Here is a 72,089-nt window from a genome sequence, read left to right on the forward strand (position 1 = left end):
CCCTCATAGTGAAGAATTTCCTCCAAATGTCTAGTCCAAATCCTCCCCCGTCCAGTTTAAAGACATTCCCCCTCATCCTATCACTACCTGCCCTTGTAAAAAGTCCCTCCCCAGCTTTCTTGTAGCCCCTTCAGGCACTGGAAGATGCTCTAAGGTCTCCCTGGAACCTTTTCTTCTCCAGGCTGAACAACCCCAACTCTCTCAGCCTGTCATCATGGCAGAGGTGCTCCAGCCCTCTAATCATCTTTGTAGCCCTCCTCTGGACCCGTTCCAGCAGTTCCATATCCTTATGTTGGGGATTCCAGAACTGGAGACCGTACTTCTAGCAGGGTCTCATGAGAGTGGAGTGGAGGGGCAGAATCACCTCCCTCAACCTGCTGGCCACGCTTCTTCTGATGCAGCCCAGGATACCGTTGGCCTTCTGGGCTGTAAGTGCGCATTGGTGGCTCATGTCAAGCTTCTCATCAACTAGTGCCCCCAAGTTCATATCAGAAGGGCTGCTCTCAATCACATCATCAACATGCAGAGACACAAGTTCACATAAGAATATATTTGTATGTGCATATATTCTTGCAAGACAGATTTTCTTTATTACCACACCTTGCTTTAAAAAAAAACATTTTTTTTTTCCCTAAACTTAATGCTTTGGGTATCCAGAGCAGCCTGTAATAAACTACAGTTCAATCAGTATTTCTGGGGAAAAAAATTCTCTAAAGCACTGAATATTCATTTACACCAGAGGCCTGAATAACATTTGAGCCACCTCATTTGTGGGAAAGTGGGCCTACAAAAAATCCTATTAGAAAATACTAAGTCCCAATTCAGCACCAGAACTGAAGGAGTCCAAATAAAAAAAAAAAATTTAAAAAAAGATCACTAGAGAACTTGTGTAAGTCAGTACAACTGATCTTCTAGAGGCCGAGCATGGCTGATTTGTGTGAAGGAATAAATTATGTTCCTAAAGTTTTGAAAAAATTTTAGTTCAGATATTGAAAGGAAGGTTGACTTTCCATGATAGTTCAGTGCAGTCCCCCATAAAATATCACAAAAGATACAGACAAAATTGGTTCTTGATTCGTGATCATCTCCAACCAGCCATCCAGCTGACTGCAAGGTTTCCACTTCAATCGACTACCAACCATTTAACACAATCATTTCAGAATGGCCCTTCAACAAATGCCACTAATGGCAAATAAAGGATTTTGAAGTATTCCAGGTTACGTTTTGCTCCCTCTTTCAAAGGGGCTGTGACCATCCATGTGGTTATTCATGTAGCCCAAAGGACAGCCCAATATTTGGACTTGACCTCAAACAGAAAAGGTTCTGAAGTCTGTTACTTCACTGCTCAGGCAGATTTTGTGTCATTTGGTTTATTTAAAATACAAACCCAAACCCAACAACGACCAAACCTGCTGGCAATGGTATCACCACCCAAAAATAACGTGGTTGAATGTGTCTTTTGCAATCTGACCACCACACGTTCCTGTCCAGTGTACCTGCAAGAAAATCCCTTGAGAAAGCGAGTCTCTTAACTATGAAATCAACTATGAAAGCATCAATCAAGACATATGCTGAATATCTAGAATCTTGCCTGAAAATGTTGCTTAGTCAACTTTTCTCTGATATCTGATACCATACAGACAAAACCTCCAGTTTTTCAAGTCTCTCTATTGCCCAGACTTCCTGCATTCTTGTCTCTTCTTTCCAACCACATTCAATTTTTTTTCTAGCCAAATTAGTAGTTATTCCCATAACTGGATAAATCATCAGTTTTCATGAATACTAGTAATAAAAAAATGGCACTTTAATTAACCAGATAGCATGTTAAATCCTTTCTAAGCTGACTAATTTCAAGTGAATGATTCCTGGCAACTTCTTAAGAGGCTTGGACTACTTTGCTAGGATTGTCAAACTATAGTTATTATAATAATCTAATACATAAACCCAACCTCTTCAAGAAATTCTCTATACCCTTGACCATACACAGACATGCAACCTATCTGTCTTATTACCTTTCTTCCCATCATCCTTATATCTGGACCATGACTGGTGGTCCAAACTGGAGACAGTGCCAGTGGGGCCTCAAAGCCAGGCAGAAAGAGCTTATTCCATACTGGGAAGGAAGCGCACTCTTTGGGGTGGGGGTGAATAGGACAAAAGGCACAGTTGCCAGGGAATCGTGAAGTACTAATATATATGGTCTGGCTATTCTCAGCAGGTTGCTCATGTACCACATGCATGCTATTTAACAGTGTGTGTACTGTCAACATCTCAAAGGCAAATTGAATAACTAGCACAATAGATGGATATAACTGTTGTTTTGCATCCATAAAATACTGTTTATATGCGTTTTGAATTCAGAAAATTAACAAATCATCAACTGCCTAAAGCAAGTGTTACTGCTTGACCTTACAAAACATATACAATTTCTTGAATTAACGTAATACAACCTTTACCAGCTATGTAACATTCTACTGAATAATCACAACTTTCAGACATTTTACAGGAAGGACAGAATGCAAGTATAATTACAAAATAAAGAACATACGCAGAGAAATATTTAAATGTCTACACTTTACAAATGAAAATTACTTACCCATACTAATACAAAGTGACCAAGACAGATAATGAAAAAGCCAAAAAGCACGGGGGTGAGGATGCATTTAAAAGGCTGCATGGAAAAACATGTTTCAGCTTTGAGATTGTCCTTTGAAAGTGAAAAATCTTCACCATTAACTTCCAGATTTAATACAATATAGGCAGTAGCCAAAATGCTTACCAAATCCTTTAGACATTTTTCAAATACTTATCACGCAGGTCTTTAGCATCTTTAATCTCAAGAGAAACTTACAAAAAAAAGCTTTATATTACATCATTTATACATCACATACATTTTTTCTTCTTCTGTCTTCAGACTTGAAGCAGCTGATCACAACTTCAAAAGTTTTAAATACCATCTGTCATGGTTTAGCCCCTAAGCTGGCAAAGAACCAGGGTGCCTGCTTGCTCATCCCACTGGAGCATGGGAAGTGTAAGGAGGGGAATCAAAAAGGAAAAGGTACAACTCATGGGTTGGGATAAAAAAACCCCAGTTTAACAGAGGAGCACAGGAAGAGAAAATACAACAACAGTAAAAGAATATCAAACAGATGATACACAATGAAAATTTCTTACCACCAGAGAACCAACTGTGCGTGTTCCCAATCCAAAACCCCCAGCGGTGCTCCACAGCACCCAACCCACTGCAAAACCCAGCCACGAAAAACAAGACTGCAAACCACCCCACACTGCAAAACTGAGCCTTATGCACTCTGCCCCCAGCCAGCTACACACTTACATCCTGAGCATGACATCATAGTATTGCATACCCCTTTGGCTGGTTTGGGTTACTGCCCCAGCTGTGCCCCTTCTCAGCTTCTTGTGAAATATATCTTTTTCCCCTCTAAAATCAGAGAGTTGACCTTTTCCCAGATGGAACCAGAACAAGTCTAAATTTAGGTTACAAAAATTAAACGTATCTGTGAGTATGGAGTTCTACTTCCCTATTTTAACAGACGTCTTCTCCCCATAACAGCACTATAAATGCTGGCAATGCAAAAATTTGACCATGCTTCCTGTTCATGTAACACTTCCAAAAAGTAACCAAGACCTTTAATTTTAATTGGTGGATTTGATTTACACAGAACTGTCCTCAAAAGCTTCCTGTAATATAGGATAGAATGACAATTTTCTGCCTATCTACTATAATCTGTTATAGGATCAGTCTGTGGTATTTAGAAAAAAAAGTACATCCTTTTGACATTACATTTTGGATGTTTTGTTTAACTGCTTTTCAGAATGTGATTATTTAACTAGAAATTTTGCTTATCCACAGACATTTAAGCAACTTGAAAAATATTTAATACCATATTCACCAATGATTACAGTCCATTGCAAGAATTCTGCAGACCTTAGAACACCATGCTTTTTTTTCCCCTGTAACACCTTCAGTATGGTGCTTTGATCATTTTCTGGCTGAAAGAATCAATTCATGTTCTCTTTAATTCACTCCAGCTCTAGCTTCCACAATTAAAATTACTCACCCTCCACTAACGAAGTATATACTTCACCAACATAGCTCCAGACTGAGATTACACCATCACCCTTAGCAAGAAGACTAAGTTTTCAGAAGGCAAAAAGGTTTATAGCTGCAGGAATACCATACCAGGAAACAGTTAAATAGAGGAACCGATTTTCACTACAGGAAAAACAAAAAAAAATGTAAGTTTTTGCTGGGGGTGGGAGGGAAGAATCTCCCAAATATCTGAATATTGCCAAAAGAAAGAGTATATTGTACTACACAGTTCTATGCCTTCTAATCAAATACAATTTCTTCCTGTTCTTTTCCTCTCCAATTACCATTTCCTTTTTTTGGTGACATTTTTTAGACTGTGTTCATCTTTTCCTGTTCCCAAGTGCTCAACATCTTAGAGTTTTTTCTTCCGTGTATTCTTTTCTTTTTACCATACACTTTGTTATAGTGTCTCTTCTTTTGCTTCAGCAAAACCTGATCGACTGCAGTTTCTGTCGTCCATACAACCACTCAGAGCTCCTGTAATGTTTTATTTTCCTCAAAGGACACACATTTCAAAAATCTGACTATTGTGCTTTAAAGCTTCGATTTCCGCTACTTTTTACACATAGTATAGATATAGTCTACTTCTGATCTTTATTACTTGAGTCTCACTAACAAGAAAGGAAAAGTGATCCATTTAAGCTACACAATCCCTCTACAAAAAAAAAATGGTACACCTCGACTTCTCCTTTACTTTAAATTAAGCACGTAAACTGCAGAAGAAATGTTATATTCTCTATTCAGAGCTAACAATAAGAACAGAAGCAGCAAACCACTTAAGCTAAAAGAAAAAGAGCACATCATCATTTTATATTCACTTGTGCAATGTAAGCCTTAGGCACGCAAAGAAGTTCAGTTTTTGTACAGAGTCAATATTAATCAATTGTTCTATTCAATCAAGCCAAAATATCTTTAGAATATACAATGATGAAACAAAATACTTCTCTTTCAAATCTTAAACAATATGCCACTGTGGATTCTTTTCTAAGCAACACATCTAAATCAACTTTAAAAAAAGATTACTTAAATGAGAATTTTCAAAAATTGCCATATTTTCAGTACACAAAAGCCTAAAATTCTTTGCAGGAAGCCTGTATTTGATGCACTCAACATTAGCAGAGGTACTTCCATAATGCATATTTTTTTCTTTTTCGTGGAAAAAAGATAAGTCAGCTACAATTATAACAAATAAGGAAAATGCAGAATTGCAATCAGTGTATCACCTATACAAGACATATCTAAAACTCTCCCCCGTACTTCCATTTACCAAAGGTGGCACAGCAAAAATCTCAATAAAAACTGAGTCTCCAGATACAGCTGAAAAAACTGCACACCTGACAGAATCAGAAAAGTCTGGTAATTTTGGCTAACATGATTTGTAGCTTTCAGAACAGCAATCACTATTGTCAACTGTTAATGAACAAGTAGGACAGTACAAAATCCAGTGAGCAAGAGTAGCATCTGGCCCTGCTATTAAAAACAGAAGATGCTCATAATGGCTTCAACCTCTAAAAGTTATTAAAAAAATAATATTTGTGTGGGAATTCCACAGAAGAGAACATCAGAGGCTAAAAAACCTTCAGCTTAAGTCACAGAGGATAAAGGATGCAACTTGTCCTTAAAAATATGTTTTCCTGTTTCCTCAGTCCCTGCTACTTCTAGACCAGAACACACAGCAGTCTCTGTAATAACAGTAGGCCACTACTACAATATGCTTAATAAATGGTTTAGAAAGTGGAAAAGTAGAGGGAGACAATAGCAAATATCAAATTCTGCAGTGTATAAAGGAGACAGTTTAGACTTGAAATCAATTCATGGGGGAAATAAAATTCTGAAGTGAATGTATCTTTTACAGAAAAAGGAATTCTACATGAAAACACGTTGTTATTATTAGTTTTCAGCCAACCTTGGCTTAAAATACATCAAGATCACTCAGTATACTGGAACAGTAGGGCAATTTTTTCAAACACTGCAAGTCTGACAGAATTATGAGACACTGTGTAACACATAAGCAATCCTACACAAAGCAAAGGGCAGTAGTACTTTGAACACAATTTGAAAAAAAAATAGAACTTGCAAGGCCAGTCTACAAAAAAAAATTATTTTAAAAGAATACACTATAATTGAAAAAATCCTAGAATACAACTCTATTGTTAGTTAAATCCTCACTTCTCCTTACAATCCTTTTCCTTAAAATCAATCTAAGAGGAACATTATGTAATTGCATTAGTGATAAAGAAAAATGCACTCCTCCACACTTTATAAGTTTTCTTTAATTCTGAGGATTCTATCATGTAAATGCATTAGCTAAACATTTTCCACAAAAACACTAAACCAAAAGTAAATGAAGTACTGGACCCACATCACCTCAAGTGTTAGACGATGAAAACAGTTAAAAAAAAAAAGGCAGTTAAAAAAAATGTCAAAACTATAGCAATCTCGAAACTATAATATATATTAAAATGTAACAGCTTGAAATTACTTTTCCTTTCCAACCATATAGGCTCAATGAATCAATACTTCCATCCAATTGCAAGACATATAAACTTACATGGTACTGCTGAAATCAGTCTGCCTGTCTCTTTTTGTGGTACACAACAGTTGTGTACTTTGAGGGCCCAGTTCCATTTTTATAAACGACCAGTGTGATTAGGTACCCAAAAACATTCATGTTCTAGCTTCTTAAATTTAAGATATTGTGATGCTATAATCAACAACATAACTGGGAGACAAGGATCTGATTTTTTATCTTAGAATACAAACAGAAGGTGTGTGGATGGCAATGCTTCTGACTCTGATAAGGAAATTACTATCAGAATTCATAAGAATTATAGTTCTGATGAAAAAGAAAGCATTTTTACGGGGTTTTGGAGCAGATATCCTGTAGGAATATAAACTCATGGCTCCTCTTAAACAAGATATTGGAACACGTCAGTATCAAGATAACATTTACTAACCTCTCAGTGAAATTTCTGCCCTGCAGAGTACACACCTACACTACTGATTCACCAGTAATTAAAGCATACAAACCACCTGAATCACAGTGGTTGTCTTTGCTGACTTCTCCAGTAAGAATATTTTACCAGTTTTACTTCTCTTCAGGTTTTTAAGATTTCTGGAATAACAGGTTTATTCAAATTCAAGATCCATATAAATGGAAGGAGGCTTTGCATTATCAGATTCCAGTGCTCTTCATGAATAAGACTAACATCAACAGAGTGCAGACTGAGATGAGCTCAAGTTTATATGAAAGGGTGAGGAGAAAGGTAAATAATAATACCATGTGCTAAAATACCTCTATTTACCTAATACAGCACAATTCCAAATTATTTTTAAACTGCATTTCATCAGGCTTAAATATACTAACTAGTTCTACAATAGAAGAAAACCAGATAAAGTAAGTCTTCTTTTGGATTTGCCATAATAAAATAATATTCTACAGTGAAGCCACCAGTGAAGAGGGATTATCAACAAAGGTACCAAAGAGATCCCTTCACTCACAATTACTGTATGCAAAGTCCTGTCTCTAACTAAACTCTGGAATGTTTTTCTACTTAAAATGACCAGCATGTGAATTGCTTTGCAGTTCTCAAAAGGTATGCTATTTTAAATTCTCATAATTCACTGATAAGTGACATTTAATAGGAAAAAAGCATTCTATAAAGCTTTTAGTCAAATCTGGATGTATTGGTCTCCACAATTATTATTTGCTGCAATGCTTATAATTTAATCCTAAATTGATTTTTGAAGACTTGTGTTTCATATCACCATTTCTCCTTTCAGCAAGTTATTCATTACTGAACATCTGAGTCACTACAAGAGTCTTATTACCACCTTTCACCCGTGTGCAATTCCTGTTTTGCTGAAACATATTAAAGTGCATAAGGGATTTTCCTCAGAGTTATTTATATGCAGTAATTTCACTTATATTTCAACTTGCACAATCAGTATTCAAGGTCTTATTAAAGACCGGATCTCAAAGAATCTGGTACACCTTGGGTGCCTACTGCAGAAAGCCTTCCGATTGATTACATACAATGCTAGAATTGCACATTTCAAAGTTATAAGCTCTAGGTGCTTATCTCAGGATTGATGAGGACCACTGACAAAAACACAAAGTGGTTTAGAATTCAGATAACAGATAAAGCCTAGAAGTAAATAAATTAAAAATACAATGTATTCATTAAATTATAAATAGTTCTAATACATTTGTTTCTCTAGTAACTTGCAACTACACCTCTTAAACCTTCTAGCAAAGACCATATCTGGCAATACAGTCTATTAAAATTTTAAAAAAAAGCCAAAAATGTCAGGCAATTTTTAATAAGCACTACCATAAATGGCTCCCAGATTACATCTGAAGATACTTACAAATAAGAGAAAAAGTGTCAAAGTAGAGGCAGGGGGGACAGGGAAGAACAAATTCAAACAGAGGAAGTTCACTAAAATATCTACAGTAATTTGTTCACAGTAACTTAACATACTCTGGCTAACCACACACAGCTGACTCCACTGAGGAGAAAAATATTACTTTTCTGAAGTGTGGCTGGTAATTATTACAATTGCAAAAAGCAGGTTTTTCCAGGTCATGGTACTTGAGAGAAGGCCAGCACCTGTTTGAAAGAATTTATCTCATACAGAAGAAAAACTGTGAAACAATTACAGAGTTGAAATATTACAATTAGTTTAAGGTTGGCAGGTTCCACTGGAACAAACTCTTCCTAGTTAATCTTAATATCTCCCAAGAACCTTTAATGATATCTTGAAAGAAACTAAAGAAGTGCAAACTGACTGCAAAGGGACACATGGAAAAACTAGGCATGTTGTGTATTTTCAGGCAGCTACATATGCCTAACTAAATCTCAAGTCTTAAGTTCTGAATTGCAGTAAATACACTCTGACAGACTCTCCTGTGGAATTTTAGTTACGTAGTTTTTTTAAATTGATTTTGCCATGGAAATTTCTGTCTGCAATTCCGATGCTCTTCTAGAAACAGAAGCAGTGCTAACACTCCAGGAAGGCTACATCAAAAGTAAGCGAGGTATGGTACTGAGATCACTGCAATTTCAGAAGCTTTTCAGTCCTTTATGCGACTTCTTCCCAAAATGGTAGCAACCTGAAGATTTCTTCTGCCAAGTCTATAGTATCTCCAAATCCACATGACGGACATCAGGATTTCGTTGCTGAAATAAATGGTTTTAAAATAAATTACTGGAAATATTCAAGCACATTTTTGCACGTGGATACAAACCAGCAGGTTTGCCAGCAGGCAAACATACAACAAGTACCCTTTTCTGGTAACAAAGGGACTATTTTAACACAGGAACTACACTGAAATGCGGAATAGCTTCAACAAGCACTGATGATACTACAAGCAATTATTTGAAGCTAAGTCAACTTCTTATTTCACAAATACTTTTCAGCATCATAGAAAAAGTACTTCTTATGCTTTATAAGGCATGACACAGCTCGCTTGATTTTGAAAAGGGAGTTAGTTTTTATATAAAACTGTCCAAATAAACGTATACCTACCTATCTATCTCACTTTAAAAAAGTTTTAACAGATGCTTTCCTGAATAATGGATAAGATTGCTGAACTAATTCGTTCTATGCCACTGAAGCTATTAATAAATATTCAAAATAGTTTCTATTAAGAAATATGCATGTTCTGATATTGTAGAAATATGTAATAGTCGCTACATGAACTGTATAGTCCATTAGAGGTTTACTGAAAGTCACCAATTTCAAAGTCATCCAACAGACAAAACTGACTAGCATATTTAATAAAGCACATTCAACAGCAACACAATCGCTGAAATCCCTGCTTGTACTAAAAAACAATACTCATGTTCATAAAGTTGTCATGACCCTACACCTCAAAAACCATGAAGAACTGGATCTGCTGGTGCTATTAAACTCAAAACCAGTATTTTGATTTTTAAACAACATACCTCTAAGGACAGAAACAGAAATATATTTATCAAATATATTAAACAAGGACAGGCATGCTTTTGAGCAGTATCTCCTGATGACCAAGAAAGACAGTCATGACAGGATTGTATGTGTCTGGCAGGCAGCATATTCATAATTCTATATCCATGTCAGAAAAGGTAAGATTAATAGCCATAATATAATTATAAAATCAAAAATGGAAGCAATCCTTAGTTGCATCAACCAAAGGATATTTAATCACAGAATCGGAAAAAAATGACAAGAAAGATACGACAGGCTTATAAAAGAAGTAAACATGGTACTACTTTGACAAGAGCAAAAATGTTGAGTAAAGCCCTCATCACATACCAATACATTTGATCCAATGCTAAGTACCAGAATATAAATATATTTAAAACTTGCTTCTTCACAACCGAAACAGAATTCACAGCCTGCAAATAAGCTGACATTCTGAGAATACAGTAACAAAGACACAATCGGGTCTCATTCACAAAAATATTGTTCAACAGTGGTATAAAACTGAACGAAATAAAAAATAAATGGATCAATGGCAAAGTAAAGGTTTGCTGCTGCTCAGGAATTAGTTAGTTCTACAGCAAGAAAATCTGCATTGGGATTATCAACTTCATCCCCATTCCCATATTCACAAAACAAAAAGTAGATGCAGTGGTAAGTTTAAAATATATCACAGAATAAGCACTGCCTAATAAGCAACTAAATTTTACCTTTAGGTCCTTCTCAAGTCTGTCTACTTCAGCTCCCAATGTGTCAATAATATTCTCACCATGCTTAAGCATGAATGCTTCTAACTCTTCAAGGGTTTTCACTTGTTGAATTTCCTAGGAAGAAATCAAATTTAAGAGGCTGAGATATGGAAAAGAAAAGAAAGGAATAACATGACTAAGGGTCCTGACACATTTCAAGTTTGGGGGTGGGGGACAACACAGAACAACCAAACATTTTTCAGCTTTTGCCATTTCCTTTCAAAATGTCATCTGTTTTTAAGTTTCAGACACAGAAGAGCAGCATCTATTAAACGAAAACAGCTGGCTTATCATTACACCTACACTTGATATAAAACCTTCTTCTAACTTCAATACATTTCCTCCTTTATTTTCCAAATAAGTTTAGGGGATTTCAATCATTTTCTCAAAGTTTCTGGGGTAGCCCTTGCTCTCAGCAAGACAGAGCAGGATACACCTGTGTATTCTTTCCTCATTTTCATACATTCTTGCTATTCCATTATGCTGGTACCCTGGGCACCACGTTGCTACCTCATCTGAAAATCCACAAGGATTACTATGAACGCTGCTGTAAAAACAGCTCCTGTATAATATCAAAAACTTACAAGGCAGTTGACAGAACTCAGACTAGGAGACCCACAGAATGCAAGACTGAAGGAATTGAGATTAAGGAAGACAGGATGCTACACTCCTCTCTCCAAAAAAGCAGAGACATCAGAAGCACGAGAGTAGGTACTATAGCATTGCTGTGAGCCTTCCTTAGGAGGTCTCACGCCAAGCTGGCCAGAAGCCATTTGCCCTGCAGTATCTCAGCCATAGGTTAGGTGATACAGCTGCAGTATGCTTAGGACAAACAGCTTATTACTAACAGATAAAGCAATCATTAAATAGCTAATTCTTCTTGTGTATATAAGTACAACAAAACATCACTTTCCTTCACCCCACCATTTCTCTAAAACTGAAGAGGAATAATGTAATTGCATGAGCTTAAATGATATTCCCACCATAATAATCTATAACTACAATCATGGCATGTCTACAAGAAAAAGAAACGAGATTAACCTGAATGACAGCACTTTAACAAATATTTCACAACTATAGAAAGAGTAATGTTGATAATACAGTATCAATAGTTGAACTAGCTAATTATATAAAAAATTATAGAGCCAAAGGCAAGCACTACATCTGCACTTGACTTCAGGTGGCTGAGTCCTGCTTCTGAAAGCAGCTACCCTTCAACAACAGTTTTATAGCTGACACAAGGTTACTACATGAAACTAAATGGTCTGTGTAAGAAACAGTTGCCAACTTAGAAATAGTCAGGAAGAACTTTCCCAACAATACCAGTTGGAAAAAACAGTTAAAGTTGTATGCAATCGTGAAAGGGAATCATGGGTAAACAACAAAAGCTAACAAAGCCTTTGAAAAGAAAAGTAGCACACTAAACAGCTGCAAAAGCAAAGTAACTAAGACCTAGCAATATAACACCAAGCAAACCTGCAGTGTCTCAGATATAAAAAGTTCATAGCACTCTTCCTCTCAAAAACATATTAAAATAGAAATCCAATACATTAACATATCACTGTACTACATATACAATATACATACTTTCTTATTTTGACATAAAAGGGCATTTGTAAACATTGAAACATCAATGGTTTAAAAACTTACAGTAATTTAAATGTAAACTCTTGATAACTTCTAGGTTATGTTTAATGGACAGACACCTGACACCTACTTTTCAGTCTGAAAGGGTAGCAAAAAAGAAACTGTTCTTTACTTCAGATTTCATAGCTTTGTTTTTTGCTGAAAGCAGTTTTGCCTTTCTGTTCTGAAGAGAGGAACTAAGAAAAGCTAATGTGAACAATGTTAAAATCAAAGTCGGACAGTTAAGGGTGGCTAATTGTTAAACACTGACAAAATGCTAAGACATGTGATGCAAGCAATTTATATGCAAGCCTAGTCTCATTGGCAGAATCTATAAACCATAACACTGCATCTTCAGTGTGAGAGGCAAACAGCTCAGCCAAAACAGATGGTTATTCTCAGATGACGGGCTTCCAGTTTTAACTAGAAATCCTGTGATCACAAAAAATTTATTGCAAAAATTATGTTCTCATCAAAATTATTTTGGATAAATCTCAATTTTCTAACAAAAGAACTGAATAAAAAATACCTGCTCTCCTACCCAGGCCCTACTCAACCCAGAAGGCAAGTATTTCAGCAGCACACAGTATCATTAAATGTACAGATATTTAACACACCGACACAAAGTAAGAACATCTGCAAGCCTTCAAAATGAAGAAGTAGAATGTATCTCACCGACTTGAAAATCCTGGGTTTAGACATACTTGAAATTGGAAAGTAAATATCAAATATGGGAAGTTACAAAATAATTTTTTAAACATACTTGCAGCAGCTGTTCAATGTCTTGTTTTTCCAGGTAAGAACGAGTTACAACTCGTCCGTCAAAGTCTACTTCTGCCTTGAATCTCACTTTGCTCATTCCCATGTCTGTGGCTTTAACATCATGAATTGCTCTGAAACACATAATTTTTAATGAAAATGTATAACAAAATAAAACAAACACCTAGCTAGTTTGAATACTGATGTTAACAACATCATCACATTAAAATGATGGTGCAATTTAAAATGAGCATTGCTTTTGACTAAAATATAGAAGAGTGACCACAAGAACATCACAGATTTAGAGCTAGACTAATAGTATAAAAAACTCCATAAAAAGCAATAACTCTCCTATTCCAAGTTAAACTTTAAAGTTGCGTTTATTTGCTATTGCACAAAAGTTTTTGTGCATATACATATATATGACTCTACTTAACACTATTTAAGTACTCTCAATTCTGAGATAAGTAGCACTAATTTATTGACCATTACTGAAAGCGCACATCGTAATTATAGAAGTGTCCTTTCCTAGATAACTACAATTTCTAAAGGCATGACATTTTGGAGAATTTTCTATTCAAAGTTACATTGATATAAAAAAAAAGTTACAGATACTGTGTTTGGAACTATTTTTTTTGATAGTACTGTATTATTGATCATGACTAATAACACAGCTATTTGTAAATGGTGAATTAAAGGTTCCTAACAGACACTAGAACACGGAAGTTGCAAAATGTTTACATTTTTCATCCTTTGAAAACTTGTATTTCTATGGCATAGTTTGTTCCAGGTTGTTAGACAAACTTAGTGATATGTGAGCATACATAATAAACAAAAAACCCAATTTTTCAGGGATAATAATATAGGAAGTAATACAGTAAACTCTATTTTTTTCTAATTACATTAACACAAACTTTGTTTATATTTAAAGCCAAGTAGAATTCAAAATTGCCACTGCAGAGTAAGCTTCCACATTTTTCTATATCAAGGCAAGAAAAACAGTGAGGACTAGAATATGCGACATAAATCACAAGGAAGTTTCAAATTTCTGAAATTTTTTCTTCTGACATTTCCAAAGCAAAAGGAGTATCTGAGGTCAACTATAAAATACTCCAAAGACCTTGGTTTTATTAAGAAAAAAATGCAATCTTGACAATTTTTTGAAATTCTAACACAAAATTTAGACTCAACAATAAAGCTTGCTTGATGGAAAGTACTAAACCTTTTTTACCCTCATTCACCCTAAATTATGCAGTTTCACAGCCTTTTTATATTTAGCATGCCCTTTGTCTTAAACAAATGTACTTTCCCCAACTAGAAATGTTTCTTCTCATCTGACTGTTTATAGATTAGAATTAGCTTCACAGGGGGTGTAGGAAGAAAGCAGAAGGCATAGGTTTTGGAATAAGCCCACTGGAGTGAGCAGCCAACAAAGAACAGGAAATTTAAAATGAACAGTCAAAGGAAAATTTTATGGAACATTTCTTGTAATGTTCAAGGTGCAGGAAATGTAAGCACATTAAAAAAAAAGAAATATAACATGAACTAAATATAGAGACACCAAAAAAACCTTCTTAGTAAACACATAAGCAGATTAGAAGAACTATCAGCTTACTGGTAGCAATAAAGAATTTCCAACTCCAACAGAATTTACACAGCTATTCTGTGGGAAGCTACCAAATCCAAACAGTATTAACTGCAATAACCTAACTGGCAACAAACTACCTCCTTACACAAGAGGGTATTTAAGATAACGGATGTGGTTTGATGAGAGTTATTGAAGAGAATTTGAACCCATGTGATTCAAATATGTTGAAGATATATCAAGTGCCTATCAGAGCTAAGCAAGAAGATAACAAGAGATATTTGAGATTCTCATTAAGCAGTAACTTGATAATGAAATTCAGTGGAATGCAAATGTGAAGGAAAAAAAAGTCTACCTTACTGGTTATAATCTGTTCAGCAAAGATAAGAGAGCAAGTCAGGATGAGAAAAATCACTAATAGTTCAAAAACACAAATGTGCATGCTATAATTTAATCTACAAAGCTTGCTTACAGAAGCTTCTGGATGGCTAGCAGACATCATTAATTCAAACTATGGAAAAGAGCAAGTTTCACACTAAAGAAAAATTTCTCAAGAGGATGTCAAACTATTGGTTTTCAGTCATCAGCTGTAATGCTTTTTTTTTTTTTCCCTTCATACCACAATGACAGATTTTCCAGCACCACAGCAGCACAACTATCCAACAGCTATTACAATGAAGTAAAAATTAAAGAAACTGTCACTAAGAATAGCTTATGTCTAGGGATCTGCCATTACACTCCATAAGAACAGAATAAGGACAGTCTGTACCACAGCATACATTTTATTTCACCTTTCCAAAAGCCTAATTTCCTAGACTTCAGTCAAGCTTAGCACAAGAAAAATCTAGGCATCCCAAAGGTGTGAATTAGAGTTAAGAAACGAAATTTGTGTAGCAAAAAATAAAATCAAATCATTTTCCAGCTGAGAGTATCTCTGATTGAAAGCCCATTCTGAATCACGACTAAAATAAGGGCTACAACTAGAAAATACCAAGCAAAATTAAAAGGGAAATAAATATCCATAAGCCTAAAAAAGAAATTACGAAGTCCAGCAAGCCGATAGGAGAGTCATTAAAAAATGGTATGGTCTGTGATACAAACCAACTTCTTTTTAAGTACAGCAGAAACAAAGGATAACCTAGAAAAAAAGTCTGCTACTAGACGAAAACACTAAAACCATTACTAATGATACAGAATAGGCAGGAGCATGCACTAGGCATTGTTTTCTTAATCTAAAAAAGCAAAAATGTATTATTCCAACAAAGCATTTCTCTATTAGTAGCAGAGAAGCAAACTGGACGTTTAAAAGAAAAAAAGCTTTTAATTCAGTAGGCTTCATAACTCGCATTCAAGAGTAAAAATAACTACAAACAACTTCAAAAGCCAATTAATTTTCATCCTGCAATACTGATGAGAAATAAGAAAAAGAGAAGATTAAAAACAGTGTCAAAATTTAAGAATGAGAAGTGAAGCAAACCATTTAACTAAATACAACTTCACCTGACAATCCAAGTAAAAAATAGAGAAAAAGGTGGGAAAAAAATAATATTAAGAGCATTAATTCAAGTCATTCCATTACCTGGTAAAAAAAAAATAGCTGAAAAAGATTATATATTTTAGTACAGCATAAAAAATATTTGTCTGATAAATCAAATTCTCGATAGCTATTAGCAAAGCGTGATGTTCAGGCAAGCTACTGCTGGAATATTAAGTTATAAAGGTGGTAGTGATGATAGGAGGCAGAAATGAGAACCTCTGCATCCTTTGGTCAGTTTGCATCTAAAATACTTTCTGATAAATACTCCTAGTATATGCTTACATTCTCTAATATACATATGTCCTTTCATACTTGGCAGAACACACCTGAAAAGAAAGATTGCAAATTCTCCCTAAAAGAATAAGGGAAGACTGTTCTGGGAAGCAGCAACTACAAAAAGGCTTGCTATGAGGTGCAGTTTTACAGACGAAGACCCTGAAAACATGAAATAAAAACACATCTCAGTCACAGTTGGAGAGATTTTCACATTTGGTGTCAGCAGAAAAAAAAAGTAAGAGTAGGACATACTGCTACACAACCCCATTTAAGCAAATTAGAGTTTTAAAATGCAACAAAATGCTGAAAGTCTTAAAAGCCCACGGCTATAGTGATGAAAATGTACAAGTAGCCCTTTGAAGAAATACTTGATGATAAAAGACTGTCTCATTTCACAAGAAGAAGTTGAAAACAAGCAAACCAAAAATCCTAACTAACCAACGGCTGGCATAAGAAAAAAATTAAGAGTATTTTTTTCCCTGAATTACACTTGGTTACAAGCAAGGGTATATACATTTACATCTCAGAGAATTCTGAAACGAAGATCAGGTGTTTTATTAGAAGATGTAAATTAACCAAGCTCAAGATATTAGGGCTGTTACAAGAAGCACTTGGTCAAAGACGAAGTGTGCACTACAAGGAACTGCATAATGTAATGGATCTAAGAAAGAGATCACCCAAGACAAAGTGAATACAGAAGCTCCTACAAATAGGATTGTGAGAAGTACCTAAACATGTACTAAAGCATATGTAAGAAGTACCTAAACAGGTACTTAACAGGTACTTCTAACCTTGAAAGAAACACGCACTTTCTTTTCAACTCTTCACTCTTTTTTATGTTTTGTGCTTTTTTAAAATTGTTATTTCTTGTTTAAAAATTGTCTACAGGAAAAAGGAGATTAACTGAGTCTGCTCTGCTGACAGGTTATAGCCATCTACAAAATAAAACTGCGCTTGGCATAGGAGAAATTTTATTATTCCAGCCTGAGACAAGCAAAGGCTACCTGTGCACTTCAGAAAAAAAGAACTACAGAAGTCCTATACAAATAACCACATGAACTTACCTGCTGTGACACACCACTATTGGCACATGCTGCACCATTCAGACTAATCCAGGGCCACCACAAATACTTTAACTGAGTTTAGTAACTGACATGAAAATTCTAACACAATCCTATTCCAAATATGAATCTTGTTTAGCTTTGGGAATGAAAGGAATGTTGCTCAGACCTCTTGCTTTCAACTGAGATAATGCAGCACTTAGCTTCTTTCAAGCATTCTGGTGTTAACTAATCGACTTATTTTTTTTCACTAGGAAGAAAAAGCAAGCACTAAAATATTCCAGCTGATTTACATAGAAATACATTCCTGAACACAGATTAACAAATAAACAAAAAGGGGGCTGCTCCTAAATCAAGGTTTACAGTCAGCTAAAATAGTTCCTTGAAAAACATTTAAGCAAGATTTCAGAACTATGATGAGCTATATGTTTATTTCTCTGCAAAATGCAGATTTCCAAAGAGGAAATTAGCATTTGAGTTCATCCTGTAAGCATCTAAAACGTAGAAGCTTTTACATCATATTACTACTGCAGCTCTTCACTGCCAAATACTATAGAACTCCAGACACTGAATATTAACAGTAACAAAATGTAAATAGATATCTAAGTGTTAATAAACTATAAAAGCAACATTACAGTATCATTTCAGTGCTTGCATTTCATGCATTTGAAAATAGTTTCAAGCTTGTAATGGCTTTCTCATTAAGTCATTGTCAACTCCCATAAATAATGTAACTATTAGAACATATTTGCAATTTTATTTCAGCTGTAAGACATCTGAGGTGTACGAGTATTCACTTCTTGAAATTCTTAGCATAGAAGTTAGCAATAATTAAGACTCTAAAATCTCAATATGAAAGAATCGACCCTAAAATTAATCAATCAATCTCACAAGTTTTAGCTCATTTAAAGTGTTCAAACTGGTTTTTGCGAGTTATTTTCCTGCTCTTTGTTGTTCTTAGTAGAGGAAAAGGTTCTTACCTTACAACAGGATCACTTTCTAGTAGCTCAGTGAGTCGCTGCAGTTGTTCAGGTTGAATGGATCGTCCCAGCAGGGCTTCAGTGTTAGTGTAGATTAGAAATGCTGACACAGTTCCTAACAAAGTTCCAACACCTAGAGACCCCACACTGTCATAATAAGGGTTTCCTAAACAAGACATGTCAAATTAGTTTCAGAGAGCACTTCTGAAACATAGCAGATAATTCAGATTTCACACCGAAAGATGTACAAAGTTTATGGGGGGTTTTTTTCAGTTTTTTTAGGTTTTGCTTTTTGGTGGCATTTTTGTTTGATTTGGATTTTGGGACGCTTTTAATGCATTGGCAATTCTTACTTAGTGAGGAACAAGATGAAGCTGGAAGAAAACAAGTTATCATAAGATAAAGTCTCAAGTCCCTCCTGCTTCCTGCAGGACTAATAAATGAGTAAACTCTAGGCAGCTATTTGGGTTTCTGTGTATAGTTACACTTTTATTAATATAAAATTACATTCACCTAAACACAGGGAGTAGCACAATAGTCTGTTCTTTTATCAATAAATCAAAATTGCAAGTATTAACCATTTCTTGAATACAGTAGTTACATAATGAGTTTTAAAAACAAACATTTGTTTATATTCAGATTTGTAGAAGCAGTAATATACTTTTAAATTCATGAAGGAAATTAGAAATGGAATAAAAACCTATGAAATTTTACTCATTAGAAGCCACAAACAAACAAAACACACATTTGGTTTTAAACAATTGAAAACTCAAAGTCTGCATAAAAAGGGAAAAATAAATAATCTTCCCTCTTTAGAAAATGCAACTGTGCAGCAAAGACAGACTTCAAATCAGCTGCCATACAGATCATCCTAACTACATGAATTAGGCTTGCCACACTGTTCAGGAGCAGCTGTTGTAATCTGAACATAAAACTAATACCATTGCATATAAAAACGAAGGAAGGAACTGCTCTCTTAAATCCTCCTACATGCAGATGGAGATGCACACCACTGAACAAGGAAGCTCAAATGATGTTATCCCACCATGGCACAAAGTGATTTACATAACTGACTACAATAAATGTATCTGGGCTGGAGAACAAGTCTTACGAGGAGCGGCTGAGAAAGCTGGGCTTGTTTAGCCTGGAGAAGAGGAGGCTGAGGGGAGACCTCATTGCTCTCTACAACTACCTGAAAGGAGGTTGTGGAGAAGAGGGCGTTGGCCTCTTCTCCCAAGTGACAGGGCACAGAACAAGAGGGAATGGCCTCAAGAGGGAATGGCCTCAAGCTCCGCCAGGGGAGGTTCAGGCTTGACACCAGGAAAAATTTTTTCACGGAAAAGGTCATTGGGCACTGGAACAGGCTGCCCATGGAGGTGGTTGAGTCACCTTCCCTGGAGGTGTTTAAAAGAAGGATGGATTAAGTGCCAAGGGGCATGGTTTAGTGACTGATAGGAATGTTTGGACTTGATGATCCAGTGGGTCCTTTCCAACCTAGTGATTCTATGATTCTACCTTTAGTAAAAATACCTTAATTTGTATGACAAAAGGAAGTTTGATCTATCTGCATGTACTCTTCCAAGCTTAACCTCACCAATAACAGACACAAGAAAAAAACAAGTTTTTCTAATTTTCAATAGTTTCAACTCAAACTACTAGAAATCAGATCAGAGAACAGCATAAAATTCTAGAAGTTTACATAGTACAAGTATCAGAAAAAGAGTAGAGATGTATTTAAGTCAACCCAAATAACTGAAATGCTCTGTGGTCATTTCATGCACAGAAGGAAATTCACATCCTGCTTGCCTCAGTATGAGACAGAATTTTACCTGTTAAAGAAGTCAAACCCATGCAGGTAGCAGCTACGGCCACACTCAGAACTGCTGCAGCATCCTCCAGTAACACCACATTTGTACTAGGATCACGACTCTGTACAACTGTGTACACAACAACAACAAAAAAATTATATTGCTTTGGAAAGCTTAGCTTTACCACATTATGCACAGTATTTAAAGCACAGTACCAGCAGCAACTTAAGATAAAAAATTCTGTAAGTATATATAGCGTAAACTGAATTTTGAACATGCACATACTTCTGAAAGCATTCATTAATGACAACTAAAGAATCTCCTCCAAAATGTTTGAGAAGTTTAAAGGGACATTTATCCTGATAAACGCAAGTAGTTTAGTAAAAGTATGTTAAGTACTGTTACTTAAATCAACTGCTTTTCACACTAATGTGCAAAATGTATTTGCCACTAGAACAGAAAACAGATGAACAAAGCAAGAGGGAAAGGAAAACAGACAAAATTGTTTCTATTATTATGCAAGTACAGGTAAATAGATTCTGTTTTAAATAACCACATACCTTATTGCTATAACGACACATACCATATTGATAAAATGACAGACCCTTGGCTCGAGCACTCCTGCGAATTTCATTTATAGCAACAAGAAGGGTAGCTGAAACAACACCAAAGTAGTTACTGAAAATGTTTAGAGGCAGAAGGATTTGTTTCTGCTTTGAAAAGAGGGAATTTTTTTTTTATAACATAGCAACAGGTCATCAAAAAGCTCTGTTTACTGATACTTTGAAAAATTACTAAGCAAAAAGTTACCTTCTTTTCTACATACATCTCCAACAGAAACTGGAACAGTTATGTCCATTGATAGTTTAACACCAAAAGGAGATTTTATATATACTTTCTCAATGATATGTTCTTCAACTTCTTATTATACAGACAGATAAGAAAAAAAATTCCCACTATTTTTTTTGTTTGTTTATGACACAAGTATTTGCAACAGCGCTCAAAACTTTACTGTGTAAGCAAGGATCAATTATTACTGCAATCACATTGTACTCTTAGAAATAACAAATACTTATATAGAAATATTTTTTGAAACTGCATACCTCCTTCAGATACCAATGACCCAGCTAAAATGCAGTATGCCTGTGTGAAAAAAAAGGTTTTGATTATTATGTTATATGCATATTTATACAGATCTCTTCTCCACAGACTATCCAAATGCAGCATTCCAGAACCCCATTTCCCACTGAGCCTTGTAGTTGTCCCTAAACAGAAGCCCACCAACAGTATTTGAATTATGCAATATATGGCAATACAGGAAAGGAGGACCTCTCAAGAGATAAGAAAGGAAGATGCAGGGTTTAAAGCTCATTTTGCTGCAAGATCAGCTATAGTTTAACATTATTTTTTCTTAAAACATTTGCATTAAGGATGGTTTGAGTTAATTGTGTTAGGATTCAAACTGCTGTGAGTGTTAGTCTCTTCTCCCAGTAAAACATGATAGGATGAGAAGAAATGGCCTTAAGTTGTACCAGGGGAAGTTCGGACTGGATATTAAGAAAAATTTCTGTACTGAAAGAGCAGTGAAGCATTGGAACAGGCTGCCCACTGAAGTGGCGGATGCACCATCCCTGAAGGTATTCAAAAACTGTGCAGATGTGGCAGTTTGGAACATGGTTTAGCAGACATGGTGGTGTTGACTTGACGATCTCAGAGTTCTTTTCCAACCTTAATGACTCTATGACTCAGAGTGTGAATTTCAGACTGTGCTGTTATTTTCTATTAAGTCATCAATGTTAAGATACAATATTAAACAAGATTAGCTTACCCAGAGAAGAGATTCTATAGGATGAGGGTGGAGTAAACCTATGATCCCATGATACCAAGAAAGTCCTGCACCCATCATAAAAATGCCAACCCCACTAATCAGGGAGGCAATATAGCGCATGTTTGTGAAACCATACCTAGATGGAAACAAAGAAAGTAGTTTAGGAAAATGAGAGTCTATATCTCTCCAACCATATCTCAATTTTTTGCACTAATTTTTACATGCCTTAAATACAACTGGGCATCTACTCAACACAAAACTGCTAAAACCAACTTAATTCAAGGGGAAAAAAAAAAGCCACCTGGAAATCTAGTACACAGAAGGATATCAAGCACAGCTATTTTCCTAATCTGTTTTAAAACAAGCTATTTACGTAGCAATATTAGCTCCTGTGAAGACACTGAGGACTTTACTACAGTAAAAAAAAAATATTAATATCACACACTCTCAAACAATTTCAGAAAATCATACAAACGATACAAACCAGCGGATTAAAAAGAACAATGTGACCCACAAACAAGAACTGATGTTACTCCTACATATAATTACCAAAATCATTATTTACTCAAAAAGCTTACGGATGACTAGGGTCAGGCGTCCTTGCAGACTGACTGATGCCCAAAGCCAGCAATGCCTATTTAGGACAAAAGGAAAAAATTTCTGTTAAAAAAAAATTAATTTAGAAACATTCTATATCAATTGAACTTGAAAGATAAAGGCAGATGCAATTTGCTGATCTGCACATATGCTTTGTTACTGATATTTTGTTAGATCTGGAATATAATCCTCAAAACCTGTAATCTAAATCTACCACTCCTAAAAAATTGTTAATTATAACTGTATGTGCTTTGGTTTAGGGCTCAATTGCTGAAACATAATAACAAATACTAAAATGTAGACATTTTAGCCTTCGCAATAGCTAGCTGCTTTGAGGAAGCAAGATTTCTTATGTTTTCCCCAAAAGCACATACTCAAATATTTGAGCAAATCACCCCACATGTCCAGTGGAATATTTAACTTTTACATTTAAAAAACTGAACATCAATTCCACGTGTAAGTGGTAGATAATACCACTATGAAACTTGGTTCACCGACAGGGACATTTAGCCAAATGAAGATCACACATAAAGAAATACATGGGGATGTAGCCTTAAACTATGATCAGTGAGCTAATAGCACCTCATCTTCACTTTACAACTGGAGTAGCAGAAAGATTGTGTAAAACCATTTATAGAAAAGTAGCAAACAAAATGTGAGTCCTCTGATCAGTCTTTCTGGACAGAGAAGCACACTAGACACAACTGAAGCAAAAAGGTAGCCAAAATCATGAAATTATGTTAAAATGCTTTTTAAGATGTTAAGTCAGTTATACGGTTCCATACATTCCTCAAATTTGGAGGAACACAAGACTGTTGCATTTTATGAGTTACAAACTACCAAAGGGCTCCTCTGGCTTGAGATGCAGAAGGGTTTCAGTCGCTTATTTTCAAGTATTTTTTTGTTTCCAAAGCCTGGCTATATCAAAAACTGCAACAAGAAAGATTCATTGCACACTGGGAAAGTGGGAGACTTCAAGGTCTTGTAATGAATGCCTCAAGCATACTAAAGAAATGGTGGGAAAAAGCAATATTAATTTTGTGCACTAATATTATATGTCCAGCTCTGAGTCTGCCACAGTACCCATCAAAGCAAATGTGCAAAGTATGTGGCTGCTTGCACTGAGTAGCCGCTAAGGCAGTCTAGGAATAGAAAAAAAAGCAAAGACTAAGCAAAGTCTGTCATTCTATAACAATAATTGACACGTATTTCAAATAAACATTTAACCAAAGCAAGAAAGAGATGCACTTTGTACCTAACTCATCTTAGTTTCAGGCCCCATTTATAATCCCTGAAGTAGCCAAGTACAGTTCTGCCTCACTACCAACTTCTCTCTTTCAATTAATTTCTAAAGAAAACTTTAAAATCTACACTCTGACTTGTCTGATTCTTATATCAATACAAATTAAAAACAACTCAATTTTATTTTTTTTTAATTACCTGGACAAGCACTCAATAATACTTCAAGATGACAAATACATCATTCTTTGATGGGTGGGGCAGGCAGCAAGGCAGAGGGAAGTGAGCATGTAACCTAAATTACTGAGATTTTGGGCTGACTCCACTTCCTAAACATAAGGCCAGTCACATTACGCATAGGCATTGCGACAAACAAAATTGAGTCTGTCCTGGGACTTATTTCCAAATGTTTGTATACTTGACAAACCCATGTGGAAAATAATTGCAACTGAAGTAACGGAACAATCAACTATATAAAAAAACCTGAATAGTTTAAGAAAGAAGAACAGAATTAATTGGGGCAGGCGGCTCGAAATAATGCAAATATAGTATAAATAGCAATTATAAACAGAAATACTAGTCCCAACACCATTCAAATAGATTTTATATATAGTTACAGGTGACTTTCTAGGTTCCTTCTGCAGTTAAGTCTTCTAGACTACGTCAGTTACTTTATTGTGAGCTTACAAGCCCTCCATCAAATAATAGAGTAGCTATAGAAACCATTAGTTGAAACCACTAGTTTTGACAAGTAAATTTGCAACAGAGTAACAACAGCTTTTCATTCAGACTGGGAAACAGCAGAAAGAGCTCTGGTCTTAGCAATATTTGAACGTGAATTTCTGAAAAAATACGCCTTCATTTGACTTGTTTGATAAAAACTGTATACAACAATAACATTACTTTGTAAGTGAAATCTGCTTTTGCCTCCAGGAAGTTACAAACTATTCAAGTATACTGTGCACACACAGAAAAAAGTTCACACAGAGCCCGGGCTTTGTAATCTGAGTGACTGAAACCAGAAATTATTTAATAATAAACACCCGCTTCCAGGTGAAACAGTTTATATAAACACACCTTTAATACTGCTTTGCCTCAAAATTATTTAAACGGCCATTAGTTTAAGTCCTAGCTTTTTTCCCTCCTAGAATATATTACTATAGGTCCTAAGGAGCACACAAACCTTACAAACAGTACAACAAATGTTTGCAGGTATTGAACAGGAAGAGCACAATAAACACACACCACAGCAGAATCTAAAGGTCATTTTTAGTAAGAGTTGTGGCCAGTAAACTTGGAATTTGTCATCTACTAGCAAACTTTGTAAAGAAAAACAAAGTATTTTGTTGCGAGCTGTAGTCCTCCTAAATAAAATAGTTTTCATACCCCTGGTGTTTATCCCTGGTGTTTACTATTTAGACAGAATAAGCAAACTGAAGAATACCAGTAGACTCAATTATTGCTTTTAAGTGTAATACAATTACTGTAAGTATCTGTCTTTATTCCTGAAAGATAATTACAAGTGCTAACTTAAGCAGAATGGAAGAAATACTCACCTGGTTGCATGTGTCTGCTAAAGAATGTATGGCTTCTGAAAACATACTTGCAGAACCCGTGTAAACCCAAGCAAGTAGCTTAAAGAAAAAATTCAACCCATTTCTGGAAACAAAGAGAAGAAATAAGATAAACAACAACAGAATATTTGGTAGTATTTTCATCAAAACCATAATTCTACATTACCTGACAGCAGGTAAATCTAAATATCAGTTCATCAGAGACCTGGACAGGCAGATAAGGTGCACACATCTTTTGCGTGGTTACTGTTTAAAAGTCTTTTCAACTAAACTTGATATGTAAAGATATACAACTTATTTTTCCAAAATTGTTAGCTTCTAAACAGTCCTGAATAAGTTACACTTCCTGAAAACTGCCATCACATTCACTACCTGGAATAACTAATTGCCTACCAGCAGAAGAATACAAGCCTTAACATTTTCCTTTTCGCTTTCTTCAATCCTTTGCCTCCCATGCATCCCCTTCCAATACTGTAGTTGCAAGGTTCCCCACTTCAGTCTCAGCCTAAGCAACTCCCAGCAGGATACAAACGTAAGACACCAGACAGGAAGACAAGGCTGTCATTAGACTGCACTGTAAAAATTACCTATGGATCTTTTCCACTAAGATGTCCAGTGTGACTTGTCAAGTCTATTTTAGGTTATGAGCTCACTGTAAGGATTGTGTTACGCTGTCCAGAGAAAAGTAACTACTAGCAAGTCTACATTCTCACCTTAAATTGCCATTATCAGAATCGGTAGATTGTTACAGTCTCATTGTAAAGAAAATCAGAGTAGTGAATAATATTCTTCTGTATTTTTATTAATATATTTGAGTGTAGCTTACCGGCAATTTTTACAAGTATTCAAATGAAATTAAGTGTTATAAACAAGTATTAACAGCATCTAGATGCATTTTTTAACAACCACATGCCAAGAAATTACAATTGTTAGAAGCAGCACATGAAGCACAAGTCCAGCCCCTTGCCATACTCCAAATTATATAGTTGACTAAATAACATTCACTTCCAAGTGAACTCCTTAAAGAATTTCTGTGAGAGCAGATCCACTTTAAGCAAGAGGTAGCAGTTTTCTATACCTCCTTCCATGCAAAGACCTGAGTGTGTTTTAAAATTTTTAATTTAGTCTCACTACCTCATGAGACAGTGAAGCATCACCATAATTTACAAGTGGGAAGTAAAAAAAATGCATAAGTTCCTGGAGAGCCCAAGAAGAAAAGGAAGTTGTTAAAACATTAAACTATAATTTGAACTCCCTGTGTTAATTACAAGTTCACAGCATACTGCATCTTTAGCACAGAAAGAAAATTAAATAAATAAATTCCAGTCTGACAGCTTATCTGAGGGTACAATTCTTCTGTGGGGCCCCCACCTGTTAAGGTGACAACAGGAACTCAGGTGGTATTTTATTTCATCCCTATAAATTTTGAATTTGTGCGGAGATTTGACATCCTATAAATCTACAAAGAAATCACACAAAAATTTTCAATTGTCAGGCCCAGCAAAATCCACCTGTTAATGATGTCCTTAGAGTTGGAGACAAAAGACAGAAAGATGAAGAGTGCTACACAGGAAATAATTATAAGAAATCTAATAAGCCTACAGAGCCATCAAGGCTATTTTATGTTTCCTGTCCGACCAGATGTTCATATCAATATAAGATAATAGTCATGGGGGTGGGGCGGGGGGGGTTACGGCAAGTAAAATATGCATTGCTTTAAAAAACAAATTCACCACTACATCTGAAAACATTAAGTCCTATAAAATCCGAAGTTCTGTTGAAAAAAGTTCTGTGAAGAATTTTTTCCTAACGTCCAGCCTAAACCTCCCCTGGCGGAGCTTGAGGCCATTCACTCTTGTCCTGTGCCCTGTCACTTGGAAGAAGAGGCCAGCATGCTCCTCTCTACAACCTCCTTTCAGGTAGTTATAGAGAGCAATGAGGTCACCCCTCAGCCTCCTCTTCTCCAGGCTAAACAACCCCAGCTCTCTCAGCCGCTCCTCATAAGGCCTGTTCTCCAGCCCCTTCACCAGCTTTGTTGCTCTTCTCTGGACTCGTTCCAGAGCCTCAACATCCTTCTTGTGGTGAGGGGCCCAGAACTGAACACAGGATTCAAGGAGCGGTCTCACCAGTGCCGAGTACAGAGGGAGAATAACCTCCCTGGACCTGCTGGTCACGCCGTTTCTGATACAAGCCAAGATGCCATTGGCCTTCTCGGCCACCTGGGCACACTGCTGGCTCATATTCAGTCAGTTGTCAACCAACACACCCAGGTCCCTCTCCTCCAGGCAGCTTTCTAGACAGACTTCTCCCAGTCTGTAGCACTGCACAGGGTTGTTGTGCCCCAAGCGCAGGACCCGGCATTTGGCCTTCTTAAACCTCATGCCATTGGGCTCTGCCCAGCGGTCCAGCCTGTTCAGATCCCTTTGCAGAGCCTCCCTACCCTCCAGCAGATCAACACTTCCACCCAGCTTAGTGTCGTCCGCAAACTTGCTAAGGGTGCACTCGATGCCTTCATCCAGGTCATTGATAAAGACATTGAACAGGGCTGGACCCAGCACTGAGCCCTGGGGAACCCCACTTGTCACTGGCCTCCAGCTGGATTTCACACCATTTCCCACCACTCTCTGGACCCGGCCATCCAACCAGTTTTCCATCCAGGAGAGTGTGCGCCTGTCCAGGCCAGAGGCTGACAGTTTCTGAAGCAGAATGCTGTGAGAAACTGTGTCAAAGGCTTTACTGAAGTCCAGGAAGACCACATCCACAGCCCTTCCCTCATCCAGCAGCTGAGTCACTTTGTCATAGAAGGCGATCAGGTTAGTTTGGCAAGACTTGCCTTTTGTGAACCCATGTTGACTGGGCCTGATCACCCGGTTCTCTTGCATGTGCTTCATGATAGCACTCAAGATCACCTGCTCCATGACTTTCCCTGGCACTGAGGTCAGACTGACAGGCCTGTAGTTCCCTGGGTCCTCCCTGCGACCCTTCTTGTAGATGGCACAACATCAGCCAGCCTCTAGTCCAGTGGGACTTCCCCAGTCTTCCAGGACTGTTGGAAGATGATGGAAAGGGGTTTGGCCAGCACATCCGCCAGCTCCTTCAGTACCCTTGGGTGAATCCCGTCCGGCCCCATAGACTTGTATGTGTCTAGTCGGGCTAGCAAGGCTCTGACCACCTCCTCTTGGATCATGGGAGCCTCATTATGCTCCTCTAGCTCCTGGGTTTGTACACAGACGAAACAACCCTCCTTACAACTAAAGACTGAGGCAAAGAAGGCATTAAGCACCTCAGCCTTTTCCTCATCCCCTGTCACTGTTGTTCCTTCTGTGTCCAATAGGGACTGTATGGTCTCCCTAGTCCTCCTTTTATTATTTATATATTTGTAGAAAGATTTTTTGTTATCTTTCACAGACTTGGCCAATCCAATTTCTAGCTGAGCCTTAGCCCTTCTGATTTTTTCCCTACACAATCTCACTTCCCTCCTGTAGTCCACCCAAGAGGTCTGTCCCTTCTTCCAGAGTCCATAAACATTTCTCTTCTTCTTGATATCCCTCAAGATCTCTCTATTCAACCAAGCTGGCTTTCTCCCCTGCCGGCTTTTTTTCCGGAACATGGGGATGGCTTTCTCCTGAGCTGCTAGGACCACCCTTTTGAAGAGCTCCCAGCCCTCCTGGGCTCCCTTGCCCTTGAGTACTGTCTCCCATGAGACTTCGCCAACCAGCCTTCTGAAGAGATCAAAGTCTGCCCTCTGGAAATTTAATGCTACCGTCTTGCTAACCACCCTCTTCACTTTACCTAGAACAGAAAACCCTATCATCTCATGGTCGCTTAGTCCTAGGCGTCCACCTACTGCCACATCCCCTACAAGGCCTTCTCTGTTCACAAGCAGCAGGTCCAGGAGGGCACCCTCCCTTGTTGGTTCATTCACCAGCTGTGCAAGGAAGTTGTCTTCCACGCACTCCAGGAACCTCCTAGACTGCTTCCTTTCTGCTGTATTGTACACCCAGCAGATATCAGGCAGATTGAAGTCTCCCACAAGAACGAGAGGCATTGATCTAGAGATTGACCGCAGCTGTTTATAGAAGAGCTCATCAGCTGCTTCTCCTTGGTTGGGTGGTCTGTAACAGACTCCCATCACAAAATCTACCTTCTGGTGGGCTCCTCTGATTTTGGCCCACAGGCACTCAACCTCCTGATGGTCACAATCCATCTCAATGGAGTCCAAGTCCTCCCTTACAAAGAGGGCTACCCCGCCTCCTCTCCTACTCTTCCTGTCCTGCCTGAAAAGCTTATACCCCACCATAGCCATACTCCAGTTATATGAGTCGTCCCACCACGTTTCCGTGATGGCAACGACACCATAGGCTCCTTGCCCTACGACAGCTTCCAGCTCTTCCTTCTTATTCCCCATGCTGCGTGCATTGGTGTAAATGCACTTCAGCTGAGCTGCCAAGCCTTCAACCCTCCTAGAGGGAACAGGGTTCGTTCCCAACTGCCTGGTAACTGGAGTAGCTAACACCAGAGTGCCTGCATCTCCCTTAGCACCCCGAGGTATGTTCTCCCCCACTTTTTGTGTGGTGAGGTACTGGTGGTCCTCACCCGCACACCCTCTCCCAATCACCAATTCCCCACATCCAGGCTCGTTCATGTCTAGCCTGGGCTCAACCCCCTCCCCCTTCACATCTAGTTTAAAGCTCGATTTATGAGCTTGGCTAGGTTTCTAGCAAGGGCTTTAGCCCCCCCAGGAGACCCATGTGTCCCACCCTTAGCACCTAATCCGCACCTTAGCACCTAATCACCCAAAACGTATTTATGAAGCAAAGACAGTGCAATGCTTATAGCGATGCTCTATTTACAAAGCAGGAGGAAAGGTCTTGTTTTCTCTAGATCACTATAAAAGAAAGTGAAGAAGAAGGAATCAATCATGCAATCCTCCCTTCGCCTCTTTTTTTTTTTCTCCCTCATTAGCAACATCCATACCATCAGTCCTTATATGCTTTTAACATAGAAAGCTACTCATAGAATTCAGTTACTCACTGAATAGTTACTCAGAGAATACCCCATGAAGAGGGAGGTTTTCAGTTAAATGGGCTTTGTGGGTTTCTCCCTCAAGTAAAAAGCATATAGTTCTGAAGGAAAAATCAGAAAGTTATTTCCCATTCAAAATGTTGTTTCCTGTGCCAAGAAAGCATTTTCCCTATATTTCCATTCTGTTCCCTTATATTGATAGTGTCTTAGCACAAATACCTTTTCTAAAATCGAATTTATTTTAAAAATACATGGTGTTTACGGCAAGTAAATTTTAGCCATCATTTTCTTAGAGGAACTTAACACATTACTGTTTATTTAATGTCACAGTCTCTGTGTTCATTTGATTTAAATCAGCATGATTAGTTTAACATTGTTTCATTAAACTTTATGATAAGTAAAAAGTAAAAACCTCCTAAAATATTCTCTTTTCTGTTAGGGAGTAAAACAGTTGATTAACCACTGAAAGAGACAACTGATTTTCTGTTGATTATATGGAACATTATTTAAAACATATGAAAGCTTCCTCTCAAGAAGAGGCAACAAAAAGGACAACTTTAAATGCATGTTTCTGCATGTCCTTCAGAATTTTAGTTTCTACTTTAATAAACTGTTTAGTCTGATCAACTTTGCAAGTTTGCTCTTTTCTGATCTGGTATATTCTATCCTTGTTCTCTATATATTGATGAATATATCTACCTGAAATGTCTTCCACCAGTAATGAATAAACAGACCTACTAACTTCAGTTACAGAGATACAGGTACCTTTAACTTGAATACACACTGTTCTCATTTCCAGGATAATAAAACCAAATTGTTTTATACTTGCATAAACAAAACTTTTTCTTTTTTTTTTACTTACATGCAAATGGCTATCATTACCACCTTCCCTGGTCCCTTGAAAAACATAGCTGCTGCACTGGAGCGTGGCTACATAAGAAATAAGAGATTATTAATATAAAATAACGAAATACTGACCTCATGAAGGACGTACTACACAAATTATTTAATAAATACTTTACCCTGTCTTGTATTGCAAATGTGAAGCTACAGTCCTTGAAGCCTACTAATTTACTACCGAAAGCTCACCCAGACTGCAGTTGTGTCATGCATATTTCTACAAATGAACGGCTATAAAAAGGATGAACAACCAACAAAGCCTCCAGCAGGGCCCACTGCAACCATAAGGACAGGCACCAACTCTGCAGCAGAACAATTAAGAAATCATTCTACTATAGCATAATACCTGGATCTAGGGAATGCGTCTGCTTAAGCACAGGAGGAGTCAGTACAACACAGAGCAAAGTTTTGGGTTTGATTGTTGTGGGGTTTTTTCCCTTAAGAAATCTATTTAATTTACTTAAATTAACAATACATTTATTATAGATGCTTATAGGCTGTAGAAGAAATCACAAATACAACTACAATTTTGTTAATAAATAAGGCAACTGACATATTTCCTTACTGGTGGATTACACTGCCACAGCAAGAAGCTACTTAAACTGGCATCACAACATTTGGCACTGCATTAGAGTCAGAGATAGACCTGGTATATCACAGTGCAAATAAATATTCCAATAATATTCAATTAGTTAAGCTTATGTAACTGGTTCACAGCCATTTACTTTAAAAGGTTTTGTAGTATATCTTGTGGCATTTTTTCAGCCAATAACTTAAAACATCTCTTACCTTAGTATTTCCAAAGAACTCTCTGTATTCTCTTAACAGCCTTTGGTTTCTAAATAGATCTGCAACACAAAATTGTTATCGTGAATGCTTACTAGTTAACAGTAGTTTCAGGAATTTAAGTCTATTTTACGCAGCAGCCAAATTCTAGTAAAAGCTACATGGTCTTATCAAATTAAAATCTCTTAAAGGCATCTTTGTTTGGGGAAAAACTCCTCTCCTGATATGGCTGGTCAGAAACAGAGATTATTAGATACTCATGCAAAATGCTAAATATAATCTATTATGATCCTCCACTTTGACGCGATTCTTATCAATAAAGGATGATACACAAGTGGGAAAAACTCAAAAATACTCTGTTCTGGCTATCTTTCAGTGCCCTTGCATAAAAAGCCCAAACGCAAACCAAAAACAAAAACCCAAACCAAGCTACTTTATAACCAAATCCAGGCATTCTACAGCCCCTCTTCTACTCCTTAACCCTTTCTGCCACAAAGGAGTAGGAGAAGGATGTTTCAAAGCAAGTCTCTTAAAGTCAGTATCTTTTCCATCCACTAATGATGTCCAGTAACTTAAAAATAAACAGCATTACACTACAGTACCAGAAGCTGTTAGCACCAGATTCTCCCCTACAAAGTTACACAAAATATTTTGTGCACTTTACTTTAAATTGATTAAAACAGCCAATGGAATACAAGGATACTCTGTAAAAAGGGGAGTTACTACAAGTATATAATGTTTCAGTATGTTACTATGACTGAGAAGTACACTTTTTAGTCTCTTTTTTTTTTTATTCTGCTGGTCACTAGAAATTTTTGAAGCTACTGACTGCACTCCCGCTACCAACAGTTACAGATACTCTCACAAGAGCCTGCAGTTGTAGTCTTTTTACTGGGAGGGTGTTCCAGTGGCACAACTGTTTAAAAAAATGAAGAGACTTTAATTTTAAGGTGCATAATTGTAGTAAGTATCTTTAAGTAACGTTGTCTTTACTGTGATTTTAACTGAGTAGACAGATCAAAATCCATTATGGATTTCTGATTTGACTGTACCTGCTTACTGATAATGATTGCAATGATTACAAAATTAACTTTAAGCAAAAAGATGATTTGGGGGTTTGTTGTAGTTTGAGGTAAATTAGAGTCAGTATTGTGATTAACTCAGTTGCTATAAGTAACTACATTTTTCTGAAAGCTAACTGCCTGGTTTTCACAGAATCACAGAATCACAGAATAACCAGGTTGGAAGAGACCCACCGGATCACCGAGTCCAACCGTTCCTACCAAACACTAAACCATATCCCTCAGCAGTTTTGAGACAGTGTTCTCTAAAAGTGATAACACAAGGCACTGGTATGCAAAAAGGCCAATGATTATACTAAACCAAGGCCATCCTCAAGCTGGTGGAAAAGGGGCCACACCTGCGAGGAGAGGCGAATAGGGCAGGTGACCCTTAACTGACCAGAATATTCCATCCCATATACGTCATAGTCAGTACAAAACTGAGAGATCATGAAGGTCTCTCTTCTGTGATGATTGATGTCCAGTGAAAACCTTGTCTGTCTGGTTGTTCCTGATCCAGATCCTTGTGTTGCTGAATCCAGTTTCTGAGCCCAGCTCCCTCCTAACTGTGGACCCATTCCCTCATGTCTGCTCTGCAGTATTCGTGGTGACACAGAGTCATTGAGGGGTAGGGTGGGGGTGCAATCTCATTGTATATATTTTATTACTTTCTATTTATTTTCATTATTATTATTTTATTAAAGCTGCAGTTTTAATTTCCAACCCACAAGTCTTTTTCCTCCCATTTCCTCTGCCCTTTCCCTGTGGCTGAGGGGAGGGAAGGGATTTGGGAAGCTCAAATGCAGTTTTAGTTGCCAAGATTCAGCCAGGTGGAGCTAAGCCATGACAGGGCGTTTCTCCCCTTCTGAAACACAAGCTGAATTCATTTCCGTGGAAACCCAAATGAGTAACGATATGGCATCAGGATTCCAACTAGTTAAGTCTTTCACAAGTTCTCAATAAAAAGAATCCAAAACCACCAAAGATGTTAATTATGATCTAAAAATTGAAAGTATGACAACAGATGTCACAGGTATTAAATTGTAAGATAGTAACAGACTGTATCTGCACAGACAGTAATGTGTTACTCTAACACTGTGCTATAAGACCCTATCAGGAATTGTTAACTCCAAATTAGTATATTCTCAGTGAAATAACACTATCTAGCAGACTTCTAACAATCATATTTTGGTATTTACATTGGAAGCCACTTGAAAATTCTACTTACTTTCTCTGTACTTGATCTCTGCTTCCTTACGTCGTTTTCTCTCTCTAGCAAGGGCCTCTGGACTACCCCAAACTTCAAGAGATCTGCACAAATTAAGAGCAACTTAACAGTGGTTCTATTTATGCAACTTCTTTTAAGTCTGAATACATTGCAAATGGCTTTCCTAAAGCAAATATCATATCACATCATTCTTTCTGATAAGAAGCCACGCAGATTACTTTACTGAATAAAAACATAAGCAAGAGGGGCCTGAGGACAAGCACTTTGGACACATGAAGCATACTCTTCAATTTTATATACACCATGTAATTATTACAATAATGAGGATATCAAATGTATCGATAGAAAATGAAAAATGTTATTGCCCTTTCACACTGTAATCCTGACTTCTGTAAGGTTTTTTCTCTCTCTGTCATGTAATCCATTTTAAATGATCCAAAAATTTTCCTTTATAAAATTTTCTTACTTTGCCTCTACATCCGATCTCAGGTACACAGTGAAAGTCTCAGGATCATCATGGGGACTTCGCCGTTTAATTTTCCTCAGCTGGTCTAAATCGCTAAGAAAAGTGGACAAACAGCTTAGTGCAAGAAAAAGTTCATATTATAATTTTATATATGTCTGGAAGTTCTTACATAATTTTGGTATTATTAATTTGAGTACAAACAAAACTGAAGTTGTTTACTTGCGCCAAAGAGAACAGACACGTGACATAAAGCAACCAATCTCTAGGATGATATTGAAAGCCTCTGTATTTTCCACACTCAAAAGTCCTAATTGTCCTCACGCTATGAAATACTACACATGGAAGACAAATTAATAAAACTTTGAATAATAAAACACCCAATTAATGATCTGCATGTAATTTGCAATGTTCACAAGAAGGTTCATGGTTTAACAGCTGTAAATGGGAATTACATGTAATGGGAATTCTGATGCAACAGAGCATTTCATTTTTAGCCCAACCAATTATATAGTCTTATTTGTTAACTTTTTTTTCCCTTTTGGTCAATCCAGCAAAACTTTACCTAGTAGTTTCTCTGCACAACAAGCCAGTTACAACAAAAACACGCAGAGGACTAAGCATAACTTCTCACTGGATTTTCACCAAAGGCTAAGTCTGGTGACATACACTATACGTAAAAACTGGGGAGGCACAGTGACAGCATAAAAAGTCACAAAGCTGCTAAGCCTTGGGGTCACACATAACATCCGTGAAATCTAACGGACACCTCAACTATAGTGATACTCAGTTAAGACCTGCTGGCAGGCATGGCACATAGTAAAAGGCAGTAAATACAAATCAAGTAACAACAGTTAGGTTACAATGAACCAGATCATATTTTATGCCAAACTACAGACCTCACATAACGTGAAGCTTCCACTGATCTTTTAGAGATGTTCACAAGAAACTATTACAACCCCAAAATGCTGAAACGAGAGTTATCTGTCATTGCCCCCAGCAGCTCCAGCGGTGGACTCCTCCCAACTAAATTTACAGTCATAGAAATACAAATAAATTACCCTAAGAAGCCACTATGGAAACACGCAAACTAAGTGCAAATTCCTAATCCACTGTAATACTAAGTAAACAAGAATTAACTTCAGCCACTTATGATTATGCATACCACAAAAGTATCAAGAAGTTGCTGTGCAAAATCACTCTACAGTCACAATTAGCACATACAAATAAACAAATATTCACAATTTAAACAGCAACTCAAATCCATCATACCTGGATTTAAGACAAAACTCATTTATTGCTCTGACTCCAGTGATGAAGTTATTCTGTGTGTATTTTGGTCCATAGTCTCTCTTTTTAAGGACTGCTTTCACTTAAAACCAGAAAAAGATAAGCAAGTTAGGTCACTTAGCAGAAACTTCAAAAGGTAGTTAAGGTAGTGTCATATCATGGTCCCTTTAAGTGAAGATTTAAAAAACAATGTTTGTCAGCGAGATAGAAAACTTAAAGTGAAGAGACAGGAATGTACTTTGTTGTGGAAATGAGTAAGAGCAGAATGATTTGCCTCCAAAAATGCTACTTGCCAAGTTGTAGCCCAGGAGTCTCAACCACCCCACACACCTAACTGCCACTGTCAGCTACCTCTCCAAATAAGACAGCACTCAAACATGGCAAACACTTGCTCTAGCAATGGAAACTGCAACATAGAGCTCCCATTCTTTTTTTCCCAATACTTAACCAATTCCGCCTTCCGCAGGTAAGATTTTTGACCTTTGCAGACCATACAGAGAACTGAGACAGACTGTATGTATCATCTTTCTCAACTATTACTTTCAAAACTAGCATAATCCCCATAATATTGGGCATTTATAACCATTAAAAATATACATTCTTTATTCATAATGCTTTGTATGTTTAGATAATGCATTCTTATAATATCACATTTTCATGCACAAGGAAAAGAACACCATATCTATTCAGAAAAAGGAATTTTAACTTTATGCTATTATTTCCTGCTTGTCTTTATATACGTACTTTTGAAAATAAGATGAAGTTGCCATACGCTCATTTCTATTAAAAACATTATGCATGTTGGAAAAAGGGTTACAACTGCTGCAGGATATAAAAATAAAGAACACAACTGAAAACAAAGAGCTCAAAGTCTGCAGGTGAGAAGACTTAGGAACACACATGAACTTCCTGCATATCACAGGGTTGATATGATTTCTATAGCTAGTCCAGAACTTCTCCTTGAGTCACAATATACTTAGAGAAAGATACTGCATTTACAGACTTTGAGAAAATTTCAGAGTTCTATGCTGTCTCGGAAGGAAAATATTGGACCACTGTTAAACAGAAGTTAATTAATCACCAGCAACAGTGAAATGGCAGAGTTTCTCAACAGTTTCTTTACCTCTGCCCTTACCAGCACTGCTGGGCCCTAGGATTCAAGAACAAAAATCCAGGCTGATGCAGACACGCTGTCAGTGAAGAAAGAGTCGGTCTGTGAACTACTACAGGAGCTTGTACCCTACAAATCAATGGGCCCTAACAATATCCACCCAACGGTGTTAAGAGACCAGGCTGATGTTATTGCAAGGCCGCTTTCCATAATCTTTGAGAAGTCGTGGAAATAAAGGAACATCCCAAAAGACAGGAAGAAGGCTAACATCACTCCCATCTACAAGCAGGACCCAAAGGAGGATCCAGGAAATTACAGGCACATCAGTCCTGCTTCAGGCCCTGGGAAAGATATGGAACAAATCCTCCTGGGATTTCACAAGTCAATTGAAACACACGATTGGGAAAAGCCAGCATAGACTGACCAAGGGCAAGTCTTGCCTAACAACCCTGATTGCCTTGTATAAGAAAATAACCCACTCAGTTGATGTGGGACAAGTGGTGCACATTGCCTACATGGATTTCTCCAAGGCTTTTGATACGGCTTCCCATAGCCTCCTCCTAGAGAAACAGATAGATTACGGTCTAGCCAAGTGGTCTGCGAGATGGGTGGAGAACTGCCTTACAGCCCACAACCACAGGTGGTGCTAAATGGCTTCTTTTCAAACTGCCATCCTGATACATGTGGGGTCCCCCAGGAATCCATACTGAGCCCAAGGCTGTTTAGTATTTAGGGATGATGGGATCGAGTGTACCCTGATAAAGTTTGTTGATGATACCAAACGGAGTGGGGAAATGGACACTTTGGAAGTGAGAGCTACCCTGTAGGAAGACCTGAATAAGCTAGAAGAGTGGGCTAACAAGAACCTTAAGAACTTCAAAAAGGATGCAGGATGTAAACAAAAGTGTATAGAAAATACACAAGGTGAGATCAGTTTCTTTAAATTTGGGGAAAGGCAGAATGGAATTTTTAAGCCATTTATAGCCCTACTGAGTCACTTTCACTCCAGAGATTTCTTTTTTCCAGATGGAGTTTAAAGAGAAATGGTAATTTCTATTTTGATAAAGTTCTTTCATAGAAGGCTAGGAGTGATCAAAAGCACAGGAGTTTTTCATAGCATCATTCTCACAATAATACAATAGAAACTATGTGAGCGAAGATGGAGTGAAATCAAGTTATGATAAATTAAAAACATGAAAGAAAGTTACACTCCTATTTTAGCCACTTATGTTTTTAAACAACGTAACTAAACACAAAAGCATGTATTCATCACAGGCACAAATGGGAACATTACAGGACTCAGATTAGGCAGTTCATGTGGTTAAAATATATTTAGAAACAGCACTGATTAGATTAACTCAGCAACAAGAAGGAACAGAGGAAGACTTAGAACAAGGAACAGGGTAAGATCAAGTATTCAGCTTAGCCACATTAAGTCTGTGGTGCTGAATGGGCATATCTAAAAACATGCAAGAAGGACAGACAGGTAACAGATGAGAGAACAAATTAGTCATTTCCTGAAAAACTCATCTGCTTAAATGAAACAATTAAAAACAGACACAGAAGAGTGAGTAATCACAAGTAATATTACTGTATTTGATTTTTCAGGAGTAATTTCCAAACAACTGGATTCGAATAAAGCTGACATACAAGTGTGTTTTTAAATGTTATTAACATAACTTGTCACACAATTGAAAAAGGAACACAGTTTCTTTACACATATCTTTTTTGAATACTAGCAGACAGCAGTAAAGTTTCAACACAGGAAGTATCTTTTTTACCTTTTACTTGGATTGGCTCTTTAAGGAAAGACTGCTTTTGACCTGTACTACTTGTATCTTGTCCTGTAAAATAAAAATAGAGCTCACTGTAAATATGCAAGCACATATTTTTCTTTTTAGAAGAGTCTGGCTGACATAACAAAATAAGAGCATATCTTAATATTGCTTTCCACCCTGACAATTAGAAAACATTTCTGCTGGATTCTCAACATTTAAAACTCTCAAAATATAAGTCAGAAATAGTAAAAAAAAAAATAAGAAAATAAGACATTTAATATAGTATAGATCAATAAACTTCTAGCACCTTACAGAAGAGTACCAACTTGCAACCTGCTTCAGAAAGTATACTGAATTTTTAAAAAATATTTTGACAATCTACCTGTAATTTGGGGCAACTTTTATGTAAAATTTTAGATTATTAAATACAATGAATTCTATATAGTTTATGGCTGCTGATCACCTGACTCTCAGAGTTTTCAATCTGTAATGCAGTTTGAAGGGACTGAGGCTTTTTCACCTACAAAAACCTAGCTCCTCAAAATACAGAATAATTAAAACTAAAATCCATAATTCTTGTTTCACAAGTTAGACCTAGAATGAAAACAAAATATTCTAGCTGGTTTTGAAATTTGAGGATATGACTCAATAAAAAGCCAATAAAATATAATTTGCAGTATTGTTCAGTGAATCTTAATACTTGGAAAATAATAGATTCAAGTAACACCAGTGAGATTTCTACTTAAAAATCAGAAGTACTACTCAAAAATACAAGTATTGCATCCTTATCTCATACACCTCAACACAGCTTTCAAAACGAAAACCTTATGATTCCCACACATCAAACCAACATACCCACTCTTTTCTGTCCTAACACTCTCTAATACTGGAGGTTTGCCATACATCCACAGTCATTAACAAAATTAAAACTGACCTTATTGAAAGTGATATTAAAAAAAAAAAAAATTTTGAAGATTTTACCAGCAGGTTTACATTAATTGATGAGACACTCCTCACTTAACATGCTACTCAAATTACTCAAAGGTCAGATATTCTTGAAGCTTGGACTACATAACTACCTTTTCACCAGGTAATTAGTTACTTCCCTAACATCAATCGAGGACTATGGCTAAAAACAACCCAAGCCTACTTTCTTGGAAACATAACACTGATAAATGAAACTTGGTCTTATTACACAACAAATAAGGCTGAACCATAAATAACTAGCATTCCTATAACAGTCATCTCTATCAGTTATTGTTGGACTTGAAAATAAAGAAAAAAAAACATTGCCTTTCCTTTCTTTTCTTCTCTGGTTTAAAACACCAGGCAGCCAATCTACCAACACTCATGATAAAAAAATTCAGCTAAGAGATTGCTCAGCAAAAACTGAGTAGTAGCTTCTTTTCAGAAACAACATGTGCAATCCTTAATGCCATTAAAAGAAATATCACCAAAACTATTCAACAAAGAATTGGGTCACAAGATTTCAGAAGGGAAAAAACTGCACAAGAATATCAAGATTTATATCAATGTGCAAAGACCACATCAGGAACCTTTTTCAAGTTTACCACCTCAGCCTAGGGACTGGACCAAATCACAGTGTATCAGTCAGAACTAAAAAAACCAAAACGTAACACTTCAATACACAAATACTTGTTTTCAGACAAGCAGTGGTTGATATAACAGAACTTTCAAGATGAAGACATTAATATTTTAAATATCACAGTAACAGAAAAGCATTTCCCAAGTTTACTGATAATGAAATTAAGATCCAAAAGAGATATATTATTTGCTAAACATTTAAGTTACTGAAGAAGTATGGCAATCTTTACAAGCAACATATTATCTTTTTAGAATATTACCAAAATATCATGGTTTTTTAAATTAACAGTAGTAATATGACCATAACGCATAAGAACGTTCTATGCACCAGACTCCAGAAAACACTCCCTATATTAAGCATGCATATAACAATATGCATTCAAAAATAAACTTTGAAGCAGTTTTCCATCTATGCACAGTATCTCTAGGCTACTGTTTCATACACACTTGCATACATCAGCCCGGACTCCCAACCAGGAATCACGGTGCCCACGCAGCACAGTTCCACTTAGGGTTTACTGTGACTCAAAGTCATGCAGCCACAGAGGGCTACGTCTCTCCTCCCGCCATTTCAAAGACAGTGAGCAGGATCAGCTTACTGATCCATTTGAACCCTAGCTCTACAAAACAAGCAAGCAATTACTTTCTCACAGAACAAGCCTAAACATTATTAATGCCACCACAAGAGAGGGAATAATCAGATGAGGGTGGGAGAAGGTAGCAACACCCCTTCTGATGACTATCAACAATTATACAAACTTCAGGTAATCATAAAAGCAATAGTCCTACACTATTTTCACACGTCCAATTTTTAACATCAGTAACTGCACATTAAGAACCCAGAAAATACCAATGACTACAACTGTTTCTACAGTTTTTCACTGTATTCAGCAGACATTCTTCTGCTAAGTCTCACCCTCTAGCAACCATCTGCAGCTCAAGACTTTCCAAGGAACATAAACAGTCTTAAATATTATCGTCTTCTAAAATCCAGTCCCAGGCTTAAGAAATAATATCTAGTTGTTACACTTAGAACATTTAAGATCCACTTTTGTGCTCTTCCAAACATTAGAAAAGTAATACTCTTAGCTGGCTATAGTTACTAGCTTTTAAAGACTACTACAAGTTTCGGGAATTTAAACGTTACCAAACAAACAACAAATACCTGCTAACCTGACAATGAAGAGGAAAAACATTTCTTTAGCAGACCACTAAGTTTTATACAAAAGCACACAAAGACAGCTTTCATTGTAAAAAGCATTCATTATCTCTTAAGCAAAATAGTCTTCCAAACATGTATTTGTGCAGTCCTACACTTAATAAGCAGAAAAAAATAGCAGATGCTATGATGAAGCAAGGACAAGACAGTTCTGAATTTTACAAGCACCTAACTAGCACAAGATTGACAATCAAACTGAGGGTCAGGTAATGTCCATTACATCAAATGTTTAATGTGAATACTGCAGTTCTGACAGCAATCAGATTAGAAAACTCTAGCAGATGAAACAGCTCAGCCTTCTTTGCCAGTCATCTATAGTCTGATCTGGAGAAGTCAAAGTGCTCCGTATCCACACTCACTGAATATTTATCATATCAGTAGTCTATTTCACAAAACAAATCTGAAATGCTACCAAAAAAAAAAAAAAAAGAAAATCAAGTAAGCCAAGTAAAGTGGTAAAAGACAAGTAATACATCCCATTTCTTATCCCTCAAGTGACTTAATCCCTTCTGACATCCACGACTTTGAATTAGATTATTCTGAACTTAAACCCTTTAAACACTGGAATGACAAAGAAATAAATGTCAACATTCTTCTTTGCTTATGCATCTGAATTTATATACAGATGCCCAGAACCAAGAATTCTGCAACCATAATTATATGCATTAAAAAAAAAGTTAGCAATAGTTGAATACATAAAGCTTTTCCATTTATGTAAACACTCCTTATTTTAGATTAGTACTACCTGTTCCAGCTTTATGTAGGGTTTCTTCAGGAGTTTGCATCTTCTTGTTTGCATCTTCTGATCCAAGATCTTTTTTCTGACCATTGGAGGTATAAACTCTCACTTGACTCATTAACTGCACAGGCAGACGATTGCATGGTAGAATATAAGACAGACTCCCACTTTTCATCGAAGCTTGCCATCCTAACAGGTGAAGGGAAAAAAAAGATGTTTCAGGCAACCATTGTAAAAAGGAAAAGAAAGGAAGTGGTCCAGCCATACCAGCATTTAAGTTATGCAAAGTTAGATTTTGAGTACTGATCTGTCCTTATTTCACCCATGTTTAGTAATTACAAAAAAAGAGCACACAGCACATTTTCTCTGCCTCCCTTCAACCGCACACTTTTAAACTTTATTCTAAAGTCAGAAGTCAGAGCTTTCACCCCATACAATCTGGCATGCACTTTTTTCCAAAGACCTCTAGATGATCTTAAGGGGTTTTAAAAAAAAAAAAACAACCAAAACCCCAAAATTATTTGATAAGATTGGCTTACTGATACATTAAGTCATATTCTAGTCAGATTGCCTCAAAATCTTCAAAAAAGCAGGTATCAATAGAAGAAATACGGACCACCACAAAACTATTAGCCAGTGTTGCCACTGCATTTGCCTGTGTACACTTCATACAAACCACAGCTTACCAATTAAGAAAAAATTTAACTGTGCATTACACATTAAGAACTAATTGCTACAGATGACTCCTCCAACAAGAAATGCAACAGCCAACTGGCTGCTTTGGAAAACATTCATTAAAAGAATAAACAAATCTGAAAAAAAAGACAAAAAACAGCAGTGCTGGTAAATCAAGTCACACAAAGTATGAGTAATCATACATGAATACTGTACCTCTCACAAAATTATAATATTCTATAAAACTGTGTATACCATAAAAGTCTCAACAGCTCCCCTTTTATTTAGTCTACAACACAAACATCTGCACATGTGCATGCACCAATCTGAACCTTACACGACAACACTTTCATCAAAAAAAGTCAGATAAGCTCTTACTGACTATCAGCTGTTGCTAATGTGACAAAAGCTCAGAACAAACAACTCAACATAGCTCAGCAAACTTACTGATTACGCCTCGTAAAACACTACAATAAGCATATGGCACAAGATGCGCTGTACTGTTGCCTGAGCAGTGGTGACACTTAATCAGTATGTTTAGAGGACACTTTTCCTACTAATCTATATATACACAAGAAATCATTAAAAGAAAAGGCTATTTGCTGCAAGTTAACTATAAGTGGTTACGTGAAGAGGGACAAAACTGGTCAGAATTTAAGTTTCAGGGGGTCTGGCCTAAAGAAAACACACAGGCCTTGCTCCTCACATCAACACAAATCCTGTAAGACCGCACTGGGTTTGAAAACTGAGACATTTTCACACAATCCTGTCCAACCCCAGTGCCCACTGTACATCAGACCAGGGCTGATGGGGCACCAGGTCCCCACAGGACACGTGACAACACCCACTGGGATGCACCTCACCTGCCCCAGCACTGGGGAAGCAGTGACACTGAAAATGCCAGCAAATAAACTCTGTAAGACTCGTTTCGGAGTTTAAGAAAGCAAGCATCCTTTACCAGGCCTGGGCAATGTGAGAGAGTGATCTTCATCAATGCCGTGCAGCAAGACAATAACTGGGGATAGAATGTATTTCCCACATACATGTATAGGGATAAATTTTGCCAGAAACCTTATGCATATTCTATTATTTTCAAAGGATTAATTTTATTGTTATTATGAACTTCACAACAGCCAAATCTCTTGGCAATTTGGAGATGTCTCCAGCTCTGCCTGACCTTGCATTTGAGATGGGAAGAAAACGCCAAAGGTGGTCACAGAAGACACATTCGTTCAGTACAGATCACATGACACACACTGACATTACCATCTGTAAGTGAACAGTGTCTGGAAAAACACTGCTCTGAAGAAAACACACCATTGGAGGCACATTCTGTTTGACTTCCAAAGAACATAATTGCTTAGATGAAACTTAACTTTGCTTTAGTTTAAACCAAGACTATTGTTTATAAAGGCTTGTAGTGATAGAACCAGGGGCAATGGGCATAAACTGGAAAAGGGAAAATTTAGACTAGACATATGGAGGAAATTCTTCATAATGGGTGTGATGAGGCACCAGCACAGGTTGGCCAGGGAAGTTGTGGCTGCCCCATCCCTAGAAGTGTTCAAGGACAGGTTGGATGAGGCTTTGAGCTGCCTGATCTGGTGGGAGGCATCCCTGTCCGTGGCAGTGGGGATGGAACTACACATCGATGATCTTTAAGGTCCTGTCCAACCCAAACGATTCTATGATTGTATGATTCTACGACTAAGGGCAACGGGTATAAACTGTAAAGAGACAGATTTAGACTAGACATAGGGAAGAATTTTTTTACCATGAGAGTGGTGAGGCACTGGCACAGGGAAGCTGTGGGTGCCCCTTCTCTGGAGATGTTCAAGGCCAGGTTGGATGGGGCCTTAGGGAGCCTGGTCTGGTGGGAGGTGTCCCTGCCCACGGCAGGGGGGTTGGAACTAGATGATCTTTAAGGTCCCTTCTAACCCCAACTATGATTCTATTCCACTTCGGTAACAGCGACCACTTCTCGCACCGGCGGTTCCCGGCCCAGAGAGGCCGCGGCGGGGGGACAAGGGGCCCCCTCCCCGCCCTGCGAGCGCGCGGCTGCGGGCCCCGCGGGACTCACCGTGGCAGGCGCGGCGGAGCGGCGCCGCCTGGCACCGCAGGTACAGTCGGTAGAAGCCCTGGGCCGGCACCATGCCGGCGGCCGCAAGCGCAGCCCGGCCGCTCCCCGCCGCGCCCCGGCGAGCGGCGGCCCCCGATCAGCATGGGGAGAGGCCCCGGCGCGAGGCCGCCGGCTGGAGGCGGTGGGGGGGGGGAGGATGAGGGAGGGGGGGGGGGGGGGCGTCGCCGCGCACCCGGATGTGCGGAGCGCGCGCGCGACGCCGCTGAGTCACGCGCCCGCCCGCGCCTGCGCGCGGAGCCCCCGCCCCGCGTCAAACCGGCCGGGACGCGGCTGAGGGCGCGCGGGAGCAGCTTGTGTGCTGCTGGTAACCGTAATTCAGCATTGGGTCCCCCCAGGGTGCTGGGGCTGCCGGTCGGTGAGAAGCTCGACGTGAGCCGGCAGTGCGCGCTCGCAGCCCAGAAGGCCAACCCTGTCCTGGGCTGCATCGAAGGAAGCGTGGGCAGCAGGGCGAGGGAGGGGATTCTGCGGCTCTGCTCCTCTCTTGTGAGACCTCATCTGGAGTATTGTGTCCAGTTCTGGAATCCTCAACAGAAGAAGGACATGGAGCTGTTGGAACAGGTCCAGAGGAGGCTACAAAGATGATCAGGGGGCTGGAGCACCTCTGCTATACAAGGACAGGCTGAGAGAGGTGGTGTTGTTCACCCAGGAAAAGAGAAGGCTGTGAGGAAAGCTTATAGCAACCTTCCAATTAGTGAAGGGGCTGAAAGAAAGCTGGGGAAGGGACTGTTAAAAAGGCTTGTAGTGATAGGATGAGGGGCAATGGGCATAAACTGGAGAGGGGCGGATTTAGGCTAGACATAAGGAAGAATTTTTTCACCATGAGAGTGGTGAGGCACTGGCACAGGTTGCCCAGGGAAGCTGTGGCTGCCCCCTCCCTGGAGGTGTTCAAGGCCAGGTTGGACGCAGCCTTGGGCAGCCTGATCTGGTGGGAGGCGTCCCTGCCCACTGCAGGGTTGTTGGAACCATATGATCTTTAAGGTCCCTAGCAACACAAACTGTTCTATGATTGAGGTGCTGGAATGTGCCCAGAGAAGAGCAACAAAGCTGGTGAAGGAGAACAAGCCTTGTGAGGAGTCAGTGAGGGAACTAAGGTTGCTTAGCCTGGAGAAAAGGAGGCTGAGAGGAGACCTTATTACTGTGTACAAATACCTGAAAGGAGATTGTAAAAAGGTGGGTGCTGGTCTCTTCTCAGGAAGAAGTGGTAGACAGAAAGTGCCCTCAATTTTGCACCAGAGGAGGTTCAGACTGGAGATTCAAAAAAATTTCTTCACCAAAAGGGTTCTCAAGCACTGGAACAGGCTGCCCAGGAGGTGGTTGAATCACCATCCCTAGAATATGGGTAGATGAAGTGCCTAAGAGAGTCAATTTAATAGTAGACAGTTATGGTTGGACTAGTTGATCTCAAGGGTCTTTTCCAACCAAACGATTCTGTGATAATAAAGATTAATACATTCGCATGTGTGGACGTATGCATGGGTAAAAACACCTAAGAATCTGTTTTTATAGATCACAGCATTAAAACACATATGCTAAATCCACACACAAAGTGTTCTTTGTGAAAAATGGTCTTCCTGACCCTTAGGTGTCCCCTAGGATGCACTTCCTGAGTCAGTACTAATAAAACAAAACCTAATTAAAATTAATTATGTCTTTCTCCAGGCTGCCGATGATCCTGCAGTCAAGAGCTGTGGTGTCTTCTTTACCTCTCCCAGCCACACTGCAACACCTCCTCCTGCTCTTACAGCCTGGCTCAGGACCATGCATGTAATTAATCCCAGTGGCATCAGATTACACCCTTTTGAGAAAGAAAAAAAAAAAACAAAACCCACACATTGGGGCAAGTATGCTTTTCCAGGGCAGGTTTGATGTTACTTTGTATGATTAACAAAACATCTGTCTTACTTGTCCTCATTTTCCAACTGTGAGGAACGTGGGAGCTCACCAGAAGTTAGCTTGGCAGGGGATCTGGATAATTAATGTACCTGATAATCCTCAAATCATGTGATCACTGAGAATTATTATGATGCCTGTCTTTAACTTACCCAATTAGATTTTGAACAAGATTTGTTGGCACATAACTTCTTTACTAGCCACCTAGTGATTAGCATTGCCAGTACGAGTTTTCTTAGAAGCCTGATGGAGGCAGATTGAAGCAGAATACTTGCATAAAATAATTAAATTAACACCCCTCTTCCCAGTAGTCCAATCACAGCCATACCAGGTGAATCAGGAGTTTTGCAACAGATGCCGTATCATTAGGTAGCAGATGTACAGCAGTGGAGTTAAATACTAAATTCACTGCAAGCTGTAAAGTAGCAACGGTGGTGTCAATTCACCAGTTTTAGTTGGTGTCTAACACACGGTGTATGTTTTGCTGACTGCTTGTTATTTTGGCAAAAGCCTAAACAAAGTAACATGAGGTTAAGAGTTCCCTTTATTTTCCCTACATAAATATATTAAGAATATAGACATTCTCAAAGCATTTGTAATTACTAAAGAGCCTCTGAAGAGTTCCTAGCTGTTGCATTATTTCTAAAAATATTTTTCGTTAGCTTTATCATTTGCTATCCAAAACCAAATGGAATCGTTAAACTATGTTATATTATTTTATTCAGTTGAATAACTGAATTTACCTGGTCTGGTTTTTTTGTTGTAAATATGAATCAGGAAGGAAAATAATAAAAGTTGGACTATCATAGACAGACTGATAATACCAGTGTGGCACTCAACCAGGATTTACACGATTAAGGTCTCTGCACAAACCTTTCTATTGATAAATACTGAAACCAGAGGAAGGAGGCAAAGGACAACCAAAAGAACATCAATACCAGCCTGGTCAGCATGGGAGAGCCAAGTACATAAAGGAATTGATAATGAATTACCATGCCTCATGGCATGTAGCTGCAGCTTGATAAGACAAAAACATCAAATCTTTCTTTGTGAGCATCACATCCATTAGTTATAAATCACTAGCAACAAATGGAGAAACACCCTAAATAACAGGGAACTATTTCCATGTTTCAGCACACCCAAAATATATTAAACAATTTATTGCCCGTGCCAAATACCGCTATACATAACCACAGCGAATAGGTGAGATCCTGCCTGTGTCTTCCATACCACATAGCAAGGTTTTTAAAAGGAAAAACTATTTTGATTTTTTAACTTTTATGATACTACATATATATTGTTAACACCAAGCAAACATATAGTGATAGCTCAAATAAAGAAGTATGAATACAGAAAGTGTCCTTTAAGTTTTTCAGGTAAAATACTTAAATTAACAGAGAAAATATTTCATGGAGGGCAGGTCCATGAGGGGAATGACTCTTCCAAAGCACAAAATGGTGAATCTACGAAAGTCTGCGTAACACTGCTCTGAGTCACACACTGCTAACCATGTCTGTAACCTTATTTCACCGTCACTGGCTCAAATATCAACATAAACTAGAAGCAAATATCTTTCATTTCCAGCATGTGGGTAAGTGGTTTTAATTATTCACATGCAGTTCATTCACCCAAACACCAGCAGAGTCATCTTCAGTTTCTTCAACTGCTGCCTACAGCAGTGCTCAACCAGCCCTTTCAAACCCAGAAACAGCCAGGTGGGCACTGACCTCCAGCTGTTGGAGCAGCTTGCAGTCTGCTCACAGCACAGGCTGTGAACAAAATCCTTTCTTCAGGAACCCAGGTGACACATGGCAGATCTTCTGGGAGGTTGAAGTTGGAGTACAATAGGCCTTGTACACCAGGACAAAACCTCATGTGGTTGTACATACGATATCTCCCCCTAGACTGCCGATAAGAAAGTATAGCAAATGAAGCTGAAGAGAGAAAAGCTTAAAAATAACAGTCAAGAAGCCCAGTAGCAATATAGACCACAGTAAGTGTTTATTTCTCTACTTTTCCACTATAGGAACTTCAAACATAATGAGCAAGAACATCATTCCACTGCAGCTGTTTTCCTTTTTAAGTAAGCCAAGATAGCTTGTCAGCACTTGTCTGATGGGGCAGCATCTGAACATGCTATTTGAATACTATTTTAACAGACTAAATTAAAAATAATTTACAGCTAGAAAACTTAAGTACTATCCAGAGGATACCAATGGCATAAAAACCCACAAATTATTAATTGGGACCCAGTAGGATTTCCATACCTCTTTTTATCACATAGAGCTGAAGTCTTCTATATTCTCATTTTTCTTCCCATTCTTCTTCCTTCTATGACATTTCTACCTTTGTTAAAACTACAGTTGACATTGCTTTACCCCTTGCAGATAATCTAGCCCTGCATCTTCATCACTTCTGATTTCCAGCTTAATTTTCCAGAGAAATATGATGCACCGTCTTCATCCAAAGTACTCTTGTTCTTTGCATTGGCAAAGGTGCACGAGTAATCATTCATACGAACACACAGAAAATGAAAATACAGTTTCCTTACCCCACGGAGGAGCCTGGACTGCTACAACACTTAACTCAAAAGCCAAGATATCATGGTCAGACACATGAAAACCAAGATAAAGGGAAATTAACTCAAATTAGCCATTACTTTCTTTTAAAAGCAAAGTCTTTTACAGCTCCTCAGAGTACCATCCACCCTGCTGCTTCTGCAAATCGCAGCTGTATGGTGGTACCTAGCTATGGCAGAATAAAACCCATCTGGTCAGCACTGGGATTGAACAGAAATCAGCTGTTTAACATGCCATCACAAATGAGCTAAGCCTAGCCCAGAAAAAGAGGGTAACATAGGGTCACATTATTAAGTACATTGGTTTGCTATTTTGCAAAAGAAATTATTATTTACAGCTATAAATTTCAAGTAAACAAGTGCTAGCTACAAATTGTTTCCAGTTCAGCAGTAGCACTTACTTAGGTAGTAGGATGTACATAGTCACTATGTAACCTATTTAAAGATTAAAGGGACAGGACTCTTGCCAAAACACAGGTGTACAGTCAACTAACACCTGCACTGAAAATATTGCAGTAAACCAAGCACGTACGTCCATTTTTTGATAGGACTTGGCCATACCTATGCCAGGTATGAAGCAGAATAACTCCAAAGACAAAGACGGATGAGCTTTTTTGGTTTTGATATACAACTTTATCTTCCTTTTTCTCTAGAAAGCCACAAACACTCACTGCAAATAGCACTATTCTAAACACACAAAACCAAAACAAAAAAACAACACCCAAGTTACACCTAGAACATTTAACACAAAGCTGTTCGTCAGGAACTCAAACCCAGAGATTTGATTTTAAGCAAGTGCCATTTTGCAACACATTAATATTTTAAATCCAGAAAAAAACTACACAATTTGATTTCAAAAACACCAACAAAACCATAGCTATATCAAGAGAGAAAACAATTTAATTTGTTTCAAAATAAATATTTGACATACAAAGCACATACAGTGAAAAAGGGTCACAATAAATTACAAATGGAGATACTTGCTCATTCACTGAGAAAAGCCCTTGATATTTCCAATTTCATGCCATCAAATTTGTCATTCTTGCTGATTTAAGTGCAGCACTAAACAAATATGGATCCCAGTGCTTGCTTTCACAGGTACTGGCATGGACAATTTACTGCAGTGATCCAATTTGAAAATCAGTAGGGACCAGTAAATCACTGCATAAAAGAAAGAGCGAATGAGGTGCTTTTTCCTTAGTGTCAGCAGCCTGTGATTATTATGTTTATTAGATTTTCTTGAAAGGGCTTCACATTTTCTCAAATATGCAGGAGAACTATATTTCCCCTCTGAGCCTTTACATTAGCATTTTGTGCTTCAGTCCTTGAATACAAGTAAAAGATGAATTTTGCAATTCATTTTAGAAGTTTGTACCATCTGGATGGCACAGAACTAAGCAATGAAACTCCCCTACCTGCACAAGATCTGTTGTTATCACAGAGCTAGCATCTGCAGAGAAGTTAATAAGTGATGCTGACATTTTATGAAAAAGATATTTTTGAATCCACGTTTCAGATTAAATTCACTTACATTATCCATACTGACAATGCATTCTTGAAATAAAGGATCGCATAAGATGCTATCCTTAAAAGGTGTACCACAATACAAAGATACACTAATTTCAGTATGTAGTTTAACCAGAAATACTTGCACTGGAGCAATTAAAACTTAAACAACTACAACAAATCAACACACTCTTAAGATCTAGCACATAAGTGCTTGTTATCTTATTCTGTTGCATTATTTTTCCTTACCAGGAAGATGATGATACCATACCTAGACCTTGCACGCAGGAACCAGTTTTTGGCACTGTTTTAAAAGAATCCGTTGTTCTAGCTCAGTGGTCTTTGCTACCCTTAATCCAGGCACCATAAAGTACAGTACTTTCTCAAACTGTTTAAGCAGCAGCTAGTATCATTTTGGAAACAGGACCAAGTCATATGTGGTGTAGAAATAAATCACAGTTCCCCCTGGACACTTGTCAAACTCTTTTTCCATTTCCTGTCCTGCCAGAGCTCTTGCATAACCTCAGGCAATGGGTCTTTCCCTCCATGTTTCAATTCCTGTCTGTAAGCAAAACGGGCAAGAACTACACTTCCTTAACTAACAAGGAATCTATACAGCACACACTGCAATACCAACGCCTACAATAAAAACAGACTGTACAAAATAACCTGCTACAGAATTTGTTTGGACAGTACTATCATATATATAGTTAGCAGCTCAAAAACTGTTAATGGTTGAAATAAAGAGTGGCTCATTATTATAATGTATTAAAAAACTCCTTAAAGCATGAAACTTAAAATATTAAGGGGTACTGCTCCCAATGAGCACCCATCAAAGAAGGGATCAAGAACAACCGATAGCACAAGAGTGACAAGAAAAGTATAACATTAAGTAAAAGACAATAAAGGAAAAGATGGATGCATTAGTGAATTACCTCGTGTGTGCAAGAAATCCCAACTGGCATTAGCTACTCCAACAGATTAATGGGTCCTGATGCTTTATCTATCTACAGGTGATAAACAAGTCTTAGGCTGGAACATCACTTCTACAGCAAGATTGTGCACAGCAAGGGGTAGGTCCACCCACAGAATCTATGCAACAACGCCTGAACTTCTGAAAGCTAATTATAAAAGCATTTACCAGTGTGATTTATACCAGTGGAAACAATTACCACATTCAGCAGACAGCCTTTCAGTAGGCTGAAAACTCTTCTGCTTCACATTTGGGGCTGGAAGGGTATGGTCAGTTGCAAAGTTTCTCTACTCCCACAAACTTCTGCTACAGCCTCCACATCACAGCTAGGGGTTGGCAGCACAGGAGCATGAACATACAGCTCTTTTCCTCAGAAAAATCTCAAGCTATGAGGACACAATCACCATTTAATGTGTTTAATCTAATCATTAATATAGAAACAAACTGCAGTAAGGAAGCAGGCATGAGGACAATATATTTTCGCCAGCACTAAGGAAACTGTGTTATCATTTGCAGCCTAAAGGCTGCAGTAAAAAAAAATTTTAAAAAAGTTGATGCAGAATGCAGGTCAGTTGCCCTATTTATTTTGCTTTATTTTGCTTGCAAGTTATTCTTACCCTGTTGTTCTATGTTTTCTTGACACAGAGGTTTTACCAGGCCACAAGTAAAATCCAGGCCTCATTTGTCAAGCAGCTACTTGCAAAGTTAAGAAATGTTGCTAGCCAAATCAAATCCCATTTATGAAATATCTTCCTTCTCTTGATCGACTATAAAGACTTAGAGCTAAGAAATTTGGTATCCACATAAGCTCTACTTCATGGCACCATCTTCCAATTCTCAACTTACTGAAATCTCATTCACTTCTTCCTTTTACTCTCTGATCCATTCATACAGTTGGATCTCAAGACTTAGCAACCTTCAGTTACAGCTGCAATACATCATTTAGACTGCTATCCAATTTAATAACAGTATACAGTTAAAGGAACAGTACACTGCCCCCATAGCAGAAGTCTTAGGCCACAAAAATTTGCTCAGAAGGAACACGTTATTTTGCTTACATGATTACAAAAGTATTTATTTGCCTTCCACTCCCAGCACTCAAGAAAATACCACGTAACACAAAAGAGGGTCTGGAATAGAGCTGAAGAATTCAAGTGATAATTAGTAGGTCTAGATTTCTGCTCTGATTGGATATCATTGTTGCAGTGTTTGTTCTTGTATTAAACTCTGGAGGAAGAGGTCATAAATTTTAAGGCAAAAATTCGCTATAAAATAATTTAGAAATTAACAAGACATTGTACCACAATTCAGAAGCAGCAGTGGGAATATAAACATGCACACATACACCCAGGACAGCATTCTGCTCAACTTCCAGGTTCAAGCATCAGGATGTTCTGTCAGAGAGAAAATAAGCTTGAAGAGCCTAGCAAATTACATTTAACACTCCTTTTATTGCAGTAGAAATTTTAGTTTTTATAAAATCCTCAAATTACAGGATATACATATAATTAATCTCATTGCAAGTCTTTAGCAGCTGTAGAGCACTACTGCATGCAGTTGCTCCTGCAGTGTGCCAGTGTTCTATAAATAGCTAAACATGTTCAGAGAGCAAGACAAGTGGTCAAAGAATATAATATTCAATTATCAATTGATTTACCAGTACCAAGAGGTTGAGCAAAAAATGAAATAAGTTTATAAATATACGGCTCTAATCTAACAAACTAATACAACTGCAAAGTAAGAATAATATCCACATCACAAACAAGATAACTCAATAGTTACAGGAAAATACTTTGCTTTAAGACCGTTTTTGAACATCTTTCATACACAATTTCTCTGACCAAGGAAGAATAGTTAAGTGTAGTGCTATAGAAGCTTACAAAAGGCCAATGAAACCCATTTAAGTTTTACACATTTAGAATGCTAACATTAATTACAGAATATTAGGCAAATACTTTGCCTTGAATTCATGGAAAAAAGTTTGAATTCAGATAGACAGTATTGGTTTTCCCTCAATCTACCTTTGAGCCACTGGGTCAATACAAAAATCAGCACTTAATTTAATATTCACATTTGTAGTCAAGACAGTGGGTTTGCATCAGACGGATTTATGTCAGAAATCCTACACCCCTTTGTTTAAGAAGCTGCCTAAATAGGTGCAATCCTTTACATAAACTTCTCATCACAATGAGTCTCATGAACCAGAACAATTTATACAGAGCTAGCTACAGATAAATTTTCTAAAAGCCAACATGCATTAATTACTGCAGTCTCACATTCATGAGACAGAAGAACAAGTCTGCAATGCTTATGCAAAAGTTACTTCATTTACTCTGATTAATTCACTTAGAGATGGTTAAAAGTTTAAGGATTGCATCTTTGTTTGAAAAGCCAGCAAAAAGGTCTGCAATTTATCTTGGTAAAACATCTTGTTACGACAAGAAAACCACAGTTTTCTCCATGAACAGAGCCTTGACATTTCTTCCAAAAACTTAATGTAAGACTATGTCACAAGGTAGAAACTTGGAAGAGTTCTCTTTAAGTAGTATTAACAAAAATAGCCTCTCCTCCAGATACGGCGTTAATGATATCAGATTGATAGATATTAACTCTTTTGTTAAATTTGAAGTGGGCCATATTTTTCCATTGAGTACAGTAATTTAGATTAAATGGTTCTACAGCTACATTTAGGATGCAGAAGAATACTGTCCAAAGTGTACTGCATAGCTATGCATACCAACTGCTATCCACTGGAGACATCCTACAGTAGCTATAGTTCCAACTAACAAACCTACTGAGCACAGACTTCTCAAAGTTTTAGTCAACCTCAAACAATCCTTGGTTCCCAAAAACCCAACTCTGTATGACTGGGCATGTTTTGGATGGGATGCAGCTACTTTTTTTTCCACCAATTAGCAATACAGCACAATAATTTTAAGTTTCCATTACTTGTTTTTGATATGCTAAATTTCCTATTATCTCCAAGAAAAGCATATACACATTTTTATACAGCCTGGAGCAAGATCAGTGTAAAACCAAGAACTTATAATCATCAGAAGTGCCAGTTGCTCATAATGTTCACAAAACACATGTGCCTGAAGTTCGGCTATGCAACAGTTGGTGCCAATCTGCTTATAAAGGAAATGCTGCTGAGACACAGTCTTCTTACAAAAACAGGGCATGAGGGTTTCATTATTAAGTGTTCAACAACAATCCTCAGCTCGGTGAAGAGAGTCCTGCAAAATCAGATTTAAACAAGATTTTTAAATCCTACACCATTTAGCAGAAGTAGCATTTAAATATCTTTTTCATTCATTTCTTTTCTCAACACCCCCTGCAACTCTAGTTAGCAAGTTCTTTACATTAACTCAGTGTCATGCTATTTTGCAACAACGTCAGAACTCTTATCCTTTAAACATTAACATTTTAATGTAGTTCAGCAGCTTCCAGTTGAGAATAGATATAAAGACAACAGAAAAAAAATCCACCTCAAATCAAATAAAGACCACTACAAAGAAAAAGAGTATTGCTTTATCAGAAATAGTGAAATAGGAGCTGGGAGGTAACACACGAGGCAACAAAGCTGGTGAGGGGGCTGGAGAACAGGTCTTAGGAGGAGCAGCTGAGAGAGCTGGGGTTGTTTAGCCTGGAGAAGAGGAGGCTGAGGGGAGACCTCATTGCTCTCTATAACTACCTGAAAGGAGGTTGTGGAGAGGAGGGTGCTGGCCTCTTCTCCCAAGTGACGGGGGACAGGACAAGAGGGAATGGCCTCAAGCTCCTCCAGGGGAGATTTAGGCTGGACATTAGGAAAAAATTCTTCACATAAAGGGTCATTGGGTACTGGCAGAGGCTGCCCAGGGAGGTGGTTGAGTTACCTTCCCTGGAGGAAGGTAAAAAATCCACAGATTTTTTTTTTTTTCCTGTCAATATGACACAAGTTCATAAGTGCCTGTTCATGTATAGACTTCACCTCAGACAGGCCTGGAATGCAAAAATTATTTCTTCCCCATAAATGGCTGCAGAACAATTGAAAAAAAAAAAAAAAAATCTTTCTCCCAAAGCATAGTTTGAATTACTTAAGCATGTTCTGAAAGTTCCCATTCAAGGATGGTGGCACATTTCAGAAAAGTTCAGTTACATAAAAAAAAGTAATCTTGTATCAGCTGTTCTTTTTTTAGCATCCAGGAGTATTCCACATTCTATAATTATCATTTGCTGATTCAGTATTACAAGTTATGCATTCCTTTCAGAATGAAAAATTTCTGAACACCTAAACACTATGCAGGTAAATATTAAGTTCCAAAACCGATTTAGTGCTTACCGACAGTATGGATTTCGCCGGGAGGAGTAGCGTAATGTAAGAAATCTATAGTAAATGAAGGGCTGGAGCAGACTCCCTTGCCCACTGAAAAAGAATAGAGAAGTAAAGGTTAACAGTGACAAAAAGAAAAAAAATGCCAGTACTTTTTCTTATAAAAGCAAGCAAACCACTTAGGCTCAAATATTGCTAGACTGGGGTCATGTTGGTTCAGATAATCTTGACCTGACAAGATAAAGTACATAACCATACACTTATGAAAGCAGAAAAACTGCTCATTAAAGCAGCTAATGCTGTTGTTGTGTTGATTTTATATTTATGAAGCTTTTTATATGGTTCGCTTCTGGCAGTGGGCAAATAATCACAGAAGAGATGACAGACACCTGTTCAGTATCAAAAAAGAGCTTACTGGTCAAGCATAGAAATTGTCCAGCTCTAATGGTAGCACTTTGAATACCTGGACAACATTTCTAGTCTCTTGCAAAACTTCTCGGAACACATTGCAGACTATTTTGGATGTATTGAGATATTAATATCCAGCTGATATTCAACTATTCCAGTTACACCAAAGTCAGGTTTTTATACCTTACAAAGCTCTTTTTCACATGATGGTGCTGTAAAAGGGTAACATATAAACCATACACAAAGCACAGAAATAACATGGGTTCGATTTTAATAACCAAAGTTTCTTTATATAACACAATATTAAGAGCTCTGTTTTGAACTTAAGCATGTCAGTTCCAGTAACTACAGCTCCTGCAAGTATGAGCAATATCTTTACCCAGGAAAAAAAGTGAAAAGGAAAATGAGCTATTGGAGGGGGAAAAGAGAATATCTTGCAGCTATACAGTATCTACAAGTACCTTAATATGCTAGAACAGTTTAAAGAACAAATTCTCACAACACTTGCATTTAACCATTATACAATTTTAAAATTTCACATTTGACCTTTTATATGCTTTAGTACCTACTAGATGATGCATCAAGTAGGAGCACTTCACAAATTCTCCTTTAGTGAGGGGAATGGGGTTGCAAAGAAGAGTTCTCCTAAAGAGAAGTTTGAGGCATCTGAAAGTTTCAGATGCTGGATACAGAGCGTATCTGTCAGTTGGCAAGTGGCCTTAAATGAAATGGAATCCTTCAGGGCTGTGTTCCAGTAACTTCCAAGAAGATAAAGCCTCCCTTCTGCTGCTTGTGAGACCACTTGACACAAATGGTCTCACTATGCTATTACTTATGGAACAAAGGGTGTTATTCCCCCTCCAAATATTAAAAGGCAATAACCCAAACTTCAATGATTGGCACGTCATTATGCCTATGTGACTCCTGTATGATTCCAACATATGCTGAAGATTCCTAAAATTAATTCAAGAGGCTGCACAGCAGCCAAAATCAAACAGATTGAAAGAGAGACAAGGGTCACAGGTCAGAAGTAACACAGGAGAGGACATAACCTACTCCTGCTTGCACATTTTTAGCACAATGAAATTTCATGTCCCCCAAATTTCTTGAGACTAATAGTCCAAAATCATAAGCTTCACTGAAAGTGAACACAAGTTCTTAATATTTTATTACACTGATCAAAATTCAACTTACTGAGTAATGTAGGAGAATGCAAGTTACAGGCCTGAAAAAACTTTTACTTGACCAAACAAAGTCATCCATGCTATGAGAGGGAAAGGTTTTTTTAAGTGCTCAGTTATATCAGAGTTAATGCTCTTCAATTTCATGATGTACCAACTTCAGAAGTCTAGGAATCAAATAAATTTAACTCTTAGGTTCAAGATCAATAGCCAGAATCATACAGATGGAGATCTGTGATCAAGAGAAAACTCAACTGCAAAAAGTAATCTTGTGTAGAAAGTTTCTAAGTCTAAAAATATGATAATTCTTACCTGAAAAGCATAAAAACTGTAGCTGGCATCAGGAAAATTTCATTGCAAGCAATGAATTTTAGAATATTCTGTTGATTAGCATTCAGTTTCTCTAAAAGATTTCTCAGTAAGGGCAGGCTATTTGAACTTCGTGCCTTTGAAGAGAAAGATTGCCAGAAAACATAAGAGTTACATCTATCTTCTCTAGTAAAAAAAACAAACCCAAAATATTAAAAATTATCATTTACAATTCATTTCATTATTTGAAGTCTAGATGCTTTAAGGGTATTGATATTAGTATCCCAAGGAAAACTACTGGAAGCCTGGAACTCCATTATTACATAGAGTTAAGTTACAAACACGAGATGTTTCAGTTCCCTCACCCACTCATTTTAGGTTCAAATGCATAGAGGTGGCCATGTGCCTTATTCTGTCCACTAGGAGGAAGCGCCTATGGCAGCAAGACAGCGCAGTTAGAAATACCAAAGGTTAGTTACATTAAGCTGCACAAGGGAGTTCACTGAGCAGCAGGTCTACTGGCAAGTATTTTGCTTCCCAACCTCACCCTCCAGTTTATTACTTTATTACTGAAATAGGACATTAAGTTTCACAGGCTATGGTTTAGCTTGAAAAGAAATGTCTTAAGTTTCAACTTAACTGCTACACAGACTTTGCTTCCATCAAAGGACAGCATTTGAAGAAAAATAAATAGTGTCAACTCCAACATATCAAGTCATAACAGAAGAAGAGGCAGGGAGGGGGCAGGGAACTTAAAAAAGGACTCCTCACATTCTGGGTGCTGAGATTCCATATTACAATTTCACTCTAACTCCTCTAGTGCAGTTAAAGGAAACTACAGATGCAATGCAAGCCTGTTGGCATTCTTGGGGTTTATAAACATTTTATACATCATATGGTACTTACATCAAGGACCTTCTTTGTATAAGTGGCAGCATGAAGCAAAGAGAACAGCAGAACTGGAAAAATACTCACTGAAGCAAGTGATAAGGAAAATTACAGGCTGCACAAGTGCACATTTCTCCATAATGTTATGCTAGTACACAAGTTATAGCCTGATGGCAGTTTACAAGAGGTTGGCTGGAATGACCTACCCTGGAATGAGACAGCCATGTCGAACATCTACAGTAATAACTCCTTCCTTTGCCTCTTGCGCCTCTTTGCCATGCATTCTTATTGATTTCAAAGTGTGGGTGTATGCAGGTATGTAAACATATACCATTACACACCAACGCAGAAAGAACGCATTTTAGTAGGAATGCAAAGACAAGCATGAGGTTACTTCTTAAAAACTACAATATACTTTTATTAAGAGATGTTATAAAACTCATTTCTTTACCAAAGACCAGGCAGTTGGCAGTCACTCAGATTTTAGAGAGCAAAAACATAGACATTCCTCTGCCAGGGACATTTTAGGAGTAGTATACTAAGTGTACATACAAAGTGGCACAAAGTCAGTTCTTCTGTGTTACCTCTGACAGCCACAGTAGCAAGCCTTTTTTGCAGGCTTTAACTGTTTAATTACTTAACTGAAAAAGCTACTACTGAGTAATTCTTTCTCTACACAATATATGTCCTTCTTATGGTGAAGAATCATATATAAAACCTGTACTAGTAATAAGTGAAAGTTATCAGCTTCTTAAAGTATCACTTAAGGCTGGTCATAAAATCTACCAAACTTAGGTCTCAAGAACACAAAATCTAAGTAGCTAGAGACTGCAGTGCACTAGTTAGAGGTGATTAACCCCAATACGAATCTATCAACAAAAGCCTTTCTTATTTTACATAGAGTACATATAGCAAACGTATTCTGGTTTAAACCAGTTTTTTGAAATCACAGTACAGGTGATGAAAAGAATCGAGTTTAAGATCTTTAAAAACATTATCAGGATTACACAAGTAAAGGATACTTGTAACAGGATAGGAATTCACAAAGATAAGGGAGTACAACAGGTAGTGGCAGCTGTCCTCCAACAAAGCCTGGGCGAGAAACGCCCTGCTAAGCTGAAAGTGCGGTAGCCTTTGGTGTAGTCGAAGGGCACTAGTAAGAGCATTCGCCAGCAAGGCACGCTGATAAAAGCTCGCTGCTTCATGCAACCTGAAAATCATCAGAGGAGATGTTACCATATGAACCGCTCCTCTGCTCTGGAGCTTTCCTACCCTTGAGAATTGCATCACATCTGCACAACACCTTAAGTACTTCTATTATCATGCATAAACACTATTACCAAATTACAACTCAAAAACTGGTAACGTTGATTTACTGCAGGTGCCAACAGGTAAAGCAACTCAATGTATGACTCCATAACCACGCATAAAAACATGCATTTGCCAGTACTTCACAGTTGTTCAACATAATTTCCAAACATATCTACAAATGTTTGAAACCAATCTAAAACCTACAAGCTGTTCTTACTGAATGCCCCCAAATAAGCTGAATAACAGAAACATATCCTTACATGAAAATCAACTCTATGAAAAGGGAGTACAGTTACTTTGTAAATATTTTATGCTATTTTACAATATTACAATACATACCCTAAAAGAGGCAGGACAAATAAAGCTGAGCAGTAAACTGTGAACAATCGGGAAATCCACATTGCTGTATCCAACTTGTTAGCCATCAGAAATTGCTACATTAGAAGAAAAGGAAAAAAAAAACAACCCCCATAGAAGTTGGTATCTTAGTATTTGCATACAATGAACATCCTTGCCTTCTCTATTAGATTGCAGCTATCTCTCCAGCTTCGAATAGAAGCAAAGTATAGCTTGAGGCAAAGAGCATCTCTTTATATTGTATGAAACGTGACTCAAATTATGTTACTAACTAGATCAAAAATAGCTAGGGTGTCTAAGAAGGAAAAGGCTCCTTTATACGCTATAACAAAATACAGTGGTAAGATCTTGTGTGGATGTACTTTTTCTAAAAAAAGCAACACCACAGAACAGCCAGCTTCAAAAATGTATCATGTGTGGTCTTTAAACCTGACTGACTTTCACATCTATTGCTCCAAGTTTCCTTGCAGAAACTACTGTTTCAAATTTCCTTCACGCACCTGTGTCTAGACCTCCGTACCTCTTGGGCGGGGGGGGTAAGGAGTTGAATGAAGTTAGCGTAAGTACATCATAAGGAAAGGGGCTTTGTTTTGGCCTGTGTAAAAAGCTTTTAACAGTAATCTAGCACCTCTCCAGTTGCTGAGCACTCCTTAGCCACAGTTCTCTTTACACCTGATATAGCCCTCATACTAGAAAAGTTCTAATTAAACACAGCACGCTTTTAGCCATTAGGTGTCAGAGTCAAAGCATCAGTTTCCTTTCACATGAAAGAGCTCTTTTCTTTTTTTCCCTTTTCCAACTTGAGCCCTGTTTTGAAACTGCTTTTCCTCTACGTCCCTAGACCCCTTTTATGCAAATTACCAGAAATTACCCTAACGTGCAAGTACCTCCCATCGTTATCTGCCGAGTTACTCGCACAATATAACCAGACGCACAGGACAAGAGTCACGAGGATTAGTTTAGACCGAGACACTTTCAATAAGGGCGGCGCATTAACAGCACGCCTCCATCAGAAAGCGAAGGGGCCGCTTCCTCCGCCCGCCCCCCGCTCCGTGCCTCAGCGCGATGCCCTCACGGCCCTCCCAGCGCCGAAAGAGCCGCCCGCGACCCCGCAGAAGCGCCGCGGCCGGCCCAGGCCCCCTCCTTACCACGGCGCCGCCGCCGGCCCCGCCTTGCACGGGCCCATTCTGCGTGGAGTCCGCCATGGCCGCCCCTGTGGGCAGAGAACCGCCTCAGCACGGGCTGCGGCCCCCCGAGCTCCTCCCGCCGCCTCCGGCCCGGCCACCCGCGACCCGCCGCAACCGGCACCAACAGGAGCGCTCGCCGCACGCTCGCCGGATACGGCAGGACGCCACTTCCGGGACGGGCGCGCTGTCTGCCGGGAAATGTAGGCCGGGCGGCTCGGCGCTTCCGGCGGCGCCTGGTGACATCACAGGGTCCCGCCTGAGCCGGGCGAGGCCGCGGGGGAGGTGGTTCCTCACGCCCCGCTAGCGCCCCCGTGGGGCGCTGGGTTAATAGAGTCACAGAGTGGTGTGGGTTGGAAGGGACCTTAAAGCCCATCCAGTTCCACTCTCCTGCCATGGGCAGGGACACCTCCCACCGGATCAGGCTGCCCAAGGCCGCATCCAGCCTGGCCTTGAACACCTCCAGGACGGGGCAGCCACAGCTTCCCTGGGCAACCTGTGCCAGGGCCTCACCGCTCTCATTGTGAAGGAATTCCTCCTTAGGTCTAGCGCTGGGTGTGGGGGGAATCAGCTCCACCTCAGACACGCACACCCAGATACTGGTTTTAGAGCTTTTTATCTTTGCATTACATGCATATGTATCTTATTTCTCAGAAAGCGTTTATGTATTCACACTATTTCTCAGAACTAATTTTGATAGTGGCATACTCATTGCGCTTGGCATTTCTGCTGGTAGGGTCTCTCTGGTGGTAATCAGGAATTGCTTCTTACTATCTTTTTGTTGGACTCACCTGTGCAACATACCTGTTAAGATGATGTTGTGCAACATGTTCTCTTTTCAAGGCTGATCTCCTCCAGCCAGCCAGCTCTGGTTTTCTAATTTCTCCTTAATTTTGATTTAGGCAACTCAAGCATACAAAGTTACACATTACTCTAAGCAATTGTTATTATCATTATAAATTATACAGGGCTGCAAACCTGAACAGGCAATCAAAGGAGGAGCTCTCTGTTTCTGCAATGCTAAGGTAGCATGATGATGTAACACTGGATGCAAACGCAAGTCAAATGTGGTGTTGCCTCAGGCTGTGTTCACTTGGTGTAGTGCTACCTGTTCCCTGAAAAAGGAAAAAAACAGAGAAACCTTTTGAAAGCTTCATGTGCCCAAACATTCATGCTATAAGCAGCATTACATTAAAATGCTGCAGCTTTGAAATAAGTTTCTGAAATCTTTGGAAAGTAATCATGAAACCTTAAAGCTCGGGAGCTTTAATCGAGTACAGATATGTCGCAGAAACATTGGCAGGAGGACCAGCACAAAGTAGAAGACTCCTGCTTACTCCACAACATGTAGCATATGTCATTCGCAAGGTCTCGGAAAGGCTTAATTGTCCCTTCATTCATCTAACCCTTCTCTTAATATTGATTTTTTTTCAATTGATCTGTGCCAGATAGCTATGCAAAGATGTTCTCAGCTGGAAGCCTGCAAACCTAGTATAACTCTGCTGAAGTGGTAAAGAAAGCAATGTGGGCCTCGAGTCGACACCTCTGACTTTTATCTCCTGCAGCCTCACGTGGTTTGTAGTCCAGGTTTCTCTCAAGGATGTGCAGCAGGTTCCCCCTTCTGGCAGCACGGGTTTCGGGACAGCAAGCCATCTGCTCCAGTTTCTAGTCATTCCCATATGCTTTCGATTACTCTTTAGCAGCAAAAAAAAAAAAAGGACATATTTTGCATATTTTTGCGACGAAAGATGTTGGAATCAACATCTGCAATCAGCCTCATTTCTGGCTTATGATGGTTAAACTTGATTGGAAGAGACTCAGGAAGACATCAGGAGAATATGTAATGAGGTACATTGACAGAGAAGGAGCAAAAGAAGACTCAGCTGATAGGGATTCTAACATAAGAACAGTTACAAGGAAATGAAGGCTTTAGGATAATTAAGACACTTGAAATTAAAGATACAGAACCTGATTTTCCACTTCTTTTCCAAGTCACTCGTCTCTTGCTACAGAAGAAGGCACAAGAACTACCTGATGTTTTGTAACTGGTTTTCTGCAGTTGGAAGAAACTCTAGTAACAGCACTAGAAGAATCTGGACGCTAAGTGTGTGTGCTGTGTTCTCAAATGTGTCATAAAAAGACTGACAAACATTTATGCTAAACAAAAATTAAGGCTGAGACTCTAGCCCCCGTAAATTAAGTTTAACCATTACCAGATTATTCTCTTTATTACAAAAGAAAATATTGATATCTCCTGGATAATTATTTAGATGCAACTGAAATGTGGAAATGCACATCGAAGACCACCAGACATTTAATGCTGCCAAACTGAAATGTCACAAGGGAAAAAGCTTGATCGGTTTTCAAGATTATGTGTTTCTTAAATGTATCTAGGATGAGAAATCCATTTCTTTATCAGAAGTGCTTATTTGTTTCTTAGCATTTGTAATTTAGGAAGGACTGAATACACACACATGCAAAGCATTAATTTCTAGAGTCTGTTCTGCTGTCAGTCATAACACTAAAATTTGTATTTACTTTTAGCAAAGTTGTCTTTCACAGATTTGCCTTGATTTCATGGAAATAGGATGTTACACCATTGTTTATTCCCAAAAGTTAATGACTTAATAAGTGCCATACTTTGGAAAACTTAATGAGGAATATCACCCTGTACAGCCAAGTCTCCTTTGGTTTACACCAATTGTTTTCATCCTGACTTTCCTCTTCACTTTTGTGCAACGTCTGTTGTCACTTCTTGTTTGATATAGTTTCTTCTGTTGAGCAATTTGGACCATGCTACTGTTCACTTTAACATGAGAGAAAACATTAAATTAGTAGAAATTAGAAAGCAGAAGAAATCAGGTTTCAGCTATTGGCTTCTAGTTTTCCCAATTCTCTGCTGTAATAATTGCTAACTGAGCCAAGAAGAGGGGTAGAAATTGATTCCAGTGTTATTAATGATCTGTTTTCCAACAGTTGTAAGGGGATTCCTCCGGACCATCAAGGCATCAGTTTCCTTTCATTGATGATTGATCATTCAGATATTTAGAAGAGTATCATTGTAATTGCTGAGTTCTTATCTACCTCATTAGTAATACAGCCCCATTTCTCCTCTGTGGCATTCTGACACAATCAGCACAGACATATCTGAAATTGTAACTAACACAGCTCTGTTTCTCCCCAGTAAGTGTATAAACCTATCAGAGAATTATTGACAGTAACAATACCTGGGATCATATCTCTCTCTCTTAAAAAAATATGGATGCAAAGAGATATATTTTAACTTTTTGAGTCCAAACATATGCATCTACTTCCACTAACCCACTTTGAAGTCTCAGGGGGAAAAGAATCCTTAGTATGCCTGTAAATTAACTAAAGCATTTTACATATATATAAGAAAATAGGAAATGCTTTGCATTTGTTTAGTCACACCTGAGACGCTCCAATCACACTGCAACTTCACTAATGCTCACAACATCACTGTAAATTAGGTGTTCAATGAAGACTGTTGGTCAAAAAGGTTGGTAATTTACTTCCAGGTGCATGAGCAGTAGCACAGCACGTTGCTGGCTCATGTCAAGCTTCTCATCAATCAGCACCCCAAATTCTATCTCTGCAGGGCTGTTCTCAATCACATCATCCTGCATTTTGTATTGAAATCGGGGATTGCCCTGACCCAGGGTAGGACCTTGCTCCTGGCCTTGTTGGATCTCATAAGTTTCACACAGGCCCATTCTCCAGCCTGTCCAGGTCCCTCTGGATGACATCCCGTCCTTCCAGTGTGGCAACTGCACCACTCAGCTTGGTGTCATCGGCAAACTTGCTGAGGGTGCACTTGATCTCACTGTCTATATCATTGATGAAGATATTAAACAGCACTAGTCCCAGTACAGCCCCCTGATATGATACTTATTAAATAAATATATTAAGTAATATAATTAATTAAACAAATTCATTTAATTAAATAAATAAATTAAATAAATTTTGACAGCCATAATAAAATACTTTTTAGAACCAATATTATGCATTACAGGTTGTTTTAAATTTGGAAATTGTGATCTTTTTAGTAACATCACCATTAGAAGCATGCAATCTTTTGTGGTCTTCAGTGGCCTCAGTTCTCAGTCATTTTAACAGAAGTTGATGTAGCACTGTTTATGTGGTATTCACCACCTTGCAGCATGGAGCACTGGAGGGTCAGATAATGATTTATCTATTTTGTCCTTCTTGCTTTGAAAGAAGGTACTGTTGCTAACATTTGTATATGGTTTTCATTTATTTTGAATAAAAGAGAGAACATTCCTCCAAGGTCGACAGGATTGCAGTTCCTCAATGTCTAACTAGCGCTATTATTTGTATCAGTAGTGTATAACGCAAAGCTAAAATAAGTTTTTATGCAAAGTTGTAATGAACAATTTGGTTCTTGTTTGTGGTTATCTCAAGCTGGCTGTCCAAATCTCAAGAAACAATGAAGGACATCGGGTCAATGCCTGTTACATTTTTCAGAAAAAGAAACAGAAGTCTTCTGTCTTTCTCTACCAGATTGCTTTGTGATTTTTGTTCGATGGACTGTAGCAATATCAAACATGGTCTTCTTTCTTTTCTCTCACAGCTGGAGTTTCCATTTACTCACCCTTCCTGGAAGGATTACCCTTTTAACCACTGAGTGCTTGCCAAAGCAGTGAAAAGGAGAAATAATAACCTTTTGGAAGATGTGCAGTATAGGAAGATATTCCTTCCAGTTGCTTTCTGTGTCAACATTTTCATAACTTAGAGCATTTTGGTATATCCCTGTGTAATTAAGATACATGACAGAGAGGCTTCAAGTGTAAGCTTAAGATGATACAAAGAACTATGATAGATTTTATGTATCTTTTTAAAGATTGGAGGTATGGTATAAGGCTTGGCATGTGATCAGAGAGTGGCCTTACGGGTGCATTTTATTTGCAGTGTCCAACTCACTAAGGACAGGAAAAATACTGGAAACTTAACAATGGAAAGAAAGATGGGCAAGTGTTCTTTTAATAAATGCAAGGAACGTTAGGAAGTTTTTAGAACTCTGCAGCAAGAGATCATATCAACAGAGGAACACAGTGAATTATAGATGCGAGTTTTCGACTACCTGTATTGCCTGATTAGAAGTACCACAGCAGGACAGATTGATAAGCATCCACTTGCAAGCTTGAAGAAGTATCTGGAGGTGTATTGATCAATGCTGAGTTAAGTACTGAGCTGTTGGTAAAAGGCTCCTTGTCTCCTACTAATCAGAGGCTACTACAAGGGAATAAAAAGAAGACAAAGGACAAAACTCCAGAGCTGTGAGATTTCCCAAGGAGAAGTTTGGTTCCTGATGCGAGGAATGTTAGCTGTCTTTATGCATAGAAATGTGCAAAGAAATATTTCCCTTCTGAAATACTGTCTGTTATACGCACTGAGGAAAAATTGCACGAAGTTTGGCAACAGTAACACTTTACTGCACTATTAACTAAAGACTAATAACATCATAATCTGTGGTCCAGTCTTTTTCAGTAGAGATATTCATAACAGGATTGCATTTCTGCCACTCATTCAGCATACACAGATGTTTACAGATAAATAATTATGGTTGCAAGCTGTATAAGCTGAATCAAAATGAACCACCAGGAAATTTTCTGTTTTTAGCTGAGGGTGACACAAGCAAAAGACTTCCCTCGACAGAAGTGTACCAGCTGGAATGTGAAGAATTCTACCTCATTCACATTCAAAACTTTTCTCACAACTACAACAAATGTAGGGCTGTATGGTTTTTGTTCTCTGCACCCTCAAAACTGCCTCCAGTTTCATCTACAAGCATCTTTAAACATTTGTTCATATCTGTCTGTATCATTTGCACTCCAAAGTACCCAGGTAGTAAATGTTTTCCAGTGGTACGTAGAAATCCTTATCTAAATTAGAGAAGGCTCCAGAGGGAAGCTTTTGGGTTTGGACAATTTTTACATAATCAGATATGTCTTCCTAAACAGGGTAGGTTTCCTGTGGTCTCCTTTATTATACTACATAAACTCTTATTGATCTTCTACCACATATTTCAGGTGCTAAATTTTCAAAAGCTTTTTGTAGTACAGATAAACTTTAAAATTAGTAACTTTCTGCATTCTTTGTGAGATCCCATTCAGAAATTCAGTCCAAGAAAACTGGATGGATGATTACATGACAGGGATACGTGGAAATATCTTTAACATTTAATATTTAATTGTTTAAATATAGTTGACTGGCATGTCTTCTGTAGAAATTTTATTGCTTTTTTCTTGGAGGGTTTAATTTTTGTTCCTTGGTGTTTATTCATTCACAGCATATGCAGTTTCAAACATAGCATGCAAATGCTCCAGGGGTTCCAGTTTATGTAATGAACCCCTCTTTTTTTTCCATTTTAGTCTATATAATTTAATTACATTAATCTAGTTTTATAACCATTGCCAAAAAAAGTATATGCATATTTTATCCAACTGGTTTTTGTGGCCACCAATAGTCAATAAAAGCTCAGAACTCAGAAAAGATAAAGAATACATGGAAAGACAATCAGGTTAATTAGATTTGTCCTTCCAAACAGTCATAGGCAAAGTCCATCCATTTAAATCTGATCTAATCATGTGCTGAAGTGGCGTGAAATTGAATGAAATCAAGCTGTCCATATCCCAGAAAATGTTCTTACTGAGATATAAAAATCCTCAAGGATACCAATTAGTCAGATAGTCTACTGATAAGTCAAGGATAAGTTTCTCACTCAGTCATAATGCTTCTGATTTATATATAGACCACAGTGACCAGTAATGGAAATGTATTCTTTGAGGCTCATAACTTCTTATTGAATTCAGCCTTCTGTGTTATGAGTTTTGCAGAAAAGAGCTACCTTATGTTTCTTCTTTGCCAATCTTTGGTTGCTTATATATAGCCACTAGTAATTACTTTATTAGGAAAGTAAAATATAGAGAGGTTAGGTTTCAAAGGAGATACCTGGCGTTATAGAAAGGAAATTGTAAGCAATCTAGAGAGTGTCACAAGTAAAATACAGAGTTAAACACGGAGCAAGATTATTGACATGGATGACAGTCTCTGAAATATAATAGTCAATGGTATATCAGTCAGTGGCATGGGAAGAGATGCACAGGGAATTCAGGGCATGTCTGTAGAAAAACATCTATACTCACTCTTAGCTTCTTCACTAAATTTGAATGAGACTTTTGGTGAGTTGTTCTATTTACTCTTGCTGATACGGATTTTGATGAGTTGTACACTTCTGAAAGTAAGCAAACGACCTTGATCTCATTTTCCTAATCAAAACATAAACCAGAGATTTTTTTAAAATCTTCTTTTTCAGAGATAAGATTGCTTTACATTACAATTTGTCCAAGACCGCTATGAATAGATCTTGTCTGGCACCTTTGTTTTAATCTTCATGTGTGACTTTAGACTGAAGGTCTTTATTAAAAGCCTTGAAATATTAAAAAATCTGGCAAGCTTGTCATGCGATTCCTTCAGAGTCATTTGTCTACAGCACGATGTGAAGTTTAAAATAATTCTGACAGGAGGTGGGAAAAAGTTCTGGAAGTTCACTTGATGCAACAAAATTCGGTGAGTTCATAGGTTATTAATGTCCTGGGAAAAATGTTAAATTGTAAAGGAACCCAGCCAGTGCTCAGTATAATTCCCCTGACAGTTCACTAGGGAGGCAGAAGCTATGAGATGATGTCCTCAGCAGGTAAATTCATGATGAGTGACTAGGAAAGATATGAATATGTTTGGCTACCGAGAGTCATTCATGCTAAGGATTTTAAGCCATATTCTAGGGTTAAGACTGGCATGGTGGATAAAAAGGAATATGGGAAAAGCAGATTAAGAGGGAGAGGTGTGATTTGCACACTAATTTTAGAACAACCAGAAAAAATCGGAAAAAATATAGGTATTAATATAGAGGACGAAACATGAGTCATGAGAAGGTTGAGTTGTAAGAAGAGAGCTGTAGCAAGTAGTGGGCCTAGTGACAGGGATGTGCTTGAGAAATGGGAGACGAGCAATAAGAAACGAGAGAACAATTCACATGCAGCAGTACATTGCTCAGAGGTAGTAGAATAAGCATCCTTGGAGATTTTCAAGACTAAGTTATGGTTCTACCTCAAGGGGGAGGTTGGACCACCTGGCCACTGGGATCCCTTCCAATTAATATTTGTATGATTCTGTGAAAAGCAAGGGTGATAAGCAGCAAAAACGTAGAAACTGGAAAAACTAGTGATGGGTGTGACATCCACTATTGTCAGGATAACAAATAGATGATGGAATAGCAAGTGTCACTGTTAAGGTGTATGGAAGGATAAGGACACTGAAGGCTTCATAGAAATCAAAGTGATGAGTAACAGTGAAGGTTAATAAGAGAATAAATGATCTCAGGAATTCTATCATTGTGGAAAATGTTGATTTCCAAAATCCAGATAAAAGAATACAGGTTATTTGTAGCCATACTTTGCAGCTGTTCCGAAGTGTTACATCTCACAAAATTCCTCATCGATACTGCATCATCAAGCTGGCCTGCTGCATCCGTTATGGTTTTGGAAATAATAAAAAGATTTCAAGGTAACCTCCTATTGAAAATAACCCTGGGCTGACCATTTGCAAGTTTATGTGGTTTAAAATAAATTGAAGATAAAACAGAAGTTATTTACCTAAGCTTTTTATATTTTGCAAGAATATCCATCAAGAAATTAGGCAAATGGTTAGTGAGGTCATCTGTACAGAGGAATTCAGGTAGGAGTGAAATAAGTAAACAGAAATTATATATGCTATAGCAGGATTCCTTCCCCAGTCTCTTAAAACGGCCAGTGAGAAAAAAAAATATCTCAGTTTTAGGTAGTACAGGCTGGTGGAAGAGAAGACAGGGAGGTTTCTTCTAATGCCACCACCCTCACATAGATCTGAATAAATACATACCAGAGAAAAGGTATTGGGAAAAAATAACATAAAGGATGAGATTTCTTGATGTAACAAACAATTAAAAATAATAAAATAAAACTGTAATTCAGCTAGAAGTCAATATAAGTTTATGAAAGGTGTCAGATGGAGTTGTTTTTCCATAAAAAGGAAAAGTAGTAGATATCAGCTATCTCATCAGTTTAAAAAAATACTATGATGCTGCGTGGCACTGCTTGTAGAAATGGAGAGGGGTGTTAGAGGAACTGTAGGTAAGTAAGGAACTGGCTCTGGCAAAGACAGCAAGGATTAAAAGTGGAAGTCTGGTGGCTGCTTACTGATGTAGTTCCTTAAAGACAAATTGCAAGACTGTTCCTGTTCATTATGCCCGTAATTGCATAATGACGTAAGCATTAGCGTGGAGATAGAATTATCTATAGTGTTGCAAAGATAGGAGGTGTCTTCAAGACAAATAGATTGCGTTATCATGCAGAATAAATATTGATGGCTTCAAGGGCTTGAGGAGTAGAAA

The 72,089-nt window shown here is 38.1% G+C and overlaps 2 protein-coding genes across 3 annotated transcripts; both read right to left on the minus strand.

Annotated features, from left to right (window-relative positions):
• Positions 1 to 6,225: 6,225 nt before the first annotated feature.
• Positions 6,226 to 45,819, minus strand: SLC30A9 (solute carrier family 30 member 9). Of its 2 annotated transcripts, XM_069856124.1 has the most exons (18): positions 45,661 to 45,817; positions 42,912 to 43,094; positions 39,346 to 39,408; positions 36,436 to 36,535; positions 35,167 to 35,259; positions 34,701 to 34,783; positions 32,415 to 32,473; positions 31,588 to 31,655; positions 25,683 to 25,785; positions 22,869 to 22,924; positions 22,291 to 22,426; positions 21,566 to 21,605; positions 21,046 to 21,117; positions 20,484 to 20,591; positions 18,655 to 18,820; positions 13,220 to 13,349; positions 10,792 to 10,905; positions 6,226 to 9,297 (listed from the first exon to the last, which is right to left on the minus strand). In XM_069856124.1, exons 1-18 carry the CDS (start codon positions 45,731 to 45,733, stop codon positions 9,253 to 9,255), a joined length of 1,692 nt encoding a protein of 563 aa, XP_069712225.1. In that variant the 5' UTR covers positions 45,734 to 45,817; the 3' UTR covers positions 6,226 to 9,252. The 2 variants fall into 2 exon arrangements, 1 of the variants encoding a protein (XP_069712225.1); XR_011337379.1 differs by lacking the exon at positions 13,220 to 13,349 and having other exon boundaries at positions 45,661 to 45,819.
• An 8,853-nt stretch (positions 45,820 to 54,672) lies between these two features.
• Positions 54,673 to 62,724, minus strand: TMEM33 (transmembrane protein 33). Its single transcript, XM_069856125.1, has 7 exons — positions 62,582 to 62,724; positions 61,416 to 61,510; positions 60,788 to 60,975; positions 59,784 to 59,851; positions 58,881 to 59,014; positions 56,989 to 57,072; positions 54,673 to 55,903 (listed from the first exon to the last, which is right to left on the minus strand). The coding sequence occupies exons 1-7, from the start codon at positions 62,636 to 62,638 to the stop codon at positions 55,774 to 55,776; spliced, it is 756 nt and encodes a 251-aa protein (XP_069712226.1). The 5' UTR covers positions 62,639 to 62,724; the 3' UTR covers positions 54,673 to 55,773.
• Positions 62,725 to 72,089: the final 9,365 nt, after the last annotated feature.

The sequence above is a fragment of the Phaenicophaeus curvirostris genome, chromosome 4 (assembly GCF_032191515.1).
Source record: "Phaenicophaeus curvirostris isolate KB17595 chromosome 4, BPBGC_Pcur_1.0, whole genome shotgun sequence".
Taxonomy (NCBI): Eukaryota; Metazoa; Chordata; class Aves; order Cuculiformes; family Cuculidae; genus Phaenicophaeus; species Phaenicophaeus curvirostris.

Coding starts and splice junctions, on each gene's coding strand:
- SLC30A9 (XM_069856124.1), bottom strand. CDS start 45,733: ATGGTGCCGGCCCAGGGCTTCTACCGACTGTACCTGCGGTGCCAGGCG. Junction 22,427..22,868: donor ACGCCTGACCCTAGTCATCC/GTAAGCTTTTTG, acceptor GTTTCCATCTAG/GTATGGTTTCACAAACATGC. Junction 21,118..21,565: donor GTCATTGGTATCTGAAGGAG/GTATGCAGTTTC, acceptor GTGTTGTTTCAG/CTACCCTTCTTGTTGCTATA.
- TMEM33 (XM_069856125.1), bottom strand. CDS start 62,638: ATGGCGGACTCCACGCAGAATGGGCCCGTGCAAGGCGGGGCCGGCGGC. Junction 59,852..60,787: donor GAATTCCTATCCTGTTACAA/GTATCCTTTACT, acceptor CACTTGCTTCAG/TGAGTATTTTTCCAGTTCTG. Junction 55,904..56,988: donor CGGCGAAATCCATACTGTCG/GTAAGCACTAAA, acceptor CTGATTTTGCAG/GACTCTCTTCACCGAGCTGA.